The sequence below is a fragment of the Jaculus jaculus genome, chromosome 14 (assembly GCF_020740685.1).
Source record: "Jaculus jaculus isolate mJacJac1 chromosome 14, mJacJac1.mat.Y.cur, whole genome shotgun sequence".
In the NCBI taxonomy this organism is placed as follows: Eukaryota; Metazoa; Chordata; class Mammalia; order Rodentia; family Dipodidae; genus Jaculus; species Jaculus jaculus.
The window spans coordinates 28,088,720-28,160,808 of NC_059115.1; the positions used below are offsets into that span (position 1 = coordinate 28,088,720).

Sequence of the window (72,089 nt, forward strand, 5' to 3'; positions counted from 1 at the left end):
CTTCCCTTTATATTCCCTTTATACCCCCTTTTTAGCTTACTGGCCTCCGATACTAAGTTTTATTCCAACTCACATAGAAGTTCAATCATTTGTAGCTAGAATCCACATTTGTGACCGAACTTGTGGCATTTGGCTTTCTGGGCCTGGTTATCTCACTAAGTATAATCTTTTCCAGATCCATCTTGTAAAGTTCATAATTTTACCTTTCTTCACCTCTGTGTATAACTCCATTATATAAATGTGCCACATCTTCATTATCCATTCATTAGCTAAGAGACAGCTAGGCTGGTTCCATTTTCTAGCTATTGTGAATAGAGCATCAATAAACATGGTTGAGCAAGAATCTCTAAGGCATAGAGATGAGTCCTTAGGATATATACCTAGGAGTGGTATAGCTGGGTCATATAGTAAATCTATTTTCAAATCCAATTCTTAGCTTTGCTTATTCACACATAGCCATATAATGTATGTAAACATATATGTCTGTATTTTTCATGTTATCTGAGCAACACTCTCAAATAGAATTAAATATCTAAAGATTTTTTAGAAGTTACATATAAAAAGCAAATGAGTTTAATACTGTATTTTATTTGGCCCAATGCATTCAAAATATAACAAGTTTATTGTGCAATCAGTATAAAAAGTATCATGATATTTTCGATTCATTTAAAACAAACCTTTAACTTTTGGTATACATATTGTTTCTATAGCACAACTCAATATGGATTTTACATACTTCAAGTATTCAATTGCCACATGCTATTAGTACCTTCTATATTACACAGCATAGAAACAGACAAATTAAATTAACTATGTAGTAGAATAGGTGTTATTTGGAATGACACTGACAAGATTACATCAACTTCGTATGAATCATAGCATAGCTATGAAGGTTCAGTGCCATGAAATACCTGAAAACATCTCATCTAACAATTTTCTTCCGTAGAATTTCCAGGTCTGTTGAAATAAACACCAGGGACAGAGCCAAGAATGCCAAAATTGAGGAAACCATTTTGCTGCCTAAGGGTGAACCATGCAAGAGGACAAGGAGTTGTTCCCTTCTACAGACAAGGAAGGGAAGGAGTACATTGTGTACTGATTGTCTCAGATATGTTCACATATCAGTATTCTGCAAATACATTAATAAAAAATTTTGCCCAAGAAAGTGTGAAGATTGAGATCTTTCTGTAAAATATGTTATTCTAAATTGTGTATTTTGTAGAACAGTTAGTATAACTCATCCTACTGAGATCCAAACATCATAAATGTCACACTTACCTAAAAACTAAGTACTCACAATTTTTTTTTCTATTTTCAGAAATTTTTTTCAAGGTATTGTCTCACTCTACCCAGGTTGATCTGGAATTCACTATGTACTATAAGGCTGACCTCAAATTTACAGTGATGCTCCTACCTTGGCCTTTTGAATGCTTAGATTAAAGAAATGCACCAACACATGCAGCTTCATTTCCAGATTAAAATAATAGTAATAATAATAATAATAATAATAATAATAATAATCTGTTTCTTATACACTTCATTGGGTTAACTTTAAAAATGTGAAAACTGAAAATTCACAAGGGAAAGTCATAAACACTGTCTTTAACCTAGAGAACTATAGTTATAAAATTCAATACTGGACATAATTCATTGCAAATATTTGTGAAAAGTAATATAGTATGAAATATATGATCAAATAGAGCATTGGGTGTATATAATGATCTCACTCAAGGAGGAATATACTCTGGGGCAGGTGAGTTTTCTCAATTTGGGGAAATATAATCCTCAAATCACCAGTAATCTGTTTCATGCAATATCTTAGTTTTAATGTGTGATCTTGGTGTGTAACCTTGATCAAGTCACTTAGCCATATGGTATCCATTTTGTTTGCTTAAAAATGATGCTTATAGGGCTAGAAAGATGGCTTAGTAGTTAAGGCAATTGCATGTAAAACTTAAGAATACATGTTTGGATCTCCAGGTCACAGATAGCCAAACACATAGTGATGCAAGCATGCAATGTTGCACATGCACACAAGGGGTTGCACACCTTTGGATTTCATTCACAGTGGCTGAAAGGCCCCGGTACCCCCATTCTCTCTTGCTAGCTCTTTCTTGCCCTTTCTGCCTCTTTATCTCTTTCAAATTAAAAATAATAATAATAAATTATACTTATAATCTATATTCACCTCCATATCTACAGAAAGCTTTTAGATAGTTGGAGGAAAGACACAACTTAGATGTAAAGTAGTGCTATTATTCAAATCTTTCCTCTGCTAACTACTCTCTAGCAGGTGAAATAAAGGAGAGTGAGTTAGAAAGGAGAAGAGGAAAATTGGCTCTTCAAGTGAGAAAAATCTGATTATACTAAATTGGTTCCTTCAAAAGATGAGTAGTGGTTCCTATTCTCCATTTATTAACCATCTCCAAATAAGTTTCCCTAAGGCTGAGCACACATGAAAAACCTCCTTTATAATCATGATACAATATTAAAATACCACTGGAGATAAGAAAAACAATTCACTAACATTTTGAGCATAACTTCTCAAAACTGTATCTTGCTTAATCCTTCACCTCACATGGAATACAGAACTCTACATTTTAACTGAGTTTAACACACCTGGAAGTTTCAGCAGCCAGGTTCCACTGAGATCTTTCCTTCATTCCAAGTGACATATAGGACTCAATATCTTGAATGGAGTCCTCTTAGGAATCTTCATTCTTACCAGGCATGCATGCCTTTAAACCTAGCACTTGGGAGGCAGTGGTAGGAAGATCACTGTGAGTTCAAGATCAACCTGAAACTACAGAATGAGATCCAGGTCAACCTGGGCTACAGTGAGACCCTACCTTAAAAAAAAATAAAAGGAGGAGAGCCAGCCAGGCATGGTGGCACACATGCCTTTAGTCTCAGCATTTGGGAGGCAGAGGTAGGAGGATAACCATGAGTTTGAGGCCATCCTGAAACTACATAGTGAATTCCAGGTCAGCCTGGACTAGAGTAAAACCCTACCTCTAAAAATCAAAAATAAATAAATAAATAAATTTTTAAAAAGAGGAATACTCATTCCTTTACTGTGTGGCTAAAGTCTGCACACCATTAAATGTAGGATCCCAGCTGAATTCCAACAAGCAGATTCCCATCAGCAATCTTGGTTTTTACACTACAATAGCAGTGAGGGGATAGTGCAAGAGAGGCACCAAATATCTATTTGGGCTGTTATCCAGGTATAAGTTCCAGCACAGTTACAAATGAATTGAGACTACCTGATCCATATAGCCATAGCAAGTACCCAGAACTGAAAAGCGTGGATCACAAAGCAAAAATGAGCTAACACAAAGAAACAGCAAGCAGTATTCCAGGCACTCAATTAACTCAGGTATACCAGAAAGCCTGAAAAATCTCTAACTCCAGATGGGCAAGTTTCAATGAAACATGAAAAACCCACTGTGCCTCCCTCTAGCAACACCAAGCTCATAGCAGAGGAAACTCCAGAAAAAAGCTCAAAAGAGTTATTTTAAATATGGACAAAGAACTCTAAGAGGGCACAGATAAAAACATGCATAAAATCCTGAAAAAATTCAATAAGAACACAAATAAATGCATGAATAAATTCCAGGCAACTCAAACAAACAGCTATATGAATTAAGTTGCCAAGTCAATATATTGAAATAGAATACAAAAAATCAATAACAATCTTTACTAAAATCCAAGTGGAAATAAAGTTGTAGATGAAAAATATAGCAAGTCAAACAATAATCTCCATAGAGAGCCTCACCAATAGAATGAACCAAAATAAAGAGATGAATTAGTGTAAACCAATAAGAATTTCAAAAAAAATATGAATAGAATATGAAAGATGTACAAGACACCTTGAAAATACCAAAAGTTTGAATGTTGGGCATGGCTATTCAAAAAGAAAAAGTCAATGTCATAGAAAATATTTTTAATATTATTATAAAGGACAATTTCTTAATCCCTGAAAAAGGGATCCCTACCATTGTTCAAGAGGCATACAGAACAGCAAATAGACAAGACTAGAACAGAAAATCCCCACATCATATTATAGTCAAAATGCTAAATACACAGAACAAAATAAATATGAAAGCAAGAGAAAAATACCTCATCATTTTAAGTATTGAAAGACCATAGCTGACAGTCCAAATGACTATAACCTATAAAATTATATCTAGTAATTGCAGAAGAAAGAAAGATTTCTATGGCAAAAGCAGGGTACATGAAATTATGAGCACTTAGCCAACACTTCAGACAATAATGAATGGACTAACCCAAGTGAAGGAAAGAATAAACATATTCAAGAGGATACAGGAATAAATACAATAACCAATGCTAGAACAGGTGTTAAGCAAATGAAAACTAAGAAAACACCAAACTCCACAAAATTATAAACATGACAGGGATTAATTCACAATATTGCCTCTGAATATTAATGGCCTCAACTCTACAAAGAAAAAACAAGCTAATAGGCCAGGTTAGAAAATGACTCCTGTCATAAAAAATTACACAGTATCTTAGAGTGAAAGGATGGTGTTGTAATCAGTTTCACATTGAGATTCAAACTGGCACCATTTAGGGGAGGAAGAGATTTTATTTCAAGTTTACAGATCCTGGGGGAAGATCCATCAGTGACAGAAGAAGCTGCTTCCATACATCCAAATTTAGAGAAACCATCATCACCCAAAGAACACCAAAAGCAACAAGCCAAAAACTTGCAGCAAAGAGCCATGAGTCTGCAAGAATTCAGACCTCTCTGCATACCTTTTAGTTGGAAATCAGATCTGCCTCCAACAAACCTTAGGGCTAGACCACAGGATCTTTTCCCAGTGACAGCCCAGCCAGGCAGCTGGACACAAGATTTAATAAAACACCTGAGTCTATGGAGAACATACATTCAAATTTCTACATTCCATCCCTGGCCCACAACCATCTCACATTATAATTTGTTTGTAAAGTGTCAAACATCAAACATCTTAGTTCAAGTCCAACATTCATAATCAGTAACAATAGTCTCTGGATTCTTTTTTTTTTTTTTTAATTTAATTTATTAGTTTTCTTTTCAGTAAATACAGGCAGTTTGGTACCATTATTTAGGCTCATCTGTGATCTACCCCTTCCCATTAGACCCTCCTTGTTAATGAAAATGGGTCATGCATTGTGGAGTTAGCCCCCAGTTATTGGTATGATAAATGTCTCTGCAAATCATGACCCAACATGTGACTCTGACATTCTTTCCGCCCCCTCTTCCGCAAAATTTCCCTGAGCCATGTTGGGTTCATTTTTGGTTTGCTTCAGTGCTGAGGTGTTGGGGGCCTCTGAGGCTCTGGCTCTCTGCTTTGGTAGGAGTTGATTTTTCTCTTTAATTCCATTCCTATCGCAGGGCTGAGTAGCCAGGGAAAAGTTCCATTTTGAGCCAGAAGCACTTAATGCTGGCCTTTACACAGTCCTGGTATATCCAAAACACTTTGGGTTTCTATTATAAACCATGGTACATCCTACAAAGGCCACATCAGTCTCTCTATCAAGGACATTACACCCTGCCTTATTTACTGTGTGTCAGTAGCAGTTCCTGGAACCATGTGTACTTCATGACCCACATCAACCATATTTCATATTTCCAAAATGAATATCAGGGACTCAGTGGCACATCCACTTTCAGGAAATAAATTATGATCATGAAGAGCAATCAATCTTTCAGTCATTAGCTTTCAAAGGAGTTTGCATTCCTATTCATTCAGTCTTTCTTGGGTGGGATCATCTCAGACATCCTTTCTATTGTTTCAATGTAAAGCAGTTATCCATCTTTAACAGTAGCAGCTTTAGCAACCAATCTCTGTACCAGTAACGTTAAACTTATTTTTTTAAACTTTAAATCATATAACTCTCAGTTCTATGTCTTCTGTCAAGCACATTAATTCATTACTTTCAGATCAAACTCTTAGAACTTGAACAGAAGAATACAGCCAGTCTTTATGATAGTAGCCCAGTTCCAACAAAGTTCTCTGCAATCTTTTCTTCCACTTTGAAAGTTCATAAACAAAGCCTCCAAATGCAATTCTCTCTTCACTTAGCATTTTCAAATTCTCACCAGGATAGTCCATAAAACTTGGTTTACCACACTGTGAGTCTTCTGCATTCACAAGTTTGAAGTCCAACTCCCTCTCTCCCAGCACAAAAGTTCCAAAAGGCCAGAATCCACATTGTCAGATTCATCACACAGTAACTCTCACTCTCTAGTACCAAGTTTCTGTTGTAGTCAGGTCTTTGTTGATGGGATGAACATCTAAACCAAGCACAGTTTAGGGAAAGAAGGAATTTGTTTCCAGGTTATAGATCCAGGGGAGAAGTTCCATCAATGGTGGAAGAAGTTTCTTCCATAAATTCAAGCAAAGAGAAACCAATAAGGTGTGTTTGGGGGGGGGGGCAGGATTAGAGATGTTAAAGCCAGCTCTCCCTGGCCAGAACTTGGCTCACTCTCTTGCTGTAGTTTTCTGCCTCCTGTGGCAGGGGCAATGTCCAGCCTCTGTTCATGCCATGTTTTCTACTACCATCATGGAGATTTCCTCTGAGACTGTAAGCCAAAATTAAAAACAAAACCAAAAAAAAAAAAAATCTTTTATTCCAGCAATAGAAAAGAAACTACAACAGAAAATTGGTGCCAGTGAAATATGAATTTTTTTCTAGAAACCTGATTGTGTATTTAAACATATTTATATAGAAATGAAGAAGTATTTGAAACCTTGGCTAAGAGATGCCTTTCAGTGTTATAAGCAGAGTTTGATGGCCCATTATGTTTATAATTGGAATACCTAAATGCAGAAAGAACTGACCATGCTTGGCTTATAAGAAAAAGAGTTTTGTCTGAACTGGGGTGGAGGCAGTGTGTGAAGAGACTTACTGAATCCTGCCTGTATCATAAGAATTCAAACAAGGTTGAATTTGGAAGAAATGGACAGGTGGGAACAGAAAATTATGATGTAGAAGAAATGAAAATTTGGGGATAAAGACAACAGCTCACTTCAGCTGCAATTGTTTGAGAGATTACCACTATTGAGATTGGGCCAGCTGTTTTGCTAGGTCATTTGAAAGTGGAAAGTGGAATGTTGAGGAACTGTCCTTCCCCTCAAATTCAGTTGACCATCCCATGAGTTAACAATTTAGTAGGCTACTTGGTACTACCAGATTATAACAAATGCAAGAAATAGAAAGTTATGGATATTCAATGTTCTTCTTTTTAATGACCACTGGAAAGTGTGAAACAGGGTTGTAGGGGTCCATGCATGGAAGATCAATTAGGCCATGAAGACTAATTAGGGGTTGTAGTGGAGACTCAGGATGTTTTGAGGCTATGGGATAATTGCCAAAGAGAGCTACTGCCTTAGGATGGAGTTTTCTCCAATTGTGAGCATCCAAGAGGGAGGGGTAGAATTGAAAAGCCAGAGACTTCTTTGTGGGTCACAGGCAGACATAGAGCTGCAGGCCTTGATATTTACACTGCTTGTTTTAGATTTTGCATTGGTTCACTTTTTCCTTGCTATGCTCAGTGCTATCTTTTCAGTGCCTTACTTGGTAGAATATAGCCCAGATTTAGGAAAGTCTAACCTCTGGAACTTTCTTATTGAGATGAGGGCAAACTGCTTCTAAATACAGAGTCTTGAAAGTGACAGCACTCATTTCTTTCTGATATTTTACTTTTATTTATTTATTTGAGAGAGAGAGAGAGAGAGAGAGAGAGAGAGAGAGAGAAAGAGAGAGAGAGAATGGGCACACCAGGGTCTCCAGACACTGCAAACAAATTCCAGATGCATGTGCCACCTTGTGCATCTGGCTTATGTGGGTCCTGGAGAATCAAGCTGAGGTCCTTTGGCTTTGCAGGCAAGTTCCTTAACCACTAAGCTATCTCTCCAGCCTGAGAGTACTAATTTCTATTGCCCCTATATCAGAAGTTGGTTAACTGCCTCTAGCAAAAGTTTGAAAAAAAAAGAAACTAAAGAGTTTAGTTTAAGCCATTAGTAAAACTAGCATATGTGCTGTCACTTCTGCTCTGATGTTACTGAGGCTGTGGCTTCTTCTTCTCATTGGCACTTTTATTGAACAGACAAACCCCAGAAATATGTGAATAAATGGTACATTTAATGAGCAAATGGTAAGAAACTTTTGGCTTTGAATAATCATTAAACATTTATAAAAGCAAGGGACTTAGGGGCTTGACCTGATGGGTTCTGCTTATCCGGAACACACAGACACTGTGATCACAAGAGCAATCACATTAAACCCACCTGTTGCCTTAATAGATCTGTGGGCCGATAATTAACAACCTGGTTATCTTCAATGCTATGAATGAGGAATTTTGATGCATATATGTTTGTTCTGAACCAAGAGTCCAATCAGGATTGACAATGTTTAATATCAATGTGCATCTTTAAACATTGTCAACATTGGCCACTTGTGCTGCTCAGACCAAATGTACATCAAGATGAGGAAACCTAGTCACATTACATAAGCATATGGATTACACAGTTGAGAATAACTTTAAAGCAAACTAAAGGCAGTAAATTAGGCATCTCACAACAATATCACCAAATTATTTGTAATATCCATAAGAAATATTTCTAGCTATTTCCTATAGTTTGTTCCCACAGTTTCTTCTTAGAGTTCATCACCATATCTGAGTGCTAATTTTGATTCTTGGCCATTATGTGATTTTGGTTTTACGTGCTCACAGTAAAGAAACCTTGGATTGTGTAGTTGGCTGAACAGTATTGAAATTGGTAATTACTACAGGCACATTTAAAATTTAGGCATCATATTTTACATCATGTATGGTTATGAGTTTATGGAGTCCAGGGGAAAATGTGGTAGTTTGAAATGGTCCACATAAACTCATATATTCTGAATGCTTGGTCCCCAGCTGGTGGAAAATTGTGAGGCAAAGCCTTGAGAGGGTCTGTTTTGGTTTTATTTTTTTGGTGGCGGGGGCCATGACAGGCTTAAAGTTGTGATAGCTAGTCCTCCCTCATCAGTACTTGGCTCATTCTCTTGCTACTGTTTTCCAATTGCTGTGGTTGAGGTAATGTCTATCTCATGCTATGTTCACCCCTGACATCATCGATACTTCACTGAAGACTTACAGCCAAAGTAAAATGCTTTCTTCCAGTCAGCTGACTTTGGTCAGGTAATTTATCAAATCAGCAAGAAGGTAACTACAGCAATATCCCACAATTATCAATAGTCAGATCACCTGGAATGAAATTAAACTGAGAAACAATGGACTTATACACATAGATCAAATACACTTTACAAAATTCTACAGAACATCCCATCCAAGCTTTAAAGAACATACATTCTAACCAAACCCATGGAACTTTCTCTAAAAAAGTAATATATTAGGACACAAAACAATTCTAAACAAATTTCAGAAAATTCAAATAATTTCGTGTATTTCTCCAAGTATAATGCAATAAATCTATAACTGCACAACAAAAAACAAACTGCAGAAAACACAAACTCATAAAGTATAAACAACATACTACTAAGTGATGAATTGGTCACTTAAAAAAATCAATATAAAAATAAAAACTTCCTAAAACTGGATGGAAAAGAATATATAATATATCAATTCCTATGAGATATAATAAAGGCAGTTCTGAGGGGTAGTTTATAATTTTCAATAGCTACATTACAAAAAACATGGAGAATTCAAACAAATAACTTAATGACACACACTTGAAGGCAATGGAAAATCGGTAATAAACCAAACTCCAACATATCAGAAGAAAAGAAATCATCAACATCTGGGAAGAAATTAATGAAACAGAAATACAACAAACCTGAACTAAGGGTTGGGTCTTCAATTCTGTTCCTTTGGTCCATATGTCTGTTTTTATGCCAGTACCATGTGGTTTACTATGGCATTGTACCACAGCATTAAATCACATATGGTGATACCTATAGAGATGTTTCTTTTGCTAAAGGTATTTAGAATATCCTAGCCCTTCTGCCATTCCATATGAATTTTGAGATTATTTTTTCTGTGTCTGTGAAGAATGATGCTGGAGTTTTTATTGGCATTGCATTGAATCTACATATTTCTTTAAGGTATATTCACAATTTGATTCTATTTATCCAGGAGCATGGAACGTCTTTCCATAATCTCATGTCATCCTCAATTTCTTTCTTGAATATTTTTATGTTTTCATTATGTAAGTCTTTCACTTCCTTGGTTAGTGTTACTGAAAGGTATTTATTTTTTGTGGCTATTGAAAATGGAACACCCTTGGAGAGATATTAGGAACATTCTCACTAATATCTAGAACAGGGAAAGGGTTACCTAGGCTCCCCAGTGCTAGTCAATATAGTACTTGAAGTCTTAACTAGAACAATAAGATAAGAGAAAGAAATAAAGTGGTACAAACTGGAAGATAGAAGTCAAGCTACCCTCATTTGCAGATGAAAATATTATGTATATAAGAGAATTTGGAAGCTCCACAACAGAGCTCCTACATCTGGTAAACAATTTCAGCAAAGTGGCAGGATAAAAAGTTAACACACACAGGGATGGAGACATGGCTCAGTGGTTAAGGTGCTTGCCTGCAAAGCCTAATGACCTGGGTTCAATTCTCAGGTACCCACATAAAGCAGCTGCACAAAGTGGTCCTTGCATCTGGAGTTCATTTGCAGTGGCTAGAGGCCACGGTGTACCCATTCTCTCCCTCTCTCTTTCTCTCTCTCTCTCCCCCCTTCCTGACTTTCTCTGTTTGAAAATAAGTAAAAAAAAAAAAAAATCTTAAAAATTAACACACACATTTTAAGCATCTTTCTAATATATAATGACAAATATTTTCAGAAAGAAATCAAGGAAACAGTTTTATTATCAGTATCCACCAAAAGTTATATATCCCAAAGATTCACCACCAAGGTAGCAAAAGACTTCTACAGTAGAAACAGTAAAATACTGAAGAAAGAATTGAGGAAGACATGAAAGATGGAAAGATCTTGATGTGCCTGATGGGAAGAATTAATATCATGACAATGGCAACCCTACATAAAATAAATGTTCAGATTCAATGTAATTCCCCTCAAAAAGTACTTCAATCTTCACAAAAATAGAAGAAAAAAAAACTTTAAAATTATTTGGAAGCACGAAAGAACCCAGCAGTTAACTATACAACTACACTTAGCAAAAAGAATACTGCTGGCAGTATCACCATACTAGGTTTCAAGTTTTAATACAGAGCCATGATAATAGAAAGGATATGATAATTAAGCAAAATAGAATTTTAGATCAATGAAATAGAATAAATGATCCAAGTATGCCCAAATAAATACAAAAACTTTATTTTTGATAAATGGCCAAAACCACACATTGGAGAAAAGACAACAGCCTCAACAAATGGTGCTCATAAAACTGGATGGCCATTTGTGCAATAATGAGTCATTGGGGCTGATTGTACTCTGATCAGTGAGCAGTGGCAATGAGTAGGGAAGTGTGAACAAGGCTCAGGTGAATGTCTCCAGTCCCACATTGGTACAATTCCCTTCCTAACATGCCCCTTCATTTTCCACCATCACCACCAGAATGGACTTTGAGCTGATCACACCTAAAAACATTGTATATTCAATAGGATAGGTCAACCAAATTGATCACACTTCTACAGACACTGAACACTGATTATGCCAGGTCTCCCAGGGACCATCCTAGACCAATTTGGAGATTGCACACACAAGGATGAACCTATTAAGATGCCAGGGTATCAAGCATAAACTTGCAGATAGGCTATAACAAACACACCTTAATCAAGGCTAGCCATGTAACTGAAAACAGGCACTACAAGAGTTGTTATTGCTGCATCCTCACCAAGATAAAAAGACTGTTTCTGGATGGGCAAATCTCAGCACAAAACAAATAACACAATCATCCTAGGCAAGATATCCCCACCATGAATGTCTACTCCCAAGGAGGAATACTCCAGTAGAAACTTAGAAGAGCTGGAAAGATGGATTAGCAGTTAAGGCACTTACCTGCAAAGCTTAAGGATCCATGTTCAGTCCTCCAGATCCCATGTAATGCAGATATACAATAGTGAGGCAAGCACAAGGTTGTATATGCCCACTAGATGATGCAAGTGTCTTGAGTGCCATTGCAATGACAGATGCCCTAATGTACCAATTCTCTCTCTCTCCCTCTGTCTCTGCCTCTGTCTTTCTTTCTCTTTTTCTATTAAAAAAAAAAAACTTAAACAAATTAGAAGGAAAACCATACATAGAATTCCAAAATGCACTTTCATGAACACAGATAATAAACTTAATGAGGCCATGAACAAATGACTGGATAAAATGGAAGAAAAAAATAAAATATATGGCAAATAAAATGGAAGAGAAGCAAATAGATCTCAATAGACAGCTGAATGAAATGGAAGAGAATCAGCAAATATAGAACTAAAGGAACAATGGAATGAACTCAATGCAGATATGATCAAATGTAGTAGTAAATTCAAAAGACAAAAGAAAATCAACTCAAGAAATGAAAATTATGTTGGGTTATGATATGCAGAGACATTTATCACACCAATAACTGTGGGCTAACTCCACAATGCACGACCCATATACCTCAACAAAGAGGGGCCAATGGGGAAGGGGTAGGACATGGATGAGCCTAATAATGGTACCAAACTGCCTGTATTTGCTGAATACAAAACTAATAAAAATAAATAAAGAAAAGGAAAAAAAAGAAATGAAAATTAAATTTAATACAGAGATAAAGATGCTGAAGAAAGAACTAATGGAAAACAAAAAAGAATCTAATAACTCTTTTAAAAGTATAATAGTCTCAACAACAGAATAGATCGTGCAGGGAACAAATTTCCAGAATTTGAGGACAAGATATAGGAAATAGAAATATAAAACCAAAGAAAAGTTAAAAAAAAAAAACATGTGAATGGCAAATGAGGGAATAGAGGGCACCTTGAAAAGACAAAACATTTAAAACATGGGCATACAAGAAGTGGAATAATTATAGACCATAGAGCATAGAGAATACCTTCAATAAACATATAGAAGAAATTTTTGTGAATCTTGCAAAAAAGAGGCCTGCCCAGGTACAAGAGACATAAAGAATGCCAAATAGACAACACCAGGAAAGAAATTTCTATTTCATATTATAGTTAAAACACTAAACACAGAAAACAAAATACTAAAGAGTAGTACAAGCTGCAACAGAAAAACAGCTACTCAATTACAGATAAGCCCATCAAAATTACTTTCAACTCTTTGGTGGAAACCCTAAATGCCAGAATGGCTTGGAAGGGAATATTTCAAATTTTGAAAGACTGTAAGAAAACCTAAATTACTATACAAGCAAAAATATCCAGCATACTAGAAGATGAAAAAATATATTTCCAGTGATAAAAGTCAACTTTATGAATATCTGATAACTAAACTAGCCATACAGTGATTGCTGGATGGAATACTTCACACTGAAGAGACAAGCAAACATATGAAAAATCAAAAATTAAAATTATAACTGATATTAAATCAAACAATTAGCAAGAAAACACCAATTTCCACAGTCTCTACAAAGAATGTGACCTTATAGTCATCAATTCAATATGAGGATATTATAATTGGAAATTTGCATGCACCAAATTTGAAAAAGAAAAATGTATGAGATATTAAATGAGAACTAAATTCCACACAATAATTGTGACAAATTTTAATACTGCATTGTAGTTAGTAGGTAGTTTATCTAAATAGAAAATAGAGAAACAAAATAGCTAAATAACACTACAGACCAAGTAAACTAATCAGACATCTACAGAAAATTCCTTCCATGCTCTACAGAACATGCATTCTTTTCAGAAACTTATGGGACCATCTCTAAAACAGATTTTATATTAGGACATAAAGCAACCTCTATGAATACAGGAAAATTGGATAAACCCTGTATGCTAACAGACCATAATGCAATAAAGCAAGAAATCAACAACATGAAAAAACAGAAATTATATCAACTACTGAAAATTGAACACATGATTAAACAATGACTGGATCATTGAAGAAATCATAAAATTTATCGAGCTTGATTAAATGAAAACAAAACATACTAAAATGCATAAACATAATGAGGGCATTTATACAAGAGAAGTTTATAGCTCTAAATGCTACAGAAGGAAAATAGATATATCTCAATTAAATAACAACTCCTCTGAAGGCTTTGGAAAAGAAAAAAAAATCAAAAGCTTCCAAAACCAGACCAAACAAAATAGTCAAAATTTGGGTAGAAGTTAATACATTTTTTTTCCTCGAACTTTTTTTTTTTAATTAGTTTTCCATTCAGCAAATACAGGCAGTTTGTTACCATTATTAGACTCATCTGTGACCTACCCCCTCCCCATTGGCTCCTCCTTGTTGAGGTATATGGGTCATGCATTGTGGAGTTAGCCCACAGTTATTAGGATGATAAATGTCTCTGAATATCCTGACCCAACATGTGACTCTAACATTCTTTCCACCACCTCTTCTGCAAAATTTCCCTGAGCCATCTTGGGTTCATTTTTGCTCTGCTTCAGTGCTGAGGTGTTGGGGACCTCTGGGTCTCTGGCTCTCTGATTTGGTAGGTGTTGATTTTTCTCTGTGTTGGTCTCCTTCCCCCTTGGGCTGGTATCGGGTTCATCAGGAAAACAGCACCCTTGCTGGTTTTGGCAATTTTCCTTAGTTTCAGCCAGGGCCCTTTTGAGGTATGATGGGGTGGCTCTCTCCTTAGTATCTGCATCTATCTGAAAAAGAGAAGCAGATTCTCCAACGGAGAGTAAGTTAGCTCCAAGACAAATGAAATAACCCTTACTTTTTTTTATAGAGAGTTTAATAGGTGTAGGCCCTCATGTAACCCATGATTGATGGTAGCTTGATATTGGAGAGAGGGTTTATGTTTGGATATGATTCTGACTTGTTTCCCAGCTCCAGCTATGGGTCCCATACCACTGAGGGGATCAGTTAGCCAAATCAAGAGCAGTTGGTTCCCCACCATGGCTCTGTGCCACTATTGTACTTGTGTGGGCATCACAACCAGTTATTTGTTGCTAAATAGATTAGACCATGAGTTGCTTGGACAGATATTGGTTATTTCCCCCAGTAGCCCATGTAGCACCTTCTGGTACTAGATACGCTGACTGTCTGGGGACTGACTCTCTCCTTCCAGGCATGCCATTCCATTTTACGTGTCAGCTGCATATGGTGTCTTCAGCAATAGGTTCTCTACGACTAACCTTTGGTGGGTCATCAAGTACTCTGACAGAAATCTGTCATTCTTTTAGGAAATGTTGTAGGTTTCTCTGATCAAAACCTCATTGTGGATGATAGCCCCATGCTGGTACTGGGAGTCAGTGTCCAGTAAGAAAATGAGGAAAAATATAAATAATATACAAGAGTTAGAGAGGAGAGAAGGGGAGGGAGAGGGAGGGAGGAAAGATGTAGAAGGTTTAGGTTAGACTTGATCCTACCCTCTCCAGTGCCTTATGGTTCAGGTGTTTCCTGTAAGGGTCTGGTGAAGGTTCAACCATTTGTTCTGCCTTTTAGGAAGTAGATTTTTATGGTACCATTGCCCTGTGGTCTAGATTACTGTTTCCTACCCCGTTGATGCCCTCCTCTACCTCCCCATCCATCCTAGTGTCCAGTCCATGAGATGCTTGGTGGGTATGTAAGGTATCTTGGGTAGATTCAGTTTAGGTACTGTAGATGAGTGAGACTATGTGGCAATTGTTTTTCTGTGATTGGGTAAGTTCACTGAGAATGATCTGTTCCAGGTTCACCCATTTTTCCTCAAATTTCTTTGTGTCATTTTTTCTTACTGCTTTATAGAATTCCATTGTGTAGATATACCACATTTTAGTTATCCATTCTCCCTAGTGATGGACAACTGGATTGATTCCCGCTCTTAGCTATTATGAATTGAGCAGCTACAAACATGGTTGAGCAAATCTCTCTGGCATGTGGTTTGAAGGTTTTAGGGTAGATGCCCAGTAAAGGAATAACTGGGTCTGTTGGTATCTCTATAGTCAGCTTTTCAGGAGTCTCCATGTTGCTTTCCAAAGTGGTTTTACCATCCTACATTCCTACCAACAGTGGATGAGTATTCCCACTTCTCGGCATCCTTGCCAGCATTTATTTTCTTTTGATTTTTTGATGTTTTCTATCCTTATTGGGGTAACGTGGAATCTCATAGTTGTTTTAATGTGCATTTCTCAAATGATTACGGAGGATGAACATTTTCTTAAGTATCTGTTTGCCATTTGTGTTTCTTCCTCTGTGAACTGCCTGTTCAGCTCTTTGCCCCATTTTGTGATTGGGGTGTTTGACTTCTTACTGTTTAGATTATTGAGTTCTTTGTAGTAGTTCTTTGTAGATCCTAGAGATTAGGCCTCTATTAGTTGAATAACCCACAAATGTTTTCTCCCATTCTGTGGGTAATCTATTGGTTTTGCTTATTGTATGCTTGTCTGTAAAGAAACTCTTCAGCTTCATGTGATCCCATTGGTCGAGTGACTGTTTAAGATTGTGAGGTACTGGGGTTTTGTTCAGGAAGTCTTTTTCCATTCCTATATCATGGAAAGTACTTCCTAAGTTTTTTCCAGTAGTATTTGAGTTTCTCATCTTATATTGAGGTCTTTTATCTATTTGGATTTGAGTGTAGTATATGGTGAAATGTGTGGATCAAGTTTTAGTTTCCTGCATGTGGTTATCCAGTTTGTCCAGCACTATTTGTTGAAGAGGCTGTCTTTTTTCCAGCCTATATCATTTGGACCTTTGTCGACTATCAAGTAGCTATAGTTGCTTGACCCGAAGCCCGGGTCCTCAAGCCTATTACATTAGTCTATACTCCTGTTTGTATGCCAGTATCATGCTGTTTTTATTACTATGGCTTTGTAATATAGCTTTAGATCAGGTATGGTGATGCCTCCAGAGGTATTTCTTTTGCTGAAGATATATTTGGATATGTGAGGCCTTCTGCCTTTCCATATGAAATTTCAGATCTTTTTTTTTCTATCTCTGAAGAACACTGTAGGAATTTTAATTGGAATTGCATTAAATCTATGCATTGCTTTTGGTAGGATTGTCATCTTCACAATGTTAATTCTGCTTATCTAGGAGCATGGGAGGTCTTTCCATTTTCTCAAGTCCTCCTCAATTTCTTTTTTGAGTGTTTTTATGTTCTTGTTGTATAGATCTTTCACTTCCTTGGTTAACATTATTCCAAGGTGTTTTTTTTTTGTTGTTGTTGTTGTTGTTGTTGCTATTGAAAATGGGACTATGTCCCTTATTTCTTTCTCTGTATCTTTGCCATTTGCAAATAGAAATGCTACTGATTTTTGTGCATTGATTTTGTATACTGCTACTTTGCTATAGGAGTTAATAACCTTCAGGAGTTTTGGGATGGAGTCTCTCAGGTCTCTTACATATACAATCATGTCATCAGTGAATAGAGCTCACTTAACTTCTTCCTTTCCAAATCATATCCCTTTTATATCCTTCTCCTGACTTATTGCTTGAACTTGGACTTCCAGTACTATATTGAAAAGCAGATGTGAGAGAGGACAACCCTGTCTTGTTCCTGATCTTAATGGGAATTCCTCCAGTCTCTCTCCATTAAGTCTTATTTGGGCCTTTTGAGTTTTATATATTGCCTTTATTATGTTAAGATATGACCCAACCATGCCAATTCTCTCCAATGTTTTGATCATGAAGTGATGTTGTATCTTGTCAAAGGCCTTTTCTGCATCTATCGAAATGATCATGTGGTTTTTATGTTTAATCTTGTTTATGTGGTGTATTACCTTGATAAATTTCTATATGTTGAACCACCCTTGTGTTCCTGGGATAAATACCACTTGGTCAAGGTGAATAATACTTTTGATGTGTTGTTGGATTCGGTGTGTGAGGATTTTCTTCAGGATCTTTGCATCTAAGTGCCCTGGCCAGTGTTGAGTCGAGCAAGGAAACAAGGGGAAAACTAACCTGAATGAAAGAAGGCAAACAGACACAAGAAGGAGGTCATGCTACATGTTTGTCAAGGCCTCGAGTGTTTATTCTTACATGTAGGTTTATATAGGGTTGTAGGAGGAAGGGGACATGGTCAGAGCAAGGAGTTGTAGGGGAAAAGGGATGTGGCCAGGGCAAGGAGTTGTCAGGAAACCTAGAGGGGATGTAATTAGGTGCTCATCTAATCTTGCCTCGATGGCTTAACATCCTGACTGCACCAGGCTTCACATCCTGACCATAAACTGGCCTTTTGCAAAAGATAAGATTCTGTAAGCAGTCTGCTGACTGGTTGCAGAAGTACCTAACAGAAAGCTGGATGGACCAGCTTTCTGAGTAATGAGTCAGTTTATGAGCAGGCCCAGGCAAAATGGAGAGGCTTTTGCTCTATGGCTCCTGACATCAACTCCCTTATTTTATACAAAAGAGGGGGAGGCCCACTATTCAGCAGTGGGCTGCAATGCCTTTGTTTCTTCATCAGCTACCAGCAGCATGGGGGAGTATTCAGCCAAGTGTACGATCCCTTGGTAGTTGAATATTAGCTGAGGAAATAGAAACTTAAGTTGCTATATCGTGGTCTGTTAACATGGCCAAGGTTTAATCAAACATCTCTTCCCTTCTTTTATACAAAAAGAGGGGGAGGTCCACTTTGCAGTGGTGGGCATTAACCAACTGGGGAAGTAGGGACCTGACCCCTCCCATGGGATGTCTTTTTCATCCAATCTATGACCCTTGGTAACTTTTGGGGAGAGGAGGCAGGGCCTGTGTGGATGGAGGGTGAGGCATGGCCTTAGTGATAGCAGTTATGGTACCAACCTCCATGCAAGCCAGGTATACCTCTCAGGGAATCCAGAAGTGTTCAGATAAGGACCTTCCCCTGCAGTACTTTACCTCACACCCACGTTGGTGCCCATATCACACTCACTTTATTGTGAGCTGATATACATAGGTCTGGATCCTATGTGACTCCTAAAGGATGGGTAGCTGTTTGGCCAACACAGGTAGACCACAGCAATAGCAGAGGTGTAGAGGACAGCAGTATAGTAAATAAGTACAGAATGTAAGATAAAGGGAGAGTGACAGCTGCATGTGGTAGGTCTTCAGTGGCAACGCCTCGATCTGCCAGCTCCAGTCTGTGATAATGGACCTGTAAAGGCTGTACCTTAATGGCTTTAATCTGCTAACATACAAAAGACATGATTTTAATTATAATAATGGGTCTGATTGTGAGTGAGAAGATTAAGATAAGTAGAGGTCCTTCCAGCTTTGTCCTGTTAGGTAAAAAAGGAGATTCTCTCAGGGAAGTGTTTCTTCCCTGGATATGTGAGATGTCACTGGAGGATCATCAGCTTATTTTAAAAGTCTCTCTGGCAGCCATCTTGCAGCATTTTCTTTGGTGTCAAACAAGCATACTGATCCTTGGCCCCAAATGAGTACTGGGTCTGGGCCATTCCATTTTAAAGTTAAAGGATCTTTCCACATGGCTTTGTCAAAGGTATTTTTTGTATTTGTGTGCCAAAAGTGATCAGCTGCTGACTTTCCTTGAGCATCAAGGGTTAAAAAGTTTAGGACAAACAGTGCATGATGAAGAATGTTTTTTGGAGAGCCTTTTATGGGCTATAAATTTGTTTTTAACTTTTGGAGGGTAAATGGACCCAGAATAGGGGCCCTTCCTGCCAGAACAACCTGGTGGGTGTAAAGTCAGTGGCACAAATGACCGGGAGAAGAGGCTTTTTATAAAAGATAAAATTGACTCTTTGGCTCAGAATTGTAGCCTCCACTATCTTCAGGGCCTCTAAAATTTACCACAGGTAAACTAAATGTAAAATGCTGATGAGGAGTGTAAGGGAATTAAAAAAACCAATCCTTTAGGTCAATAATGATTTTACAATGTCCTGCAGGAATTGCTACTGGAATGAGGCCTGGTTGTAGGGCCCCCATAGATACCATGGCCTTATTAATTTCTCTAAGGTCCTGGAGCAATCTCCATTTTCCAGACATTTTCATTATAACAAAGATAGGAGTAGTCCAAGGAGAGGTGGTAGGTTCAATATGGCTTGCAGCAAGTTGTTCCTGCACTAACATCGTGGCTGTAGCTAATTTCAGAAGTTAGGGGCCATTTATATATTTAAGGTATTTTTTTATTTTTGGTTATATATATCTCTCTGAGTGTTTCATACCATGTAGATAGCCAAAAGTTAATTAAGGATTAATTTTAGAGTTCATTAATAGCTCTCCAAAGAGACTTTAGGGACCCAGAAGTAGCCGCATAGTTTACTGGTGCCTTACCTGTTAGGATGAGTCAGGGCCATGCTGGCCAAGTAATTTTCCATTCTTTGGAAAGTCATGAGGGCCGATTGTTCCTCAATTGTGACTCTCCTGTTTTAGAATGTACACCAGTTTTGTTTGGTTCTCCATATCCTCCCTGCTCAGGAAGACAGGTGACTTACCGGGGAGCAGTGTAGAAGTGTCCCATCATCTCCAGTGGCCTCATGACATGGGAGTACAGGCCAAAATATTGACACTTTTTACTCTAATGATTCCAGTTGGCTTTGGCTTATATATAGGTGATTAACACAATCAGAAAGGATATATGTACATATAGAGCACATTTGATTACTGAAATCGACTTAGTTAAAGAATGGCACAAGGGCTTATAAAATTATTTTGTCCTATCTTTAAATTTTTTGTTGTACTGTGTCAGCATAAGCCATATATCTGAGGCATAGGAAGTAGGCACATCTCACATTTTAAATATCTAACATTTATAAATATAGGCAGAACCTGTTACCAGTCTTGAAAACAGTACAAATTGATTTATAAACTTAACTAATTTAACCTAGAAATTATCAGAAAAGAACAAGTAATACAGTATAAGGTCTTAACACCTGTGTGAAAACATCTTTGATTAGTGCAGATACCTATGTGGGTACAAATTACCCAGAGAACACTGGAAACAGAACCATGGAGCTTGAATTATATATATATATATATAATATTTAAATATATATATAAATAATATATAAATAATATATATATTATATACATGTATGCATATACATATATATTATATACATGTATGCATATACATATATATTATATACATGTATGCATATACATATATATTATATACATGTATGCATATACATATATATTATATACATGTATGCATATACATATATATTATATACATGTATGCATATACATATATATTATATACATGTATGCATATACATATATATATTATATACATGTATGTGTGTGTGTGTATATATATATATATATATATATATATATATATATATATATGTATGTATGTATTTTTTTTTTCAGATGAGGGCCATTGTTTGAGCATGAGGCTGTACCCTAAAGTAGGGAACATGTCTTAAGACTAAATTTTGTTATAAGCACTGAACTTAAGATGTAAAAATTGAGACAGTTACTTTTCATACAATAGAGTAGAATTTGTTCTTTTCTGAGCCAAAATAGTTAACTAAATATTAATATAACCATTGATAAAAATTTTTTGAAAGAAAAAACATTTGACAACCAATGATTTTGGCTTAAACTTGATAGCTATTGATTTTACGTACCACAGAAATTTTTATAAACATAAAACAATTTTATGTTTTACCCATGACTTAAATTTGATAAAACTTAAGCAAGCTATCCCAACATATTTTACCCTGAAAATTAGTTTTGTTTTTTTTTTCTTAAAGTTTGTAAACAGTTTAAAAACCTTTAATTTTAGGCATGGTGTTTAGGTTTGGCCTGAAATTTTCTTTTTCTTTCTTTCTTTCTTTTTTATTTTTTCTACATCCACACACCTTTATTTATATACTTTAACATTCTGATCTAAGTACCACTCAAAAGGCATTTTTAACAAGTAATCATTGAAAAATTCTTCCCCCCCATCATTAATTATCTTTTTTTTTTTTTTTTTTTTTTTTATTCCCCTGAGGTAGTGCACCATTCCTGGAAGTACTGCAATACCAGGTCGATGCATGGAGTAGAGAGAACAAGCTCCTATTCCAACTCCAAGCTCAAAAACTTCATTTAATATATTGTCCTCGGATAGAGGACATATCAGATATTAAACTGATAAGAACAGATACTACCCTTGATCTTAGCCAAAAGGCCATGAAGTGATTATCTTTCCTATAAGGCTATTAAAAAATTACACCAAATTGATTAATCCTATTACTAAAAAGAAAGCAGTCTTAATATAATTTTATATCATTAATACCAATAACACACTGGGGAATGGTTTTATTAGGAGTAACTAAGGCAAATCGTGTTGTTATCTTGAGGCAGGCTGGCTCAGACGTCAGATCAGTTGCCTCCTCCTTTTAAGTAACAGAACATTACAATCTTTTTTAAAATATCTGACAAATTATAAGTTACCTCTTTAGAGGAAGTTTTGTTGTTTTTAATAATCTTCTATGTAAGGTGAACTTGATCTAAAACAAATATCTGGCAAATTCACTCCTGTAAAAGACATTCAACTTTTCCTTTTTAATTTCTATGCTTAGGTCTTTGATTTCCTTGAAATGGTTCTCTAGAAGAGAAAGGAATGTCACCTGTGTCCATCTCATCTCTTTAGTTACAAACAGTCACAAACATGACACTACTAGCAAGGACAATGAGCACGTATAAACACATATACACACATATAAAAAGAACATATCTTCCTGATAAAATCAAAAAGAACTTGAAGCAATCTCAATTCCTTGTGTTTTTAAAATATCTTTTACTATGGCAATTACCTCCTTTTTACTCTTTGTTAAATCTTGTTTTTTTTTTTTCTTTAACCATGTTCCTTGTGCCTTGAGAGAAGTTTTAAGCCTTTCAACAATTTATGCTTACTTAGGGTCTGTCCCATGATGGAAACGGAAAGAGGAGTAACGGCAAGACCAGAGGGCAACATTCCCGGTTGGGGAAGAGAAAGGAATGTCACCTGTGTCCATCTCATCTCTTTAGTTACAAACAGTCACAAACATGACACTACTAGCAAGGACAATGAGCACGTATAAACACATATACACACATATAAAAAGAACATATCTTCCTGATAAAATCAAAAAGAACTTGAAGCAATCTCAATTCCTTGTGTTTTTAAAATATCTTTTACTATGGCAATTATCTCCTTTTTACTCTTTGTTAAATCTTTTTTTTTTTTTCTTTAACCATGTTCCTTGTGCCTTGAGAGAAGTTTTAAGCCTTTCAACAATTTATGCTTACTTAGGGTCTGTCCCATGATGGAAACGGAAAGAAGAGTAACAGCAAGACCAGAGGGCAACATTCCCGGTTGGGGAACCGCCATGGAGGGTTCCCTGATGGGCCTGACGTGAACCTGACTGCAATTTTAAAAACTGGCAGCCACTCTAAGAGCATTTACTGGCTGTTGTGTACCCAGTTTTGTTGATAGGAAGAGAGGCTAGATAGGAGGTTTTTTCCAATGCCAGAACGGGCTGTTGGAATTCGCACAGGGAGCTAGGGGCCTTTGGCCAATGCCAGAGGGTAGCCCTGGCCAAGAGGCTTCAGTTGCCCTGTTGCTATGTTGCAATTCCACACAATGGTGCCAACTGAAAGTAAAAGGAGGAAGAGAAGTTCAAAAAGGAAATCCTGCAGTTCTTGTGTCTTGAAAATCTGACTCAATCATCTTTAATTTAATAGCCTGAAATTCGTTGCTTACCACAAATCGATCAATTTCACAGGCAGGCTTTTCTGCATCGATCACGGTGCAGGTCTGTATTACAGGTGAATTGCCTGTAGTGACCTCTATGCAGACCTTCACTCACCCCTCCAGTGGAGTGGTGGTCTAATGGCTGGGTCAGCTGTCAACTTGAGCGACGCCCAGTCACACTTTGTACCTCAGGCCCAACGTTCATTGAGCACCACGTACTCTGGCCAGAGGGGAGTCAAACAAAGAAATGAAGGGAAAATTAACCTGAATGAAAGAAGGCAAACAGACACAAGAAGGAGACCATGCTAGATGTTTGTCAAGACCTTGAGAGTTTATTCTCACATGTAGGTTTATATAGGGTTGTAGGGGCAAGGGGACGTGGTCAGAGCAAGGAGTTGCAGGTGGAAGGGGACATGACCAGGGCAAGGAGTTGTCAGGAAAACCTAGAGGGGATGTAATTAGGTGTTCATCTAACCTTTCCTCAATGGCTTAACATCCTGACTGCACCAGGCTTCACATTCTGACCATAAACTGGCCTTTTGCAAAAGATAAGATTCTGTAAGCAGTCTGCTGACTGGTTCCAGAAGTACCTAACAGAAAGCTGGATGGACCAGCTTTCTGAGTAATGAGCCAGCTTATGAGCAGGCCCAGGCAAAATGGAGAGGCTTTTGCTTTATGGCCCCGACATCTAAGTTCATTAGGGAAATAGGCCAGTAGTTTTCTTTTCTTGTGGCATCTCTGCCTGGTATTGGAATTAGGGTGATGCTACCTTTATAAAAGGAGTTGGGTAGCTTTCCCTGTTCTTCAATTGTGTGGCACAGTTTGAGGAAGATTGGTTTGAGTTCTTCCATGAAGATTTGATAGAATTCAGCTGAGAAGCCATCTGGTCCTGGACTCTTCTTTTTGGGGAGTTTTTTTTTTTTTTTATTACTCTTTCAATCTCCATGAGTGTGATGGGTTCATTGAGGTGATTAATCTGCTCTGAGTTTAGCTTTATAGATGATATGTGTACAGGAATTTATCTATCTCCTCCACATTATCCAGTTTTGTGGAGTAGAGGTTTTTGAAATAAGTCCTGATGATTCTCCCAATTTCACTTATGTCTGTTGTGATCTCTCTTTTTCATTTTGAATTTTGTTAATTTAAAGCTTTTCCTTTTTTTGCTTAATCAAATTGGGCAGGGGTTTGTCAATCTTGTTTATTTTTCCAAAGAACCAGCTCTTTGTTTTGTCAATTGTCTTAATTGTTTCCTTGGTTTCCAATTTATTAATTTCTCCTCTCATATTAATTATGTCTTTCCTTCTGGAGCTCTTTGGGTTGGATTTTTCTTGTTTTTCCAGTGCCTTTAAGTGGATGGTTAGGTTATTGATTTGGGATCTTTCTGTCTTTTTTATGAAGGCATTGAGTGCTATGAACTTTCCCCTGAGGACTGCCTTCATTGTATCCCATAAGTTTTGGTGTGATGTGTTCTCATTGTCATTCAATTCCAGAAATTTTGCAATTTCCTTTTTTATTTCATCCACTATCTATTTGTTGTTTAAAAGTGTGCTGTTCAGTTTCCAGGTGCCACTGGGATTCTTGGTGGGTCTTTTCTTGTTGATTTTTAGCAATATAGCATTATGATCTGATATCATGCAGGGAATTATGTCAATTTTCCTAAATATGTGGAGGCAGTCTTTGTGACCCAGTATATGCTCTATTTTAGAGAATGCTTCATGGTCTGCTGAGAAGAATGTGAAGTCTTTGGATTTGGGATGGAAAGTTCTGTAGATGTCTGTTAGGTCTAAGTGCTCTATGGTTTTGTTGAGCTTTCTTACTTCCCTGTTTAGTTTCTGTTTGGATGATATGTCTATTACTGATAATGGTGTATTGAAGTCCCCAGCTATGATGATGTTGGTAGTAATTTCTGTTTTATTGTCAAGTAGGTTTGGTTTTATGAACTATGGTGCCCCTGTGTTTGGTGCATACAAATTTATAATTGTAATATCTTCTCGATGGATCATTCCCTTGATGAGTAGGAAGTAGCCTTCTTTGTCTTTTTTGATTATTTTTGGTTTGAAGTCAATTTTATCTGATATTAATATAGCTACACCTGCTTGTTTCTTATTCCCATTTGCTGGGAATATTGTCTTCCACCACTTTACCCTGAGGAGGTGTCTCTCTTTAGTGGTGAGGTGGGTTTCTTGAAGGCAACAGAATGAGGGGTCTAATGTTTTGATCCATCCTGTTTGCTTGTATCTCTTGATGGATGAATTAAGGCCATTAATATTTAGGGTAATGACTGTGAGATTTGATTTGATCCCTGTCATATTGTGGTGGTAGATGTGTGTTGGTGTTTTCATAGGCTTTGAAGGTTTTTTTGTGCCTACTCTGGGTTTGGTTGTTGTGATCTTCTTCTTGTAGGCATTTGAGTTTGGTTATTTGTTTCTTCTCTGTAGAGAATTTCCTGAACTACTCTCTATAGATTTGGTTTTGTGTTCATATAATTGTAAAGCTGAGTTTTGTCATGGAAAGTTTTTCTTTCACCATCTATTATGAGCTATACTTTTGCCAGGTAGAGTAGTTTTGGTTGTAATCCATGGGTTCTTAGACTTTGGAGAGTTTCACTCCAGGCCCTTCTAGCTTTCAGGGTTTCCACTGAGAAGTCTGAAGTAATTCTGATGTGGTTACCTTTGAAAGTGGTATGCTGTTTTTCCCTCACTGCTTTTAGGATTTTCTCTTTGATGTCCATGTTTAGAGTCTTAATGACAATATGTCTTAGAGAGTTTCTCCTTTGGTCCAGTCTGTTTGGAGTTCTGTTGGCTTCTTATATCTTGATTGGCCTTTCTTTTACGAGACTGGGGAAATTTTCTTCAATTATTTTGTTAAATAAGTTCTCCATGCCTTTGGTCTGAAACTCTTCCCCCTCTGGTATTCCAATGATTCTGATATTAGGATGTTTAAGTGTATCCCACAATTCCCTCATGTTCTGTTTGCAGGAACTTTTGAACTTACTGAAGTTTTTGAACTCTTGAACTGTTTCTTCCATCTTGTCTTCTTCCAGATCAGAGTTTCTATCCTCCACTTTGCTGCCTCAATTCTTGAGAGCCTGTAGAGAGTTTTGGACTTGTTCAATTAAGTTTGAATTTTCTACTACTTTTCTATGTATCATTTCCATTGCTCTGTTAAGCTTCCTTTTCACATCATTTTCTGATTTTCTTAATGATTCTTAGAATTCATCCTTGCATTTCTTTATGTCTTCATTTAGTATGGCCAGCTGATTTTTAAGGCCCTCTTTTTGTTCACTCTCCCTCAAAACTCTTAACTCTCTTTGAACTCCTTCCATTCTCTTATCAAATTATCCTAGCTTAGTGATGGTAGCATCCACATGATTATCGGTCCTTTGTTGCTTTCCTGCAAGTTCTACCAGTAGGTTGGTCAGGGTTGCATTGCTCATAGCTTCAGTTTGATGTTCTGATCCTAATAACTCTTCTATGTTTTGGTTCGATGCATTTATTGTAGGACTGGGTGGTCTAACTGGGTTTTCTTGCATTTGATTTTTCAAGTTACTTCTTTTGCACTGTGGTCTGCCCATGACAGTGTATGGGCAGGTAGGTGGGTGGATAAGTCTGGGCTCTAGTGGAATGGGAGTCTGAGGCAGCCTGGGGCAGTTGCCAAGCAGCCTGTGCTTTGGCTCCCACTTGTTAAAGCTGCCTATCTATTGCCTGACATGGGCGCCAAAGTTGCCTGAATTCTCAAGTGGTAATGCCCCAAACCTGCCTGCATTCAAGCTTGGAGTGGGTCTGAGGTACCAAGCCCTGAAGCAGCCCAAACTCTGGCTGGGAATACTGGGACCTGGAAACAGTCTGCGCTCCCCCACCACAGGAGAATGTAGGATGGTGGGCATTGAAGACAGGTAGGGGAGGGCATCTGAGCTGGCGCAAGTGAGAGACACAGTCTGGGTTTGTGTGGCAGTTGCCATTGGACTGGGCTCACTGAACAGTAATGTGGGTAAGTGTGCAGAGCAGTTTAAGCTTCCACACACAGGGCTCAGCACGCAATTGGAACATAGGCGGGTGCAGGGCTGCTGCAGGGGTCTGTGATGGCTATTTGGTGTTAGGGGTAGTCTACTTTTCCCCAAGGTGATTGAGGATTCCCTGTTCTTCCCCCCCACACCCCCGTGCCCTCTCACTGATAAGAAGACCTAGAAAAGGCTTAATGTCTTGCCTTTCTTTCCCTGGAATTTGAAGCACAGCTAGATGGTCGCCATCTTGGCCGGAAGTCCAGTTAATACATTTTTCATGGGTCTGGGGTCACTAAGAGATTTACCAGGCCAACATGAATATAATGTTAATATAGAGAGACATTTATTTTTAGCCATGACTAACCCAATCCAGAAACTCAAGAGTCCATCCCCAGGTTACATCTGGTCAAGGGTTATAAGGACAAATTGCTAAACTAGTCTATGTGACAACAGTGATGAGGAGCCTAATTATAAAAGCAAAGAGAAAAAGAACCATCAGCAGTTATCTTCTTCAAGAAGATAGCCTGTTATTCTGCATACCAAAGGTAACATTTGCAAGGTACTACATCCTATATGCCAACAGCAACATTTCTTTACAACATTGCCTTATCCATCACATTCCCACATCCATCACACATTTCAAATAAAAATGATTTTTTAAAAATTGATGAAATGGGCTGGAGAGATGGCTTATTGGTTAAGCTACTTGCCAGCAAAGCCAAAGGACCCAGGTTCAATTCCTCAGTATTCACTTAAGCCAGATGCACAAGGTGGCTAGAGGCCCTGGCAAGCCCATTCTCTCCCATTCTCTCTCTCTTTCTCTCTTTCCTTCTCACTCTCTCAAATAAATAAATAAATAAATTATTTTTAAATGATTAAATAATGAGGGGATTCTCCAGAACTGTAGACAGGATAGATAAACCCCAGGCCAAACTGATTAAAGGAAAAAGAGAAGACTCCAATCAACAATATTATAGATTTAAAAGGAGATGTTAAAATAGGTAACACTGGGGCTGGAGAGATGGCTTAGCGGTTAAGCGCTTGCCTGTGAAGCCTAAGGACCCCGGTTCGAGGCTCAGTTCCCCAGGTCCCACGTTAGCCAGATGCACAAGGGGGCGCACGCGTCTGGAGTTCGTTTGCAGAGGCTGGAAGCCCTGGCGCGCCCATTCTCTCTCTCTCCCTCTATCTGTCTTTCTCTCTGTGTCTGTCGCTCTCAAATAAATAAATAAATAAAATTTAAAAAAAAAAAAATAGGTAACACTGATGTTGGGAGAACGATTAGGGCCCTTTTAAAACAGTTATATTCCTCAAAACTGTAAAAATCTGAAAAAAAAATGGATGTATTTCTTACTTTATAATGCCTACAGTTGCAGTTACTTACACACTTCTAGGATAAACACTCTAAAAGAAGCAGATTATGAGATGAAAGGGCCTATTTAAGGCTTTCAGATTTCAGGATAAGCATGATCATGGTGTAAGAATCTAGCTCCCTTCCACAGATTCATAGAAAAAAGACACCACCAACATCCAGTGCTCCAACTACTCTAAACACAGTTTGCAACTATATTAAAAAATTATCAAGTGTTATCGCCTCCATCAGCCTGCTGATTTAGATTTTAATTGCAAGCTTAATTAAAAATACCTCAGGTATCTGGCTGGAATCTGGAAGACAGCCAGAGCCCAGACACTTAGCACATCTAATACTGGAAAGTCTCACATGACCTAATGGGGGAAAGTGGCCAACAACTGTCCAAATAATGTGGAATCTAAGCTACTAAGAAACAAACACCCTGACTTGAACACACAACTGCAATACTGGCCCACAGCCCTGGTGATTAACTAACAGCTTTCTGATTGGCTAAGAGATCTACTCAGTGGAAAGGAACCCATATCTGGAATTGGGAAATAGGTCTGAATCCTATACAAACAATGATTTTGCTTTCCGATGTCAAGCCCCCACTAATCCTGGGCTAAAAGATGGACTACATCTCTCTTAATTACTCTATATGACCTGTGTTGAATTCACTCTCTTGGAGAATCTGCTTTTCTTTTCCGGATGGGAGTGAGATCCAAGGAGATAAACCACCTGATGCACTTCAGCTAAGCTCCAGCTGAAAACACAGAAACATTGAGGAGATGAGCAGGAGTGCTGCTTCCATGGTGAACATGATAATCAGTGCCAGGGTGAAGGATACAGACACTGAGGACACTCAAGACCCTCAAAGGCAGAGAACCATATGTTCTTAAGTACCTAGCACTGAAGCAGACTTACAACACACCTAACATGTGGCTCAGGGAATTCTGTGGAAGAGAGGGCAGAAAGATTGTTAGAGCCACAAATTGAAACATCATGCATAGAGGCAATGCTGCTCCCTGATAGCTGACTGCTGCTCCCACAATGCATAACCCATAACTCAACGAGGCTAACCTGTGACCCCAATGCAGAGGGCCCCCTTCAGAAAGGGGAAGGAATGAGGGAAAGGATGATACCAATATGTAATATTTTTTCCATTTTAAGTATGTCCATAATTAATATTTTTTAAAATACCTCAAGTTATGGAGGACATACATTCTCATTCAAACCACCACATTTTGTACCTGGCCCCCAAAGACTCATGTCATTCTCATAATTCAAATTGTATTCAGTATAACTCAAAAGGATCCTATAATTTTTACAAACTTTAACTTTGTTTTAACTTTGTTCAAAGTCCAAAGTCTCATCTGTGATTCAAGTATGTCTTTTAATTGTGAACCCTGTAATCTCAAAGCATAAGTTGTTATTTCTAACACATAATGGGAAAAAATAAATGCTTGCATTGCAAAAATGCATAATGAGGAGAGGCTGGATCAGTGTAAAAGAAATAACCATGAGGCAAATACCAAATATGTTGGACTTGAAGTTCAAAATCCATAACCAGTGATAGAGTCTCCACATTTCCAATTCTGCACCTCTAGCTGGGCTGAGAATTGAAAGCCCTATTTTAGATGCCAAATAAGGCCATTATATAGAGTCTTGAACTTGAACCATAGTTTGAAGTGTAGACTTGAAGATATTTTGGATCTACCAGGACTGGAACAGCTCTCCATGACAGATTTCAAAGCTGTTTCCAAATACCCAGCAGCAGCTAGAACTAATTCATCTTTATACAATGGCTGACTAAACATCCACATAAAAATTCCAACAACTTTGCTTCACATGCCACATCTCATTGGCTCCTGCAACTGGTTCACCTTCATACAATGTCTTTAATGAGTCTCAACACAGGGGCCTCAACCCTGCTTTACATTCCAGGAACAGAGTGTAATTTATAACTCATTTCCCTACATTTTTCATGCTTCTAAAACCAGTACCAGGTGAGGAATAGCCACATTTGTAAATTTACAGGGGAATAAACCTTGACAAGATCTCTTCTTTAGAATTCTTTGTTATTCTGCCACCTTGCAAATTAGTTTGTATTCATGCACAATTGATCATTATATCGGTGTGTCTCACACTCAGGCATCTTTTCCATTTTCCCAATGTGAAGCAGTTGGTCCACCCATATTGGTGGTAATTGACTTGACAGTTGAAGCTAAAGTAACCTAAACTAGTTTCTGTAACTTGAAACTTCCTTGTATTTTTCCTGTGGTAAACTGTGTATCTTTCACACCTTTATATTCTATTCCATCTGTTCCAGTCATGTTCCTGTTGCTAGCAGAAATCATCTGACCAAGAGCAGTTTGTGGGGAAAAAGGGGTTTATTATGGCTTACAGACTCAAGGGGAAGCTCCATGATGGCTGGGGAAAATGATGGCATGAACAGACAGTGGACATCACCTCCTCACCAACATCAGATGAATAACAGGAGAGTGCCAAATACTGGCAAGGGAAAACTGGCTCTAATACCCATCAGCCTAACCCCAACAATACACTGCCTTCAGGAGGTGATAGTTCCCAATTCTCCATCAGATGGGGAGCTAACATTCAGAACACCTAAGTTTATAAGGGACACTTGAATCAAGGCACTCCACCCTGGGCCCCCTTAAACTGATAAAAATCCATGATGTTAAAATGCAATGCATTCAGCCCAACTTTAAAAATCTCCATATTTTTTTAAAATTTTTTTAATTTATTTATTTGAGAGTGACAGACACAGAGAGAAAGACAGATAGAGGGAGAGAGAGAGAATGAGCACGCCAGGGCTTCCAGCCTCTGCAAACGAACTCCAGATGCATGTGCCCCCTTGTGCATCTGGCCAACGTGGGACCTGGGGAACCGAGCCTCGAACCGGGGTCCTTAGGCTTCACAGGCAAGCGCTTAACCACTAAGCCATCTCTCCAGCCCAAAAAATCCCCATATTTTTATCAATCCTAATGATGTTCATATATCCCCATACTCAAAGCTCTTTTTTTATTCTCATAACTTCCAACAAAAACTTTTATTGTTCTTACCATAACACTTTTAATATGACCATTTTTCCCCCTCAAAAGGCCTTTTGAAATAACTTTTTTAAAGAAAGAGTAGATCAGGTTTGACTTATGCAGTTTACCCAGAATAAACATATAGATTTTGGAACTTTGTTTCTTTTATTTTTTAATTTTTATTAACATTTTCCATGATTATAAAAAAAATCCCATGGTATTCCCTCCCTGCCCCCTGACACTTTCCCCTTTGAAATTCCATTCTCCATCATATTACCTCCCCATCTCAATCATTGTACTTACATATATACAATATCAACCTATGAAGTACCCTCCTCCCTTCCTTTCTCTTCCCTTTATGTCTGCTTTTTAACTTACTGGCCTCTGCTACTAAGTATTTTCCTTCTCACACAGAAGCCCAATCATATGTAGCTAGGATCCACATATGAGAGAGAACATGTGGTGCTTGGCTTTCTGGGCCTGGGTTACCTCACTTAGTATAATCCTTTCCAGGTCCATCCATTTTTCTGCAAATTTAATAACTTCATTTTTCTTTACCGCTGAGTACAACTCCATTGTATAAATATGCCACATCTTCATTATCCCCTCATCAGTTGAGGGACATCTAGGCTGGTTCCATTTCCCAGCTATTATAAACTGAGCAGCAATAAACATGGTTGAGCACGTACTTCTAAGGAAATGAGATGAGTCCTTTGGATATATGCCTAGGAGTGCTATAGCTGGGTCATATGGTAGATCAATCTTTAGCTGTTTTAGGAACCTCCACACTGATTTCCACAATGGTTAGACCAGATTGCATTCCCACCAGCAGTGTAGAAGGGTTCCTCTTTTTCTGCATCCCTGCTAATATTTATGATCATTTGTTTTCATGATGGTGGCCAATCTGACAGGAGTGAGATGGAATCTCAATGTAGTTTTAATCTGCATTTCCCTGATGACTAGTGACGTAGAACATTTTTTTAGATGCTTATATGCCATTCGTATTTCTTCCTTTGAGAATGCTCGATTTAGCTCCATAGCTCATTTTTTGATTGGCTTGTTTGATTCCTTACCCAATTGCTCAGGCAATAAAACCACAGATTAATCACTGGGACCTCATGAAATTACAAAGATTTTGCACTGCAAAGGACACAGTGAAAAAGGCAAAGAGGCAACCTACAGAATGGGAAAAAAATCTTTGTCATCTATATATCTGATAGAGGATTAATATCTAGGATATACAAAGAACTCAAAAAGTTAAATAATAAGGAAGCAAACAAGCCATACAGAAAATAAATAAATACATAAAAATCCAGCAAAAACCCATAATGGCACAGAATAAACATTCACACTGCAAAGAATGGCACTGGGTATAGCAAATAAATATTCAACAAATAGGAGAGTTGAAAAAACCAGGGCAAACATTCAAACTCTATAGCTCCAAGTGCAACAACTCGAGTCAGTGACAAATCTCCAAGTCTGATAATTCTAACCAACAACAAGTCTCTGGAGTTCCAATTCTGTCCCTCCAGATAGGCTACTCACAGTCCTGGAAAACTTCATCTTGGACTAGAAGCTCTCCTTATCAGCAATCTTGTGGTCCTAGTATCACCACTGGCTATCCATTGCAAACTGTGGTCTATCCTCATGACTCCATCGGATCAAAATGAAGGCAATCCTTCACACTGCCTATGGCCATATCCAAAACACAAGACTGTATTGCAAATTCAATGACCCTCTTTTTCCTGCGTGTCTTATATTGCATAATACCAGGCAGGGTGCCAATTCGTAAATTCAGGTAGGGGCAAATAAAGCACAATTTGAAGAAAAGTATACTTCCTCAGCCGGCCCAATCTCAATGGTTGTAATCTCTTATACAATTGCAGCTGAACAGACAGCAGTTTTATGACAAATGTTTCATTTTTCCTGTGCCATATCCCTCTGTTCATACCAGTCCATTTCTATGCAATGCAACACTACACAAATTCTCATGACATGGACAGAACAGCAAGCCTCTAGCACAAACTTCTTCTAGGTTAGTCTAGACAAAGCTCATTCTCACCCTCATAAGCCAAACCTCACAGACCAGAATATTCCATCAAACTATACTTAACAGCACTGCAAGGTATCTATTAGGTCAAGATTTCAAATCCTTCCACTTCCTCTCAAAAATCAGCTCCAAAAGCTGAAAACCACACAGTCAGATGTCTAGTAGAAATGGATGCACTTTTTGATACCTACTTTACTGTTACAGTCAGGTTTTCATTGCTGCCAAAAATCACCTGACCAAGAGCAGCTTGTGGCAAAAAAAAAAAAAAAAAAAAAAAAAAAGTGGTTTATTTTGGCTTATAGACTCAAGGAGACACTCCATGATGACAGTGGAAAATGATGGCATGAGCAGAGGGTGGACATTATCTCCCTGCCAATGTCAGGTAGATGACAGCAAGAGTACAGTGTGCCAAACCCTGGAAAGAGTAAGCTGACTATGAAACTGACAAGCCCACCACCAACAGTATACTGCTTCAAGGAGGTATTAATTCCCAAATCTCCATCACTTGGGAAACTAGCATTCATAACACCTAATTTATGGGGTACACCTGAATCAAACTACCATACCATCCTCCAAGCATATCAATCCATTGCTTTTAAACTCGACTTGATAAAATATTTAGGGCATGGATGGAAGACCACAACTAGCTTTGCCACCAGTACCTAAATTCCAACAAAATTCTCTGCTTTGCTTTTGTTCATAAGCTAATTCTTGACAGTACACATTGTCTCCTTATCTAGCATTATCAAAATTACCAGAATAGACTATAAATCTTTGCTTGCAGCATGGCAAAGTTTCTCTATTTCAAAGTATCAAGTTTTTCCACATTCCTCCTGCAACCACATTCCAAAAGACCAAACACCACATATTCTTATTCATTGCAGAAAGAACCACATTTCTGGTTTAAAAGAAAAGAAAAAAAAAACAAAACAAGTTTGGTTGCAGTTATTTTCATGTTGCTGGGACAAACACCAGAAGCATCTGATGGGAAGAAGTTTACTTCAGGCTTACAGAATCCACAAGAAGCATTGTCATGGTGGAAGAAACTGTCTCACTTCCTGTTGCAGTCAGGTTCACATTGCTAGCAGAAAACACCTGACCAAGAAAGCAACTTGTGGGAAAAAAGGTTTTATTTTGGCTTACAGATTAGGGAGGAAGCTCCATGATGGTAGGGGAAAATGAAAGCATGTGTATAGGGTGGATATCAATTCCTGGCTGACAGAATATGGACAAAAACTACAGGAGAGTGTGCCAAAAACTGGCAAGAGGAAGCTGGCTATAACCTATAAGCCTGCCTCCAACAATACCCTGCCTTTAGGAGACTTTAATTCCCAAATTACTATCAGCTAAAAATCTTGCATTCAGAACACCTAAGCTCATGAGAGACACCTGAATCAAACCACCACATTCTTCCCTTGTCCTGCATAAACTGATAACCACACAATATAAAATGCAATGCATTCAGTCCAACTTTAAAAGTCCCTATAGTTTTTTTAAATCCTAAGAATATTCAAACATCCACATAGTCCAAGGTCTTTTAATTGAGCCATAATACCAAAAACACCTATAATGTTACAGAATAAACATTGGCATTGGCAAAGCAAAGAAATATTTGATTAATTAACACAAGATTTAAAGCAGCCAGGGAAAATATCAAAGTGTAGATTCAAGTCTAACAACTCCAGTCAGTGACAAGTCTAAAAGTATGATAATAATAACCAGTAATAAGTCTCTGGAATTCTAATTCTGGCCCTCCAGCTATGCTACTCACAGTTCCAGAAACTTCATCCAGTGCTAGTAGCACTCCTTGGCAGCCATCCCACAGTCCTGGCATCTACATTGCATCTCTATTGCAGTCCACAGTTTATTCTCTTGGATCCATTGGGCTTCACACTGCCCCTGGAAACTTCCAAATTCAAAACCACATTGCAAATTCAGTTGCCCTCTCTTTCCTCCATTTGTTGTACTCCATAATACCAGGTTGGCTATAAACGTGGTAATTCAGGGTATAATAAAGCATACTTTGAAGAACAGGACACTTTTTCAGCATTCAGGCCCTTTCCAAACAGTCTGAATTATTCCTCTTTTCACAATGCAGAACAGCTGGCCCAATCTCAATGGTTGCAATCTTCCATAAAGTTGTGGCAGAACAGGCAGGCAGTAGGTTAAGCCCAAACATTTTATTTTTTCTGTGCAATATCCCTCTTCTCACACCAGTCTATTTCTATGCATAAATTCTCAGGACATGGCATAACAGCAAGTCTTTCACATAAACTGCTTCTGTCCCAGTCCAGGCAAAGCTCTTTTTCACCCTCATAAGCCAAACCTCACAGCCCATATTTCTTATTGCGTTCATGTCTTTCAACTCTAAACAGCATAGTCCATCAAGCTGTACATATAGCACTGCAAGGTGTCTCTTATGTCAAGGTTTCAAATTTTTCCACATGCCTCCTACAAAGCTGTTCCAAAAAGCCAAAGCCATACTAGTTTCTAGAAGTAATGATACCACTTCTTGGTAATAACTTTACTATTGCAGTCAGGTTCATTCTGCTGGCAGAAAACACCCAACCAAGAGCAGCTTGTGGGATTTTGCCTTACATACTTGAGGAGAAACTCCATGATGGCAGTTGAAAACGATGACATGAGCAGAAGATAGAATCACCTCTTGGCCTACATCAGGTTGACAACAACTTCAGGACAGTGTGCCAAACACTGGTGAGAGGAAGATAGCTATAATACCCACAAGCCCATCCCCAACAATGCACTGTTTCCAGGAGACTTTAATTCCCAAATTCCCACAGCTGGTACCTAGCATTCAGAACATCTAAGTTTATGGAGAACACCTGAATTAAACCACCATACTTCCCTAAATACATTTCAGAGAGACAACATAAACATCCAGCAAATACCAATTGCCAGTGCTCAAACTGGCTCGTTGCACACTGTAGGGCTGGACTAAAAGATCAACACCTCCTTTAAGAAGGTAGCCTGTGACTTACATTGCAAGGTTAATCAAAAATACAGGCCAGGTGGAATCATATACCCACATTCAAACTACCACATCTACAAAAATTAAATACAGAAGAGGTAAATTTACTAAATAGAGTTGTAACATCAAAGAAGATTAAATGTTTTTTGTTTTTTTTCTTTCAAGGTAAGGTCTCACTCTAGCTCAGGTTGACTGATCTAGAATTGACTCTGTAGTCTCAGGGTGGTCTCGAACTCACAGCTATCCTCCTACCTCTGCCTCCCAAGTGCTAGGATAAAAGGCATATGCCACCACTCCTGAAATAGGATTAAAAATTTTATTAAAGTGTTCCAACTGAAAAACACCCAGTTCCAAGTGATTTCACTTCTCAATTTATTTCACATCATTGGAAAAAAAAGAATGCTCACTGACTCTTCCACAAAGGAACAATTACATTAATCCTAAAACCAGAAAGAAATACAAGACAAAAAGATCCAATTTCCCCTTTGAACTCAAATTCAAAAACTCAATAAATTTTGTTGCAAATTTAATTCAAGAATGCATCAAAAGTATCATCTATATAGATGAAGTTGGAATCATTCTAGCAATGAAAAGATGGTTCAACATCCAGAAATCAATAATCATAATACATCACTTAAACAGAATAAAAGGAAAAAGAATCATATGATCATTTCTGTCGATGCAGAAAACATCTTCAACAAAATATAACATTCCTTCATGGTTAAAATACTGGCAAGAATAGGGATGGAGAGGTCATATGTCAACACAATAAAAGCCATATAAAACCAGCATAAGACCAAAAGACACTAACTGGATAAAAATATTTATATTAAAACATTAATGCTAAATTTTGGAACATGACAGAGGTATCCACTCTTACCACTGCTATTCAATATAGTAATTTAAATGTTAGCTCAGGTAGTAAGACAAGAGATAAAATTTGGGGGGGTCAAACTAGGCCTATATACAGAATATATGGTTCTATACATAATTGAAGACTTAACCAAAATACTCTTAAGCGTTTGAAATTATTTTAGCAAAGTAGCAGGATATAAAAGCAACACACCTAAGCAGTAGCCTCCATATGACAATGATATTGAAAAGAAATCAGGAAAGTGTCCCATTTACAATGTCCACAAAAAATTAAATGTCTTGGAATATCCCTAACAAAGAAAGTAAAAGACCTCTAAAATGAAAATATTAAAACACTGAAGAAAGAAATTAAGAATGGCACATGAAGGAGGAATGACCTCATGTATCCTAAGAAGTAATATCATTAAAATGGCCATCCTGGGAGGAAACAAGCCACAGGAATGTCAACAGAAAGCAGCTGACAAACTTGAATTCTACTTCTCACATCAAACTTGCAAGTCCCAACTCAAAAATATTATCTGAAAAAGGACTGAACCAAAGGCAACTGTGTACTTGTTCCAGTCCCCAGAAGAAGCTTGGAGCTTAACTCATTCCAGAAAGTCTAACAGTGACTAGATCAGGAAAATCAGCACTTGTCTTTGTCATCAGGTAAGCAAGGCATCCCAGTGTTCTAACCAGATTTGACAGGAAGTTGCTCACACAAAGTAGACACTCTTAAGGCTGAAGTGCACCCAACCCAATCCAGTGGATAGTCCTCAATCTCACACCCACCTATATCAATTTAGATGAGGATGCCCCACACAGGCTATACAAGAGCTGCTATCATTGCACACTCAGTGAGGCAACTAATCTCAAGATGGGAAGACTCTAATGTAAAACAAATAGCACACAATACCAAGCAAAGGGATCTAGGCTATCTAGTTCTACAATATAAACCTTCAATAAAAGCTTAGAGGAAACAAAGAAGCTCAAAATGAAATCTCAACAGTCATTTTAAACAAACTTAATGAGACCAAGCCCAAATGACTGATTGATAGAAAAGAAGCAGGACATAGAGTAATCAAACAGGAACTCCAAGAATGGCTGAAGAAAATCAATAAAAAGCATAAAAATAGCAAAGCAAAAGGATGGCTTAGTGGATTGAAGAAATGCAAGAAATTTACTCAAAAGATGAATGAAGAACATGGAAGACAATCAGGAAACAGTATTACATAGATGATGTAATGAAATTGAAGTTAATCAAAAAGAGATCAACAGAAGGCTAAAGGAAGTTGAAGATAATCAAAAAATAAATGAGGGCTGGAGAGAAGGCTTAGCAGTTAAGGCACTTGCCTGTGAAGCTTAATGATGCATGTTTGAGTCTCTAGATCCCATGTAAGCCAGATAAACAAATGTGAAGAAAGCTCAAGGTTTCACATGCCCACTGTGTAGTGCATCTGGAGTTTGATTGCAGGGGCTTGGGCCCTGGTGTGCAATTCTCTCTCTATCTTTTTCTCTCTCTGTCTGTCTCTTTTTCTAAAAATAAATTAAATTAAAAGAAGTAATAAATAAATAAATAAGAGGACTTCCAGCCAAGATTGCATCTACCTAAGCAAGCCTCATTTCACAGGGAAGGAAAGGCAAAATCTTTGGTTTATTTTGTTGTATTTTAAATTATTTTTTTGAGAGAACAAGACAGAAAGCAGGAGAGAGGGAGAGAGAGAGCATGCCAGGGCCTCCAGCAACTGCAAAAGAACTCCAGACACATGTGCCACCTTGTGCATCTGGCTTATGTGGGTCCTGGGGTATTGAACTGAGGTCCTTTGGCTTTGCAGACAAATGCCTTAACCACTAATCCATCTCTCCAGCCCAATCTTTTGGCATTTTAGGGATTCATGGATTGAAGTAGACTTTTAGTAGGAGGGCATGGAGGAGCAAAGTAGGCAATTTGCTGGTTCCCATGCTCTCTGGTAGCCTACCAGTCCCCCAATCCTCTCAAGCAGTCATCCCAGCCACAGTCCCGACTGCAGAACCAGTCACTGTCCCAGCCATGACACCACCAGGTTCCTCCTGCACTACCCACAGGCTAAACAGACCCAGATCAGCAGGCTAGCATTCCCCTTCCCACTCTCCCTCAGCTTTCCCACCACCAAGGACCTCCATGTACTGCCACTCTCCCACCTACAACACCACCATGCATGGAACAGGTCTTCCTGCATTTCCTACAAGCTACTCAGTCCCAGGCTAGAAGGGTATTGTTCATCCCTCCCTCCCACTTCATGCAACCAGGATGACCACAAATCTCCTCCCTACCCCACTGCATTTCACCTGACCTGAAACAGTCACATATCCCCACCCTGCCTTGTCACAGGACCCAGTAGTCCCATCCACCCCCTGCTACATAGTCCCAGTGGACTCCACTGTTCCATCCCTTCAACCCTCAGCATAGCAGAACCACCACACAATCCCATCCTTCCCTCACCCACTATCCCATGGCAACAACAGTCTTTTTTATCCCATTCCTCCCTACACCCTGCTCCCTCAGGCCTCCTGACCATGCAATCCCATACACTGAACCACCAACCAAAAAACATTCCCACCATTTCAAAAGGAAGTCCCATCAAGCTATAAGAAGATAACAGGTCTTCAAACAGACTGAACCAAAGGAGAAATACCCCAAGACACATTTTCATTAATACTCTAAACATTGATAACAAAGAGAAAGTCCTAAAAGCAGCTAGGGAAAACAACACATTACATGTAAGCATAACCCCACCAGAATTATTTCAAACTTCTCAATGGAAACCTTGAAAGCAAGAAGGGTCTGGAATGGAACAAGACAAAGCCTAAGAACTTACTGTTCCTAATTCAAACTAGTCTACCCAGCAAAAGTATCCTTCATAATTGATGGTGAAAGAAAAAGCTTTCTACAATAAAAGTCAGCTTTAAAACTATATGAACACAAAGCCAAACCTACAGAGAGTACTTCAGGGAATTCTCCACACAGAAGAATCAAATAGCCAACTGCAAGTGCCTACAAGAAGCAGATCACAATAACCAAATTCAGAGAAAGCACAAAAAACTACAATGTCCAAGAAAACACCAATCCACATAAACTACCACAATATGGCAGGGATTAAATCAAACCTCACATTTATTACTCTAAAAATTAATGGCCTTAACTCACACATCAAAAGCCATAAATTGATTCAACTTCTGGGTAAAATGGCAGTATAGGAGCCATGCCAAACCAGCCTAGAGAGGGATTTAAGCAAAGACCCAGCAAGATACACTCTTCTTCTGAAAAGTGAAGGAGTATAGGTTATTCTTAGACACAACAAAGAAGCCGGAGAGACCAAGATCCACCAGAAGGGAGGAAAATGGCCAGAATCCCACTGAGGCACTTGTGGCTTACCAATCTTCAGGATGTATGCACCCAACCAGCACTGCCCACCAGGTGCACAAAGCAGCAGCAGCAGCAGCAGAGACCAAACAAGGGGATTTTTCAACTTCATCAGCCTTCTTGCAAAGTTAAGAAATATGAAGATCAACTAAGGTCAAAAATCACATGATCATCTCAATAGATAGACAAAAGGCATTTGACAAAATCCAACATCCTTTCATGGTAAAATGTATTACAGAAACTGGGAATACAAGGAACATATCTCAACATAATAAAAGCTATTTATGACAAACCTGCAGCCAACATACTAGTAAATGGAAAAAACCTTGAAGCTTTTCACTAAATTCAGTAACAAAACAGGGGTATCCACTTCTACTTAATATAGTACTAGAAGTCTTAGCTATAGCAACAAGGCAAGAGACACTCATAAAAGGGATAAAAATTACAAAGGAGGAAATAAAATTATCATTACTTGCAGATGATATGATTCAATACATAAAAGACTCTAAAAGCTATACCAGAAAACTATTAGAGCTGATGAACACTTTTAGCGGTGTAGCAGGATACAAAATAAATACACAGAAATCAGTAGCAACAACAAATTTGCAGAGATTGAAATCAGGGAATCTCACATTTTCAAGTGCCTCAAAATAAATAAATTAATTAACAAACAAATAAATAAACAAAGTAACTTGGAATAAACTTAACTAAGGAAGTGAAGGCGCTCTACAATGAGAACTTTAAAGCACTCAAGCTAGAAATTGCAGAAGACACAAGGAAGTGAAAAGATATGTCATGTTCTTGGATTTGAGGGATCAATATTGTGAAAATGTCAATATTACCAAAAGCAATCTACACATTTAATGCAATTCCTATAAAAATTCTAATGTCATTTGGAAGCACAAAAATGATTGAATAACCAAATATATATGCTTATATTTTTTGAGCAACAAAAATAAGGCTGGTGGCATCACCATACCAAATTTTAAGCAATATTACAGAGCAATAGTAACAAAAAACAGTGTGGTATTAGCACAAAGACAGACATGTAGATCAATGGAACAGAATAGAGGACCCAGATGTTAATCCAGGCAGCTGCAGCCATCTGATTTTTGACAAAAATGCCAAAAATATTCATTGGAAAAAAAGACAGCCTCTTCAACAAGTGGTTCTAGAAAACTGGATATCTATATGTAGATAGTCAAGACCAATCAAAAATTCAAGGTATTCTGAATAAGACATGAAAATCTACTTTCTTGAATAATGGAACATCCTGAAGCCATAGATAGTTGTTAGAAATTTTTCAGTGCCTGGGATAAGATACCTTCTAGTGAGTCATTGGGCAGGGAGGACCCTGTTGCTTCCACAACATTACAGACTCTTGCCAAGACCCTTGGTTTCCCATGAGAAAGAGATGGTAAGACCCTATCACTGAAGACTTCACATGCCTGAGTGGCAAAGTCACTGAGAAATCAAGCTGGTGCTGAGCAGAAAACTTTCTCTCTGTATCCCAACCAGCTGAAAGCTGGTAAAAGCTGCACTGTATGTGGCCTTATGGGAGACAGAAGTCATCATCAAGGAAAACAGTAGATACTGAAAACCTCATGGTTGGCCAGACAGGCCAAGTGAATGAATGATTGCAATAGTGGCAAGTCTGATCTGGTGAAAACCAACTGCTCTCTAATTGGACTGAAGGCCCACTCTATGGTAGGGAATACATGACTGGTACTGAAAACCTAATCAAAAGCCAATGGCAGAGGAGGTCATGAGCGTTAGGGGTATAAAACCTGCTCGTATCTGGATAAATGAATATATTATTCTCACCAAATTGCCCTGAAAGCACTACATTAATGTACATGTTCACTTATTAATGCTACTCTCACTTCTGGCTAGAGAAGCTTCTGTTTTCACATGGTGATGACCACTGGGATACCCAAAAGGCAACATAGTGCTGAGAATAAGAGATGGAGGAGTGTCCAGCACTGAAGCATCTCACACCCTCCAAGGCTCAGGGTCCATTGGGAAGAGGTAGTAGAAAGAATGTAAGAGCCAAAGGAAGGGTACAACTCCTTACATACAACTGTCTGGACAGAATTTGGCCTCAATATCCAAGACCTCACAGTGCATAGCAATACCCACACAAGACCCTTAAAATAGGATAAAAAGATAATGACATCATATTAAAAGAGAGACTAATGGAGAAAGGAAGGAGATATGACAGAGAGCAGAGTTATGAAGGAGAAAGTGGGGGAGGGGAGGAGAAGGAAATACCATGGTTTGTGGTCTGTAAGTATAGAAGTTGTCAATATAAATATATATATTTAAAAAAAGAAAAAAATCACTATTATGATTAAGGTCACAGATAACACCAAACACAATTGTAGTGAGTGACCTCACTACCCCACTCTCATCAATTAACAGGTCATCCTAGCAAAAAAAATAAACAGAGAAACATCTGTATTAATTGATTTCATGGAAGAAATGGATCTAACAGATATCTATACAGCATTTCATCCAAATGCTCCAGAATATACATTTTTCTCATCAACAAATGCAACATTCTCTAAAATAGACTATATATTAAGACGCAAAGCAAATCTTAAAAAATACAGGAAAACTGAAATAATCCTTTCTATTCTATCTGACCATAATGAAATTAAGCTACAAATCAGCAACTAGAAAAAACTAAAGACATACAGAAACTCATGAAGACTAAACAGTACACTTATAAATGATGAATGGGTCACTGAAGAAGTCAAAAAGAAATCAGTAAGTTCATAGAATCAAATGGTGATGAGAATACAAAATCTATGGAAAACAATTAAAGGGAAGTTTATAGCTCTAGGTGCCTATAATAAAATTAGGGAGTTCACAAGTAAACAATTGAATGCTTCACCTTAAGGCCTTGGATAAAGAAGAATAAGACAAACCAAAAATCTATACATTGGAAGAAAAATAAAGATTAGGGCAGAAGTTAATGAAATAGAAACCAAAAACACAATCCAAAGAATCAACAAAACAAGGAGTTGGTTCTTTGAAACGATTAAACAAGATTGATAAACTCTACTCAAATCTGACCAGAATTAAGAGAGAAGAGACAAAAATTAATAAATTTTAGAGATGAAAAAGGCACCATTACAACAGATACCAAAGAAATTCAGAAACTCATAAGGAAATATGTTTGAAAATCTGAAAGAAATGGATGATTTCCTTGATTCATATGACCTAAAATAATAAAATCAAGATGAGACAAGCCAATTAAATACACCTATAACAAGTATGGAAATCCAAGCATTTTCACAACTAAGAAAAGCCCAGGCCCAGATGGATTCAGTGCTGAATTTTACCAGACCTTTATTGGAGAACTAGCACCATGACTTCTCAAAAATTTGCATAAAACAGAATTATATCAAACAACTTCTATGAAGCCAGCATCACCCTGATACCAAAACTAGGCAAAAATAGAACAGAAATAGGTACTTACAGACTAATCTTCCTCATGAACATATATGTAAGGATTATGAACAAAATATTGGCAAACAGAATATAAGAATATATCTGAAAGATCATTCACCCCAACCAAGTAATCTTTATCCCAGAGATGCAGGGATGGTTCAACACATGCAAATCAATAAATGGACTGAAGGACAAAAATCACATGATCATCTCAACAGGTGCAGAAAAAGCATCTGACAAAAATATAACATTCCTTCATGGTGAAAGTCCTACAGAAACTGGGAAGAGAAGGAACATAAATCAACATAATAAAAGCTATTCATGACAAACCTACACCCAACATAATATTAAATACAACATATTACTAAACCTTGAAGTTTTCCACTAAATTCAGGAACAAAAGAAGGGTGCCCACTATTCCTAGTTTTATTTAGTATAGTACTGGAAATCTTAGCTATAGCAATAAGGCAAGAAATACTCATCAAAAGGATACAAATTTGAAAGAAGAGATCAAGTTATCATTATTGCAGATAATATGATTCTATACATAAAGGAACCTAAAGACTCTACCAGCAACCTGTTTGAGCTAATAAACACTTTCAGGAACATAACAGGATACAAAATAAGCACACAGAAATCAGTAGCTTCCCTATGTACTAACAACAGATGTGTGGAGGATGAAATAAGGGTATCCCATCCACTCACAATTACCTCAAACAAACAAACCAACAAACAAAAAAGTACCTTGGAATAAACTTAACCTAGTGTGATAGTTAAGGTGTTGTCAACTTGATCTGTTTAGTAATCCACAGGTTGCTTCTAGGAAGGATCAACCAAAGGAAGAAGCCTTTCCCCCAGGGTGAGCCCTTCCCCGAGAGTGGGTGGCCCTGCTCAGAGGGGGACTTGATGTAAGGAAGCTCTGAGTAAAAAGAGTTCCTTCCTTCCTCCCTTCCACTTGGCTGCTGAAGCTGCTCACTACTTTCCAGCATGGATTGAAGACCAGTGCAGACTGAAGACCAGCATCAACTGAAGACCTGCGTGGATCGAAACCCAGTGGCTCCTCAGGAAGCTGCCAGGCTTTCCAGCACCATCTGCAGTGCTGGGTAGAAACTGCTGAGACTTCTGGACACAAGGACTGAGCAGCTACCAGGTTCAGTGATTCTCAGGCCTGCAGCTGCTATTGGACTACTATAAGCTTATCCAATAAATCCCCTTTTTAAATAATTCATTCTAGCAGTTCTGTTCCTCTAGAGAATCCTGACTAATACACCTAGGGAGTGAAGGATCTCTACAAAAAAAAAACTTTTATACACTCAAGCCATAAATTGCAGAAGATTCTAGGAAGTGCGAAGATACCTGGTATTCTTGGATTGGAAGCATCAATTTTGTGAAATTGCTATTCTTACCAAAAAGCAATCTGTGCTTAATGCAATCCTGTTAAAATTTCAATGGCATTTTTCACATAAATAGACAAAAAAACAATGTTAAAATTCATTTGGAAGCTTGAAAAGCCAAAAACAATTGTGAGCAACAAAACTAAGGCTGGTGGTATCACCATATCCAATTTTAAGCAACATTGCAAAGTCATGGTAACAAAAACAGCATGGTAATGACACAAAGACAAACATCAATTGTACAGAATAGAGAAGCCAGTTGTTAATCCAGGCAGCTACAGATATCTGATTTTTGAAGAACACTGCCAAAAATACTCATTGAAGAAGACAGTCTCTTCAAAAAGTGGTGCTGGGAAAAACTGGATATTTATACATACAAGGATGCAAATAGATTCTTATCTTATTTCATATACAAGAAACAAATACAAATAGATCAGAGACCTTAATATCAGACCTGGAACTCTGAAATTGTTAGAGAAAAAGGTAGGGGAAACCCTTCAACATATTGGCATAGGTAATGACTTTCTGGATACAGCCCCAGTTGCTCAGGAAATAAAACCACTAATCAACCACTGGGATCTCATGAAATTACAAAGCTTTTGTATAACAAATGGCACTATGAATAGAGCAAAGAGAAATCCTACAGAATGGGAGAAAATCTTTGCCAGCTATGCATCTGACAGAAGATTAATATCCAGTATATATAAGGAAATCAAAAAACAAAACAGTAAGACATCAAACAATCCAATTTATAAAATGGGCTATGAAACTAAACAGTTCTGAAAGGGAGAAATACAGATGCCATATAAACCTCTAAAAAAGTGCTCTACATTTTTAGCTATCAGGGAAATGTAAATTTAAACTATTTTGAGATCCTATCTCACTCCTGTCAGAATGGCTACCATCAAGAAAACAAATGACAAAAAATGTTGATGAGGATGCCAAAAAGGAGGAACCCTTCTACCCTGTTGGTGGGAATGTAATCTGGTATAGCCATTGTATAAATCAGTGTGGAGGCTCTTGAGACAGCTAAGAAATATATTTAACACATGCTCCAACTATAGCATTCCTAGGCATATATCCTAATGACTCTTCTTACTTCCTTAGAGATACTTGCAAAATCACATTTATTACTGTTCTATTCACAGTAGCTAGAAAATGGAACCTAGATGTCTTTCAGTAAATGAATGGATAATAAAGATGTGGTACATTTACACAATGGAATTCTATTCAGTGGTAAAGAAAAATGAGATTTGCAGGGAAATAGATGGATCTAGAAAGGATTATACTAAGTGAGGTAACCCAAGCCCAGAAAGCAAAATATCACATGTTCTTTCTCAAATGCAGATCTTAGCTACAAATGTGTAGATTTGTGTGTGAGCTGGAACTAAAAATCAGTAGCAGAGGCCAGCAATCTAGAAAAAGGTTATAAGGGAGGGCAGAGAAGGAAGGATTTTAGGGAATGGTATTGTATATATGTAAGTAGAAGAGCAGATTAGAGAGAGTAGAATAGACTAAATGAGGCCAGGGGAAAAGATTAAGAGAAGGGTTGGTGGAGGGTTAATCGAAATTCAAAATATTCTGAATATGACATATGAAAGACTGCTTCTTTGGATAATGTCACATCCAGAAGCCATAGATTGCCACTAAAAAATGTTCCATGCCAGGGATGAGATAACTTCCAGTGAGTTGTTGGCCAGGGATGTCCCTTTTGCTTCTAAAACATTACAGGTTATTGCCAAAACCTTTGGTTTCACACAAGTAACATAGAGTAAGACCCTATTGCTAAAGACTTCACATGTGTGGCAGCAAGATCATTGAAAACTCAAGCTTATGCTGAGCAGAAAACCTTCTCCCTGTAGACCAACCAACTGAAAGCTGGAAAAAGCTGCACTGAATGCAGCCGTATGGGTGACAAAAGTCATCAGTGGTGAAAACAGTGGATACTGGAAGCCTCAAGCTTGGCCACACAGGCCAAATAACTGAATGGGTGAAATAGTGGCATATCTGCTCTGGGGGAAGCCAACTACTCTCTGATTGAGCTGGAGGCCCACTCTATGGGAGGGAATACATGCCTGGTACTGAAAACCTAATCAAAAGCCTGTGGCAAGAGAGGCCCTGAGTGTTAGGGGTATAAAGCCTGTTCTTGTCTGGATAAATGAATATATTATTCTGACCAAATTGCCCTGAAAGCACTACATTTAATGTTCAAATTCATATATTAATGCTACTATCACTTAAGGTTAGAGAAGCTTCTCTTTTCAGATGGCAATGACCCCAGGGATGACCCAAAAGGCAACATAGTGCTGAGAAGAAGTGACAGAGGAGTGGTGTCTAGCACTGAAACATCTCTCTCACACCCTCCAAGGCTCAGGGTCTGTTGCAGAAGAGGTAGCAGAAAGAATGTAAGAACCAAAGGAAGGGTACCACTCCTTACAATGCAACTGTCCAGACAGAAATTGCCCTCAATGTTCATGACCTCACAGTGTGTAGCAATATCTACACAAGATCCCCATACTGGAGGAAAAAGATGACATCACAATAAAAGACACTAATGAAGAGAGGAAGGGCATATGATGGTGAGTGGAGTTGTGAAGGGAAAGTGAGATAGGGGAGGGAATTATCATGGTTTATTGTCTATAAGCATAGAAGTTGTCAATAAAAAATAAAATTAAATATAAATAACTAAATTAAATCAGTGGTCTTCCTGTACATCAAAGATAAACATATGCAGAAAGAGATAAGTGGCACTATCTTGTTTTCAATGGCCACAAAATATTTAAACACCTTGGGATTTCACTAACCAAGAAAGTTTAAGAACTGTACAAAAAAAAAAAAGAAAAAAAGAAAAAAGAAAGAAAGAAAGAAACAACTTAAAACCACTGAAGAAAGAACTTAAGGACATAAGAAGTTGGAAGGACCTCCCATGCTCATGGGAATTAATAATGTGGAAGTAAATGTAGAAGACAGCTTCAAGTTTGCTGTGATAAACTTCTAAGCCAGGCACAATTATGGAGGAAGGGATATTTATTGAATCTTACAGATCCAGGGGAAGTTTCATAATTGTAGAAGTTGACTGCCTCTTAAAGGAGGCAGAGAGAGAGAAAAAAACATAAGCATAAAGTCAAAAGGCACAGAGCACACTTCAGGAACTCCAGGAGGAAATCCAGCACTTTGCATCTCTTTAGATAGGAATGTCAAATCCATCACCACATCTTAGGGCTGAATTGCCCAGTGACACTTCCTCCAGCCTGGTGGCTGAAAATCCAAGAAGTTTTAATAAACTCCTGAATCTACTGGGGGTCATTTATTCAGTGGATATCCCACTAAACGTATTATACACATTAAATGATATTCCACTAAAAACTTCACTAATGTTCTTCATGGAAGTAAAAAAAAAAAAAAAAAATAGTGTAAAAAACTCATATGGATGAACAGAAGTCCTCGGATAGCCAAAAATATTCTCAATGAAGAAATACAATTGTAGATATCACAATACTTGTTTTCAAGATATAATACAAAACCATAGTAAATAAAACAGCATGGTACTGGCATATAAACCAGACACACATATTAAAGGAGTATAATAGAAGACCCATCTCTAAATCCAAGCAACTACAGCTACCTGATCTTTGACAAAGGGGCTAAAAATACACACTAGAGAATGACAATAATATTCAACAAATGGTGCTGGAGAAATTGGATATCTTCCTTTAGAAGAATGAAATTAGATGCACTTTTCTCACCCTAAACAAAAGTCAACTCTAAATGGATTAAGGACCTATACATAAAACCTGAAACTCTAATACAACTAGAAGAAAAAGCAGAGAGAATATTCCATTCTATAGTTGTAGGGCAAGGCTTTGTGAATTAGATCCCAATAGCATAGCAAATTAGACCAACACTCAACCAGTGGGACTTCATGAAACTAAAAACCTACTGTAGAAACAAGCAAACAATCAACAGAGTCAATAAACATCCTACAGAATAGGAGAAAGTCTTCACATGCTATGTTTCCAACAAAGGTCTAATATCCAGAATCTGCAAAGAACTAAAAAACTTAAAAAATCAAAACATCAAACAACCCAATCAAAAAATGTGGTAGAGAATTGAACAGAGAATGCTTAAGTGAAAAAATACAAAGGGATATTCCGCATTTAAAGAGATGTTTAACATCTATAGTCATCATAGAATTGTATATCAAAACAACTCTCAGAATTCATTGCACCCCAGTCACGATGGCATTAATCAAATATTGAATGACAACAACTGTTGTTCAGGCTATGGGGAGAGAGGAACCATTACCCATTGCTGTCAGGAATATAAACTGGTACCACCACTATGGACATGATTATGGAGACTTTCTAAAATGATGAAAATAGATCTACCATTAAACCCAGTGATACCACTCCTGGGCATACACCCTAAATACTCCACTCTTTACTACAAAGATACTTGCTCAACTAAGTTTATTGCTGCTCTATTCACAACAGCTAGGATCTGGAATCAGGCCAGATGCCCATCAATTAAAAAATATATAATGAATATATACACATAATCAATGGAGTTCTACTCAAGTGGTGAGCAAAACTGAAATAATGAAAGTTGCAGAAACTTGTGTGGACTTGGAAAAAATCATTCTAAGTAAGGCACACAGGCACAGAAAAACAAACACTGCATGTACTCTCTCATCTGTCATTGCTAACTGGGATTAGCTGGAGATGAGTGCAAATGGCGATAAGCACCAGGGCTAGGGCAAAAATCTAGAATGACACCTGGAGAAAAGAGAAATAAGGGGATAGGAGAGGGAAGAGTTACTGGACAGGTTAGGTGAGGGACAGAAGATTAGGGATGAGGAATGCTAAGAGACTTAGGGGGTAGGGAGAGTGAGGAGGGAATTGTATGTAGAGACAACAGGAATCAGTTCTATAGAAACCCTTATCCTGGCTAGCATTATAAAAGATATACTCATCAATAAAGGGGAAGCTGGACAGTCCAGACAGAAGGTAGAAAAGCTTAACCTTAAATCCATGGATTCTGGCAGATTTATCCCAGGCCCAGATTTGGGTTGCTCTCCACATCTACCACCTCTGCTAGTACTCAGCAGAAATTGAAGAGAAAGTGGCAACATGAATATTGCTCTTGCTGCTGGCCTGACAGCCAGGGTGAAGATGACAGATACAGTGATCAATCAAAACTTATCAAAGCAGAAATCCAGAGACTACAGAGAACTCAACACTAAATCAGACTGTCAACAAGCCTGCCATGGCTCTGAGAAAATTTCAGAAGAGGGGATGGAAAGACTATAAGCCATAAAGTAGGTAGGAATACCCTGAGGTATGATACACCATTACCATACAGGGACTGTCTGAAGCCTTCATGACCCCAAAGTGAATACTATAACCCAATTGAAAAGGGCCCCAAGGTTAACAGAAGCTGGGATAAGGTCATAAAAGAGTATAAATTGTTGTAATATATAAAATAAAATAAATTAATTAAAAAATGGTCATTTTAAAAAAATCAGTGTAGAGATTTAATGCCATTCTAGTCACACACTCAGCACTATTTTTTTACAGAGATAGAAAAAAATAGTCTTAGAATTAGATGGAAACACAAAAGGCCTCAGATAATAAAAATATCCTCAAGAAAAAAAATACAACTGGTGTTATCTCTCTTATTTCCAGATATACTACAAAGCCACAGTAATGAAAACAGCATGTTACAGACACAAAACCAGATGTATAGATAAATGGGATAGAATCGAAGAAACAGGTATAAATTTGAGTAAATAAAGATAACCAATCTTAGACAAAGGGGCCAAAATGAATCCTGGAGAAAAGATAGCATTTTCAACAAATGGTATTGGAGAAATTGAATAAACATATGTGGAAAAATGACTCGATACCCCCTTCTTTCACCCTGTTCAAAAATCAAAGAGATCAAGGACTTCAATATAAGAAATGAAATTCTAAAATGGATAGAAAACAAATAGGGAGAACACTCCAAGTTTTAGGTATAGAGAAAGATTTACTTAAAAACAAACAAATAGCCCAGGGAATTAGACAAACATTCAACCACTGGGATATCATGAAACTAAAAAGCCAGTATGCAGCTAAGCAAACTATTAACATCAATAGAAGTCAGAAAATCTTCACTGCCTTTATATTGTACAGTTTTTTTTTTAATTTTTTATTTATTTATTTGAGAGCGACAGACACAGAGAGAAAGACAGAGAGAGGGAGAGAGAGAATGGGCGTGCCAGGGCTTCCAGTCTCTGCAAACGAACTCCAGACGCATGTGCCCCCTTGTGCATCTGGCTAACGTGGGACCTGGGGAACCGAACCTCAAACTGGGGTCCTTAGGCTTCACAGGCAAGCGCTTAACTGCTAAGCCATCTCTCCAGCCCATATATTGTACAGTTTTAATGTCAAGAATATCAGAACTAGAAAAATCAAGCAATCAAATTGTCCTGACCTGCGGGACCTCGTTATTCGTGGGGGCGAGGGGGACCCTAACCTGAAATAAGATGGGCGAGAGAGAGGAAGAGACTCAAGCAAATGTACACTTGTCAAGAGTCCAATTTTATTGAGCCACAGCGGCCTTCTTAAGGGTTAGGGTTAGGGTCTTGGGTGGGGGGGGGGGGAGCTGGAGGAGGCAGTTAGTGGAAAGTTACAGAATCTTCTTGGCCTTTGGCCTAGGATAGTTTGCAGTTATTCCAAGAATTCACGGTATAGTTCTCACTTCTCTGCAGTCGCCAGGCAGGATGTTAATTAGTTAGGTGTGGCGGGGTGAGGGGATGGAATCAGTTAGGTATGGCAGGGTGGGAGGATGAGGAAAGGTCAGAAGTTGCTCAGGGCAGAAGTTATCTCAGGGCAGAGGTTATCTCAGGGCAAAGATCTGTTCAGGGCTCATCTCCTCGTCTCCAACATCTCCCCCTCTTCTGTATACAAGGACCAGGATAGGGAGGTTACCGCGACCCCTTAATGATGTCCCAAAGAAGGGCTTGTTTTGGTGGCTGATTATTTTTGTTTAAGAGTAGAAATGGATCCAGAGGAGCAACCTGACAGCAACCTGACATCAGAGAGGCGAGCGTTCCCCAGAGTAGGTTGAGCGCTGTTACTCATAGGTCATTGATTTCGATAAAGTCATTTGGATTGACCTTAGAACAAGGGGCACAAACGGTCTGAGCCTGTTAGAAGGGCAGTGCTGGACCCTTACCCGTCATTGGATTGGCCTCCTCCCGGCGAGGTCGTCCTGTCTTATGCGGGTCGAGACTTAGCCACCCGTTCCGTCACTGACTTACCAGACCACTCACTTTGTGGAAATGTAACGCATTTTGCTCTCAACAAGACCATCAATGCCACATAAGGATCCTGGAGGAAATATGTTTGGTAGCCAATTAGTATGAGAGGTCACGGAGACCTGAGTTATTATTTGGAGGGGCGGGACCAAAAGTTCCACCCCAGGGTGGGTTTTTGCAGGGATGTAAAGTCTAAGGGTCGAGATTGGGGGGTTGTCATGTTCTTTTGGCAGGTCAACGGCACATGTTTCTTCTGTGGCAAGGCGAGGTGGTGGACTTCCACTGGTTTGATTGCAGAATCTACCTGACTCTTAATGAAACTGGTTAGTCGTCTGAAGGCCCAAGGGCCAAAGGAGATAAGCAAAAGGAATCCAACAAAAGGGCCTACAAGACTGGGAAGCAAAGTAGTTAGCCTGGGAGATGTGGAAAACCAATTTTTATACCAAGATTCTTGTTGTTCTCGAGTCCTTTTTCTATCCTCTAGGTTTCTTTTAACTTTATCAAGGCTATTTTGTATTAGCCCAGTCTTATCTAAGTAAAACAACATTCTTCTTTGAGGGCTACACAGAGTCCCCCTTCCTTTAAGAACACCAAATCTAGCCCTCTCCGGTTTTGAAGTACAACCTCAGAGAGCGAGGCCAAAGAATCTTTGAGATCTTGTATCCCCTCATGTATGAGGTTAAGATCTCTGTCCACTAAGGCACTGAGTTGTGAAAAATGCTGTTGGGAGGTTACCAGCGAGGCAATACCTGTCCCAGCCCCTGTAGCACTAAGTCCCAGGAGCACAGTCAGGGTGAGGGCAGTTAAAGGCTCTCTTTTTGGTCTAATGGCAATGCCTTGATCTATAGTAGTTGTAAAAGTTTCAGAATCATGAATGAAAAATCGTGGCAAAACTATAACTACAACACAATAGTCCTTAGTCTGTAAAAAGTCCTTGTTGACAATAAAGGGAGTCAGCCCATGGAACAAGCAAGATAGGAGTTACTAGGGGCTTTAGTATATATAAAGGAGTCATTGATAATAGCACTTTGGTTGCATACTGGTTCAAGAGTCAGAGGAGGGAGCATATCAGGGCCTAATAGACACAGTCTGAGGCCGGAAATGGATGCAAGAGTAATACCCCCCTCTGGGGCAGAGTGCCAGAATAATCCCTCTGCACTGTTAGTAGACACAGGAGATGTAAGGATGGCAATTCCCTCATAAAAGGGAGGTCCTAGAACTTTTAATCTGTATGGCATTTCAATCAAGCTCTATAATTTTATTTGAGGATCTTTAAATAAACTTATTTTAAGTAAACTTTATCTATGACAACAGGAACGTATGGTATAGACAGTCTATTTCCCTTTTATTTCTCCCTCTCATGAGAAGACACTCTAACTGCTTTAGGGGGCTGGGTCGAAGACATCAGATCATTTACTACTTCCTGCTGAACGGGACACGAAGTGGAGACTTGTTGCAGTTAGAGAATCTCTCCTAGAGAGGGGAACTATTTTAATGTACCCCAGAGTGTAGGAAGATAATCTTGAAAGATAACTTTGGAAAGAAAGAATAAAAGTAAGGAGTTACTGAGAAGTGAACACACAGCAAACTGGTCTTTTTGTAGGTCGAGGGAATCCAGGTAGACAGGCTTGGATCATCTCAGGACCATCTGAGGATGAGCTGGCTGAGATTTTCTTTCAGAACTGTTCATTAAATGGCACAGTAGTATTTAACATGGCTTGTAAAACAGATGAGATGCTAGCAGAGTTATCAGAAACATATACATAACATTTAATCTTAATAATAAAGAGCTATTTTTTATCTTTGGTTATACATTTTTCTCTGAGTGTTTAAGACCTTGTAGATAGCCAAAAGTTAATTAAGGATTAATTTTGAAGGTCATTAATGGCTCTCCAAAGAGACTTTAGGGACACAGGAGTAGCCCCATAGCTTACTGGTGTCTTTTGCCTGTTAGGATGAGTCAGGGCCATGCTGGCCAAGTAGTTTTCCCTTCTTTGGGAAGTCAGGAGGACTGATTGCTTCTCAATTGTGACTCTCCTGTTTTACATTGTACACCACTTTTGTTTGGGTCTCCATATCCTCCCTGCTCAGGAAGACAGGTGACTTACCAGGGGGCCAGTGTGGAAGTGTCCCATCATCTCCAGTGGCCTCATGACATGGGAGCACAGGCCAAAATATTGACACTTTTTACTCTGATGATTCCAATTGGCTTTGGCTTCTACATAGGTGATTAACACACTTAGAAAGGAAGTTACATCAGCTTGGATGTACATACATATGGAGCACATTTAATTACTGAAATAGACTTAACTAAAGAATGGCACAGGGCTTCTAAAATCATTTTGTCCTATCTTTAAAATTTTTGTTGTACTGTGGTAGCATAAGCCATATATCCGAGGTATAGAAAGTAGGCACATCTCCCATTTTAAATATCCAACATTTATAAGTATAGGCAGAACCTGTTATCAGTCTTGAAAACAGTACCAGTTGATTTACAAACTTAACTTATTTAACCTAGAAAACAAGTAAGACAGTATAAGGTCTTAGCACCTGTGTGAAAACATCTTTGATTAGTTCAGATAGCTGTGTGGGTACAAATTACCCAGAGAACATTGGAAACAGAACCATGGAGCTTGATTTTTTTTTTTTCCAGATGAGGACCATTGTTTGAGCATGAGGCTGTGCCCTAAAGTAGGGAATATGTCTTAAGGGTTAATTTTGTTATAAGCACTGGACTTAAGATGCCAAAATTGAGACAGTTACTTTACATATAACAGAGTAGAATCTGGTCTTTTCTGAGCCCAAACAGCTAGCTAAATATTAATATAACCCTTGATAAATCTTATTGAAAGAAAAAAACATTATTTGACAACCAATGATTTTGGCTTAAACTTGATAACTATTGATTTCATGCACCACAGAAATTTTTTATTGACATAAAACAATTTTATGTTTTACCCATGACTTAAATTTGATAAAGCTCAAGCAAACTATCCCAACATACTTAAGCCTGAAAAAAAATTTTTTTTTTCTATCACTGCAGCCAATATCCTATTTAAGCTCCTTTCTTGTCTCCTTTTCCCATTATTTTTTCTCTCTTTTGCTTCCTTTTTTTTTCTTTCTTTTCTTTTTTTCACTCTCTTATGCTAAACCTTTTCAGCTTCCTTAATTATGTCTGTCAAAGCTAGATCTTGTCAACCCTCCAGATGTTGTAATTTCTTTTTAATGTCTGGAGGGGACTGCCTTATCTATGTCATTGTTATCGCTGCCTGTTGACCCGGAGAAGTAGGGCCAAAAGGAGTATATCTCCGGGAAGCCTCCATCAAGCATTCTAAAAAAATAGAGGGAGGTTACCTTAGCAAGATTCGCGGGGCGGCGAGCAGCCCCCCTGAGACCTGCCATCAGAGCCTGGTGGTAGACTGTCAGTTGCTCCCTACCTTCTGCTGAGTTGTAATTCCATTCAGGTCGGGTGAGAGGGAATTCCACATCAATCTCATTTGGGAGCTAGGTAGGCTACTCATTTGGGCCTGAGACATGCTAGGGTCAGGGGGAGGACCAAAGGCTTGTACGGTGGAATCAGGTCCTTCAGTTTCTAGTCCCTGTAGCGGGCCCATCTCCTCTTCCCTCGGGCAAAGCTGGAGCAGGGAGAGCAGGGGCCTAAGGTGGGGGAGATGGAATCAGGGCAGAGGGCCACTTGGGAGGGTCCTCTATTTCAGGATATATTTTGGGCTGAGCCAAGGGGTCTGGGGCCACTTGTCTTGGTTTTCTCGTGGCTTGTTGAGCCACTGCCAGGACTCGGGAGCCTGACCGTGGCGGGGGGTGGATCCAGGGCTTGACCCATGCCAGGGGATCTGTCACTAGGCTCTCCCAGACCAGGATGTATGGCTGTTGATCTGGGTGAGAATGGGTCCCTTCTGAAAAACAATATTCTTAACAGCAGAAATGATGGTTAGATCAAATGCTCCCTCTGGCAGCCACTCAAAGGAGCAGAAAGTCTGTTATTTACCTTTTTTAATTTTTACAGATAAGTCATGAGCCTTACTTCTAACTTCAGAGAAATGAGATACTGTCAGAGTCAGGGGGGTTGTCACAGTCTGTACCATAACTAGAAACAAGAGTCCACAAACAAACACAAAATAGATACTGACAAAAAGAAACCAAAAACCGAGACACCTCCGATGCGTCCAGAACAGAAAACCAAATGCAGTTTCAGATGGAAGATGCCTCTGTGGTTTCTCCTGAAGGAGAAATACACAATCTTCCTTTACCAGATAGGAGACTGTCAGCCACCCTGACTCTCCTCAGATCCTGGGGCGTCCCCCAGGATTGTAGCCTGTGGTCCTGCCAACCACCGTTGTCAGGTCCTCACGGTCCTGAACAACAGCTGCCCAAACTGAAATTAAAACAGATCAGAGCAACAGAAATCACTCAAACACTCAGACAAACACTCAGACAAGGAGCGCTGCAGACATTTACATTGTTTACCTCCAAGGGGGTCTCTGGAGTCCGGGGTAGATGTGCAAATCCCTGGACGAGTCCTCAATTGAAAGACCCCCAGAGGGAGACCTTCACTCAAGTCTCAAGATAGCACGCACCCAATGACACACAGGAGACCCAACTTGCTGCAAAAGCATGAGGCTTTATTTAGGAAACCAGAGCTCTGGGGTCAACACATATCTCACGCAGGAGACAGAGGTGTCGACTCTTTGCCATTTCTTTAGTAGTAAGTTTTTGATTTAATTCTTTATTGACTCTTTGTCATTTCTTGGGATGAATGTTAGGTCCATCAATCATAAACCATGGACATGTCTTATCAACAAAAATAAAAAACTGTATAAGATCCGTTTTCTTTACCCGTATTCCTCGCTCTCTGAGAGAGGCTTTTAAATCCTTTATGAAAGAAGCCTCTTTAGACAATGAATGGCCCATCTTGATGGGACGGAATGAAGAGGGAAAACTTACCAGGTCTTGCCGTCTTCTTGGGCGGAGAAGCGTTGACCATTCAGGAACACTCCAGAGCTCGTGTGCTGGGGGCTCTCCGTCGGCAGGGGTCCGTGCCTCGAGCCACCATGTTGGGCGCCACTTGTCCCGACCCGCGGGACCTCGTTATTCGTGGGGGTGAGGGGGACCCTAACCTGAAATAAGATGGGCGAGAGAGAGGAAGAAACTCAAGCAAATGTACACTTGTCAAGAGTCCAATTTTATTGAGCCACAGCGGCCTTCTTAAGGGTTAGGGTTAGGGTCTTGGGTGGGGGGGGGGGCTGGAGGAGGCAGGTGGTGGAAAGTTACAGAATCTTCTTGGCCTTTGGCCTAGGACAGTTTGCAGTTATTCCAAGAATTCACGGTATAGTTCTCACGTCTCTGCAGTTGCCAGGCAGGATGTTAATTAGTTAGGTGTGGCGGGGTGAGGGGATGGAATCAGTTAGGTATGGCAGGGTGGGGGGATGAGGAAAGGTTGGAAGTTGCTCAGGGCAGAAGTTATCTCAGGGCAGAGGTTATCTCAGGGCAAAGATCTGTTCAGGCTCTCCTCGTCTCCAACATCAAAATATCAATCAACCCACTCAAAAAATGGGGCAAGGAATAGAACAAATGGTCATTTGATGCACCCATCAGAAATTTCCCAGGAAAACTATTTTGCAATTCCATGTCATTCTGCAATTCCATTTCATTCTGCTACGAATTACTATCATCAAAAAAATCAAATGACAAATTCTGGTGAGGGAATGGGGAAAGTGGAACTCTGACCCACTCCTGGTGGGAGTGCAAATTTATACAGCCACTATATAAGTAAATTTGAAGGTTCATAAAACTTTTTATTGAAGATCAATGAATTTTACCCAGCTGTACCACTTCTGGGCCTATATAACATAAAAATTCTACACTTTCACATAGAAATACTTCCTCAGCCATGTTTGTTTCTGCTGTATTTACAAATCTAGGAATTCAAGGCATCACAGATACCCATCAACTGATGAATAGCTAATAAAGATGTCGTGTGTGTGTGTGTGTGTGTGTGTGTGTGTGAGAGAGAGAGAGAGAGAGAGAGAGAGAGAGAGAAGGGGGGGTAGAATTCTATCTAGCACTAAGGGAAACTACAACTATGAAATTTTCAGGTAAATGGATGGACATGAAAAATATTATGGAAGAGTTTGGACAGGCTCAGAAAGACAAACACCACATGTTATATCTGGTATGCAGTTCCTAACATGGAAGTGTTTTATTTGTTTATAAGTTTTAGTAAGCATAAGTAGTACTGTAAAGGAAACTAGAATGGGGCTAGGAGAAAGGGAAAGCAGGTAGGAATGAAAGGAGGAGATACTTGACCGAGAAGTGGAAGGATAGAGTGCATGGGATAGAAGAGTCGTCTGGTTTACTTGAATAATTAAAAGTGGGAGTATGGAAATGCACAAAAATATTGATGGCATGAATTAATACTATGGAAACCCTCTTGGTTAGCTAATTAAAGAATATAGAATATAAAGACAAGGAGGAAATAGTCTGGACAGAATTACTTATAGGAGTGTTGGAAAAGCTTAATGTTAAAACCATAGGCTCTGAACACACCATTGTGTGTTGTGGCTGAGCTGGGGATTGTGCCCCAAGGGTAGAGTATCCCTGGGCTGCTGCCTGGAATGGGAAAGACTAGTACAAGAGAGTCTGGGAGCAGGGCCATGCAATTGTGAGTCTGAGCTGAGCTGACTTCACTTTGCTGAGTCCTGTGCTGCTGACCTCTTGGGTCTCCATGGTGCCAGAGTTAAGTTCAGGCCCTACCCCACACCACTTCTGCTCAGTCCTACTGACCTCTACATGCATTCCAAGAGTTCCAAGGTCAGGGCCATGCATCCACCCCATTCCATACCCACTCCTGCCAACACTACTGGCCCCTGTGTGTGTCCTCTTGGTGCCAAGGCCAGGTCCCATGATTTCACCAACTCTGCACCACCTGTTCTTGCACCCTTGGTCCTTTCATATCCCCATGGTGCCAGATCTAGGGCACATGCTTCTTCTGCCTCCCCCACTCTAGCATCAAGCCACTGCAGGTTCTCAACCCAGCCTCTGGCCCCTGAAGGTCCCCAACCTGACAGCCCCAGGGGAACTTTTTGGCCTCTGCTGACTCCTCTGATCACTCTAAGACTTGCCATTAGCCCCCTCCACAAACCTAAAGCCCCACACCAGCCATTTTCTCAAACCACCTTCAGGCCTTATTCCTAGCTACCCATATACTTCCCAACCTCCCTGTACTTTCCCACCCCCAAATCCACCTAGCAGCACCCCAGAGAGAGAGCATAGGAATATGTGGCAGCTACCCCCACCAGAGGGTACCAGTAGAGTCCTCCAAAACCAGCTGGGATACACAAGGGAACAGGGGCAAGTACTACTGCTCCTGAGCCCCACAGGCAAGACACTGCTAGGATAGTGGGATAAAGAGATCCTGCACCTCCAACTGCAGTGCTTGTATCAGCTACAGCCCAGAGTCGCTGGCATACATTCAACTTCCACCACCTGTGCATCTATGGATATAACACCATCTCACTCCAAGCCAGTTAAAACCCAAAATAGAACAGTCACTGAAGATCATACAAGAGCAAGTTCTTGCTTCCTACAATACTGATAACAAAAATGAACTGAGAGATTTCCACCAAGATTCCCTCATCCCACAATAGAAGTCTCCAATGAAAACATATAGGAGACAATCAAAATATAATGGCACATTATGAAATGGCACAAAAGAAAACACAATAAGCTACTTGGCCTTGACCAAGTGAATCACTGAACTGAAAGGAAACCATCAAAAAACCTAACTATCAGATAAATGAAATGCACTCAGCTTTTAACACTAGGCTTAAGTTAATGGAGGAAACCAAGAGAGGCCACAAAAGAGAGATAAACAAATTGAAGGACAGCCGATAAATAGAGAATCTGAATAATAAGCTGATTAAGATTTTTTTTTAATTAGTGCTTGCTTAAATTTGTTTGCCCTTTTATTAGTTATGGACCTAATCAGTAAGTAAATGTTGGTACCATCCTTATCCTCATTCCAGCCCCTCAACAAGGGACCCTTCTCACTGGGGATACTGGTTATCCCCATGAGGATTGTGGGTTGTCCACTGTGAGGTTAGCCATCAGTTATAAAGAACAGGCAATGTACATAATGTCCCAACTTGTGGCTTTAACAATCTTTCTGCTCCATCTTCCATAAATGTCACATTGGGTTGGTTTTAGGTCTACTTCAGCGATGGGTTTTTAGAAACTTCTGTATCTCTGATTTGGTAGGAGTTGAATGTACTCAGTGTCTATCTCTTCTACCCTTGTGCTAATATCAGGTTCAATGAGAAAGCAATAATCTTGCTCATTTCCCCAGTGTTTCTACGGCTTCAGCTGGAGCCCTGGTGAAGTATGATAGGCTCTTTCTCTCTTCATGTCCTGCTTACACTTGAAAAAGAGAAGCAGATTCTTCAACAGAGAGTGAAGTCAGCACAGATTAAATGGAATAACCATTGTTACTTGAGCAAGAATTTAATGGGTATAGGTCCTATTGTAGCCCAAGCTTGGTGCAAACTTGATATTGGAGAATGAACTCATTATCTGGAAATGATTCTGACTTATTTTCCAGTTTCAGATATGGGTTCCTTTCCACTGGGCAGATCTCTTAGCCAACCCAAGACCAGTTGGTTACACACCATGGGTGTGTGCCACTATTTCATTTGTGTGATAATCATGTCAGGTTGTTTGCTTCTGAATAGCCTAGACCTTTAGTTGCCTGCACAGATGTTGGCCACTTTTCCCCAGTAGCTCTTGTAGCATCTTCTAGTACTAGATGGACTAACTGTCTAGGGACTGGCTCTTTTCCAGATTCCGGCCAGGTCTCTGCATGTTGCTTACTGACATATGGAGTCTTAGACAGTAGGGTCTTACTATTAATCTCTGGTGGGTAATCAAGGGTACTGACATAAGAAGACATAAGTCTTCTTTTGGGAAACTTTGTAGGCCTCAGATCAACAGCTCATTGTGGGTGTTAACCACACACCCTGGTACTGAGAGTGAAAGGCCAATGCCAAGGAAAAAAAGAAAGAAGTAAGAGAAAAGACATATAAAAAAGAAAGAAAAAAATATATGGAGAGAAAACAGGAGAAAATAAGGCTAGGTTTCATTTTACCCTCCCCAGGGCCATTTGATTCAAATGTTCCCTCTAAGATCCTAATGAGGGTTCAATACTTTAGTCTGTCTTCCAGGATATAGGATTTTATGGTGCCAGTTACATTTGGGTACAGTTTTGTAGTGCCTCCCCCTCCACACACAAACTTATCCTTCCCTCAAGCCATTTCCTCCCTGTTGTCCAGTCCTTGAGATGCCTATTAGGAATGTCAGCATCTCTGGCTTTTCCAGGACAGGAGCAACACATGAGTGAGACCATGTGACAATTGTCCTTCTGTGATTGGGTGAATTTACTGAATACTTTCTGTTCTACATCCTACCATTTTTCTACAAATTTCATTTTGTCATTTTTTTTCTAACTGTTGAGTAGAATTCCATCATGTAGATATGCCACATCTTAGTTATCCATTCATTCAATAATGGGCATCTAGGTTGATTCCAGTACTTAGCTATTATGAATTGAGCAGCTATAAACATGGTTTAGGAAATATCTCAGAATGGAGGTGTGGAGCTTTTAGAATAAATGTCCAATAAGAGAATAACTTGGTTTGTTGGTAACTCCATAGCTAACCTTTTCAGGAGTCTCCATACTGATTTCCATAGTGGTTGTACAAGCTTACATCTGCATCAACAATAAATGAGGGTTCCTATTTCTCCACATCCTCACAAACATTTATTCTCCTTTGATTTTTTAATGTCTGCTATCCTTATTGGGGTAAGGTGGAATTTCATAGTTGTTTCAATTTGCATTTCTTTGGTGGTTAGGGATGTTGAACATTTTCTTAAGTGTGTGTTTGCCATTTGTATTTATTCCTCTGTTAACTCCACTTCTCTGTCCCAATTTGTGAGTGGGTTGTTTGCTTTTCTGTTGTTTAGGTTTTAGAGTTCTTTGGAGATTCTAGAAATTAGGCTTCTGTCAGTAGTATAGCCAGAAAAAAAAAAAAAAAAATTCTCCCATTCTGTGGGTAGTCTATTGCCTCTCCTTTAATTTTATGTTACTCTGTTACAAAACTTTTCCATTTCATGAGATCCCAATAGTTGAGTGATTGCTTAAGTCTTCAGCTACTGAGGTTTTGTTAAGGAAGTCTTTTGCCACTGCTATATCAAAGAAAAGTTCCTCCTATTTTCTCTTCCAGTAATAGTAGAGTTTCCAGTCTTATTTTGATCCATTTGGACTTGATTTTTGTGCTTGGTGAAATGTATGGGTCTAGTTTCATTTTTCTGCATATAGTTATCCAGTTTGTCCAGCACCATTTGTTGAGAATGCTATCTTTTCTTGAATCTACATTAGTAGGAACTTTGGCAAAGATCAAGTAGCTATAGTTACTTAACCTAAAAGCCAGATCCTCAATTTTGTTCCATTGGTTTTTAATGCCAGTACCATGCTGTTTTTGTTACTATGGCTTTGTAATATAGCTTTAGAGGTGAAGTCTTCAGTTGTTTCTTTTGCTAAAGGTATGCTTACCTATCCAAGGCCTGCTGCCATTACATATAAAATTTAAGAACATTTCTTCTATCACTGTGAAAAATATTGCTGGGTTTTTATTGACATTGCATTAAATTAAATAAGATTGCCATTTTCACAATGTTAATTCTAGAATTCAGGAGCATAGGAGGTCTTTCCATCTTCTCAAGTTCTCCTCAATTTTTTCTTGAATGTTTTTATGTTTTCATGATGTAAGTCTTTCACATCATCATTGGTTAGTGTTATTCCAAGGTATTTTACTTTTTTTGTTGTTATTGAAAATGAGACAATATTGTTTACTTCTTTCTCTGTATATGAGTTTTTTGCATATAGAAAGACTACTGATTTTATGAGATGATTTTTGTATCCTGGTACTTTGCTGAAGGAATTAATAACTTTTAAGAGTTTTGAGATAGAGGCTTTCAGGTCACTTATGTATATAACCATGACATCTGCAAATAGGGCTAACTTAATCTCTTCCTTTCTAATTTGTATCTCTTTTATTTCTTTCTCCTGTCTTATTGTTTGTGCTAGGAGTTACGGTACCTTCATTGTGTCCAATAAGTTTTGTTATAATGTGTTCTCATTGTCACACAGGAACCATAGATTGTTACTAGAAAATTTTCAGTACCAGGGATGGGATACCTTCCAGTGAGTTGTTGCCCAGGGAGGTCCCTGATGCCTGAAAACATTACAGGCCATTGCCGAGGCCCTTGGTGTCTAAGGAGGAATAGATGGTAAGGCCCTGTTGCTGAGGACTCCGCATGCATGAGCTACAAGGTCACTGAGAAATCCGGCTGGAGCTGAGCTGAAAACCTCTTCCATGTAGACCACCTGACAGAAAGCTGGAAAAAGACAAACTGCATGCAGTTCAATGGAAGAGAAGATACCCAACAGTAGACACTGCAAACCTTATGTTTGGCCAGCCGAGACAAATGAGCCAACTAGTGCAATAGTATCATCTCTTTTATAGGGGAAACCAGCTGCCCTCTAATTTGACTGAAGGCCTGCTCCATGGGAAGGAATGTATCCCTTATACCAAAATACTATAGCAGGGGTATTCATAACCCCTAGGGGTATATCATCTGCTGCTCTCAGAATAAATGTATATACTATGCTCACTAAACTGCCCAATAAGCACTTTGCTTAATGTTGATAGCCATATATTAATTCTACTCTCACTTTTGGTTAGAGAAGCTTCTCTTTTCAATTGGCAGTGACCTTGGGATGACTCAGAAGGCACCATGGTGCTGGGAAGTGATATAGGAGTGCTCAGCACTGAAATATCTCAATCACACCTTCCATGGCTCAGTGTCCATTGTGAAAGAGGTGGCAGAAAGAATGTAAGAGCCAAAGAAAGGGTAGGACTACTTACAACGTGCTCCTCTTAACACAAAATGGCCTGGATATCCATGACCTCACAGTGCCTGATACTACCTACACGAGAACATCATAATAGGAAGAAAAGATCATGACAACAAAATAAAAGAGAGACTGATTGAGGAGGGATATGATGGAGAGTGGAATTTCAAAGGGGAAAGTGTGGGGAGGGAGGGAATTACCATGGGATATTGTTTAAAATTATGGAAGTTGTCAATGAAAATTTAACAAAACTTGTGTTCTAATTGTCATTCAATACTAAAAATTTTACAATTTCATTTTGTATTTCATCCAGTACCCATTTATTGTTTAAAAGTGTGTTGTTCAGTCTCTAGTAGCTGATGGAGTACCTGGCACATTTCTTCTTGTTAATTTCTAGCTTTATAGTGTTGTGGTCTGGTATCATGCAGGAAATTATGTTAATTTTTCTGAATATATGGAGGTAGGATTTATGGCCCACTATGTGATCTATTTTGGCAGAAGTTTTAATGGGCTGCTAAGAATAATGTGTATTCTTTAGATTTTGGGTAGAATGCTCTATAGATGACAGTTAGGTGTAGCTGATGTATGGTGTTTGTGAGCTCTTACTTTCCCCTTGGTATTCTGTTTGGATGATGTACTATCACTGATAGTGGAGTATTCATATCCCTGGCTATGATGGTTTTGGTGTTCACTTCTGTTTTGTTGTCAGGTAGGTTTTGTTTTGTGAATTGTAGTGCTTCTGTGCTTGATGCATAAAGATTGATGATTGTGATATCATCTTTTGGATTGTAGGAAAAATACCCTGCAGGGAGCCCCCACGCTCTGCCTGGATAAGGCAATACCCCAAATCACTCACGAGAAGCAGTCTTGATGCAAACTGCAAGAGGATTTTATTCCAAGCACGCTGGGGCCCACAGTCATACACCGCACAGGGGTAGAGGACTACAGAGCCCCAAATGCAGGAACAGGACAGTTTTTATAGGGTTTCTAACAAAGCCTGTGCATTAGACCAATCATTTAACAATATCAGGGGCCGCAAGGTGCCAGTCAGTTTGTGCCACCCCATAGTTTCTAAGCCAATTAGTTTACTTTGTTCAAGCCCCTCATGGACCAATCATTCTCTTGTGACCTTGGTGGTCAGCATTTGCGCAGGTCCTTGGGTGGGAGTAGCAGAGTGTGGTACCAGTCTCCTATGACCTTGGAGGTCAGCACTTGTGCAATTCCTTAGGTGGGGGTAGCGGAGTATGGTATCAGCCTCCTATGACCTTGGTGGTCTGAGGCAGGCTGCTACAGCTTATGGTGCGAGCCACTAAGGCTTACAGTGTGGGCTATTAAGGCTTATGGTGCAGGCTATTTACAGAAACCAAATAAGTGGTTCACTTTATTACTCATTTCCCATCCTTGAGGGCTATCTCATGCCCTTTTTACCTAGTTTTATATTAGGAGCGGGCTCTGATATAATGAGAAGAGGGATTCTTTACTTGCTTCTAACAGAGAGTAAAGCCTGGAGTTTGAGGTATGCAGGGGGCCCACTTAAGCTCCCTTTGGAGTGTGATAGTATTTCTGAGCCTCGGAATTCTTGGGCCTTTCATTTCCCACTTTTTCTCTTGTTAATAGTTCTAATCCTAGAACTTGGAAGGACTAAATGTAATCTTTCTCTCTGCCCTGAAGGCCCTTATATTGTATTGTTGTCTAAGCATCATGATCTGGACCGGACTCACTCGTTTTCTAACAAAGTAAAAATCTTATTAAGTATGCAAGGCCCAACTGAAAGCATCAGGAGCAAAACCATTAAGGGTCCCATCAGGGTGGAAAGCAGAGTAGTCATCCAGGAGGACTTGTTAAACCATCCCTCAAACCATCCTTGGTCAGTTTCCCTCTCCCTTTGATGCTTTTTTAGTCATATTCATCTATGACTACTTCCTCAGGATGGTAGTAAACCCAGGGGACAAGCTGGACCATAATACAGAAATTTTTGGATGGGTTAAAAACTGAAGTAGAAACACAGGGAGTCAGCCCAGTATCACATGCCCACCACCTGTTATACCCTGGCACTAGATATTGGTTGTCTGAAATCTGACTATAGGTCAGAGTAACATTACAAAGATGTTGGTGGGATGGGGGGGCCTTTTCTATACATGTCCCCCTTCCTGAGACCTCGGGGATAGTCAACTTGTTTTTGGTCCCCCATGAACACCGGCTATTATGTTCTTTAGTTATATTAAACTCTCCCATAGTTGCCATCCCCTCATAGTAGGGTGGTCCTGAGGATAAACAAAGCCAGCAGGCAGAGGTAATGTTGGGGTTGGTGGCGTTTATGGTGAGGAAGGCCCCTTGGATTAGGCTAAAGAGCCTCTGTCTTGTCCCGTGTGGGGCTTCCGAGAGTGGGCTAGTCAAAAGGGTTCTAGCAGTCGTTATGTGATGGGTCTTAGTTGCCACTGTGGGTGGGAGCTTGGGTAATGCCATTTTAGGGGGTCCCTGTTCTACTAGAACTTTATTAGGTCCTACTGGTCTTGGGGTGGGAGGCTCTATTTTAAGTCGTATAGTAAAGGTTAGGCCCTTATCCCATCCTGTCATATAAAACCTGAGTCCCCAAATTTTTCCTTTTATCCAGTCTCGGGACTATCGACCTTGGGGCGGTGAAAGAGATGCTGAGAGGAACTGCTTTTTTCCCATCTAATCCTTCCTGCACAGTAATCAGGTCCCAGGAAGAAGCTGGGTGCCAGTAGGTATTACCTGTAGTTTCATAACCCCAGTGTTTACAGTAGAACTCTTTTGTCCCTCCATAACTTTGTTTAGAAGTTCGGGGGCAGACATAAAATGGAGTATGCTGCATCTTACGTTGGGCTGGCCCAGAGCTGCACCCCAGGTTGTCTGCCATGTATTGGCCTTGGGAGATGACCCCTTGTGTGAGTGCCCACTTTGCCACATGAGAGTGGACTTCTCTAGAGACCTCCTCTGGGGTGAGCTCTGGGATATCCCAAAATTTTATCTCGGCTACCAGGGCACAGATGTCTGGGGTCAGGACAGGCCACCAAGTCCAGGGGGGCGCTTCCCTAGTTGCAGTCCATATTATATCCCCCGTTTGAGAAAGCACTTGCTAAGTCAACTTTTGGGGGGCATGGGGATTGGAGGCATCACCTAGCTGGAGAAGGAGAAGCCACATGACGAAGCCTAAGTTTAGGGGGATTGTCTGTCCTCTCAGCTTGCCATTCGGGGCCCCGTGGCGGAGCAGGCTTGACGTGAGATGCATGGATCCAGGTGGGTATTCCTTCAAATTTCATGGCCATTGGAGTGGTTAGTAGGACGAGGTAGGGGCCCTTCCACCGAGTCTCAAGGTTTCCTGCACAGTGGCGTCTGACATAGACCGAATCTCCCACCTGGAAGTGATGTGGGACCTGTAAGTCTCCTTTTCCTGAGTAAGCCTCCTGGAGTTGCTTCCATGCTCGTTGTCTCACCCACTCGAGCACCTTGAGCCTAGAGAACAGAGGCTGGGAAAGCGGCACATCAGTACTATGTATAGAGGTTATTTATACCAGTGGAGGAGGCCCCCCGTATAGCAATTTATAGGGGTCAGTCCAAATTGTCCGGGTGTGTTTCTGACCCTAAAGAGCACAAAGGGTAGGAGAGCTATCCAATCATTAGCGCCAGTCTCTGCGGTCAATTTGGTGAGGGTCTCTTTAATGGTTCTATTTATCCTTTCTACCTGTCCTGAGCTTTGGGGTCTGTATGCACAATGTAATTTCCAATCAATCCCCAATACTTTGGCCAGTCCCTGACTTACCTGGGCAGCAAAGGCTGGACCGTTGTCTGATCCTATTACCTTGGGTATCCCAAATCTTGGGAAAATTTCTTCCAGTATTTTCTTAGCCACCATGGTTGAGGTTTCTTCCTTGGTAGGATAAGCCTCTACCCACCCTGAAAAAGTGTCTACAAAAACTAGTAAATACTTATTACCATACTTAGCTGGTTTTACCTCAGTGAAGTCCACTTCCCAGTGAGCACCTGGGCTGTCTCCCCTTAGCCTCTTCCCAGGAGGCATTCTTGAGGGATTAGCATTGACCATCTGGCAAGGTACACAATGCTTGACTACTAAGCCAGCTATCTCTGGCAACCTCAGAATATGGTAAGGAGACGTCTGCAGCAGTTTTTGTAGATGTTTGGTTCCCAGATGGGTTAGGCGGTGTATTCGTTGAATGTACTGTAGTCCCTTTCCTTGAGGTAGACTCTCTTTTCCCTCTGAGGTAAAACAGGCCCCCTCTGGAGTTTCAGAGAACTGGCCTAACTTTCTAACTTCTTGCCAGTCACTTGGGGTATATCATTGCTCACTTTTTTGGTTCTTTGGCTTTTTTATTATGGGCAGAAGGTTGACCCCCTGGGCAGCCTGCTTGGCCACTTGGTTAGCCATCTGGTTTCCTTTGGAGATAAAATCTTTGGCTTTTTGGTGGCCAGGGCAATGCATAATGGCCAGTCTTTTGGGTAGATGTAGGGCTTTTAGCAAACTTAGAATTTTTCTTTGTTTTTAATTTCTTTCCCTGCTGAAGTAAGTAGCCCTCTCTGTTTGTACATGGCCCCGTGTACGTGTGCAGTAGCAAAAGCATACCTGCTTCTCTGTGTAGATATTCACAGACTTTCCTTTAGCTAGTCGCAGGGCCTGTGTGAGGGCCATGAGCTCAGCCTTTTGTGCTGAAGTTCCTTCTGGCAGACTGCTGGCCCAGACTGTTCGTGTCCTGTCTACTGTCGCTGCCCTAGCCATCCTCTTACCTTCTACAATGTAACTGCTTCCATCTGTGAACCAGGTTAATGTTCCTCTAGTCAGTGGGACATCTGTGAGATCCTTTTGGATCCCAGTTTCCTCAACCAGCAGCTGATGACAGTCATGAGTCACTGTCTCATCAGTTTCTTCAGGCAGAAGAGTAGCGGGGTTGAGGATGGCAGGAGGGGCAAACGTTATCCTGTGGGTGAGGAGCAGGCTCTGGTAGTGAGTCATATAGGCGTTAGTCATACATCGGTCTGGGGGCTGCCGGAAAATGCTCTCCAGGGCATGGGGGGCAATGACAGTTATCCTCTGCCCTAGAGTTAGTTTATCAGCATATTTGATCAATGTGGACATCGCCGCTATGGCTTTTAGACATATAGGCCATCCACTAGCCACGGGGTCAAGTTTCTTTGATAGGTAGGCAACGGGTCTTCTCCATGGCCCTAAGGATTGGGTTAGGACTCCCCGGGCTATCCCCTTACGCTCATCTACGTAAAGGGTGAATGGTTTGGTCACATCAGGGAGGGCTAGGGCAGGCGCACTTAATAGTGCCTTCTTGATGGCATTAAACGCCCCCTGGTGTTCAGAGGTCCAAATGAATTTTCCTTTCTCTTTAGCTAGTGGATGAGGGGGGGATACTAGGGTTGCAAACCCTGCCCCTCCACCTTCAGAGTTGCCTGGGCTCGGGGAGGGGCTCCGAGCCCCGTCCTCCCTAGTCTTTATCTTCTCCAAGGGTTAGGACCCTAGGTCTGGTGCTGTTCTTCTTAGGGCAGTCTCTTGCCCAGTGCCCTTTCTCCTTGCAACAGGCACATTGATCTCTATCAAGTCGGGTCCTGTTGCCCAGGTTCCCTATCTGCCTAGGGCCTGTCCTAAACTTTCGAATATTTCTCTCCCTTTCTCCTTTTTTTTCCTACCACTGTGGCCAGGATCCTGGTCAGATTTTTCTCTTGTCATCTATTGCGCCTATCCTCCCTTTTTTTTCTCTCGTTCTCACGTCTCTCTTCATGTTCTTCTCTCTCTCTTTCTCTCCTCTGCTCCTTTTCCTCTTCTGTCTCCCTTTTGTAATATACCTTTTCTGTCTCTTTTACTAAATCACGCAGCTCAACTTCCTGTAATCCCTCCAATCTCTGAAGTTTCCTTCTGATATCAGGAGCTGACTGTCCTATGAAAGCTAATGTTACTGAGCCTTTTTGAATCTCAGAGGTGGGGTCAAAGGGTGTGAACCTCCTAAATGCTTCCATGAGCCTCTCAAGAAACACTGAGGGAGACTCCGTTGGCCCCTGCATCACCTCTCTTACCTTGGCCAAATTGGTGGGCCTTCTGGAGGCACCTCGGAGACCCGCCACCAGAGCCTTGCGATAGATTTTTTTTTTCTTTTTTTAAAAAAAACATTTTACTTATTTACTTGAACAAGGGAGAGAGGCAGAGAGAAAGAGGGAGAGAATGGGTGCGCCAGAGCCTCCAGCCACTGCAGATGAACTCCAGCCACATGCGCCACGTTGTGCACTTGGCTTACATGGGTGCTAGGGAATTGAACCTGGGCTCGTAGACCTTAACTGCTAAGCCATCTCTCCAGCCCCTTGTTTGATTTTTTGAGGTTGGGTCTCACTTTAGCTCAAGCTGCCCTGGAACTTACTCTGTAGTCCTAGGCTGCCTCAAACTCACAGTGATCCTCCCAAGTGTTGGGATCAGAGGCATGTGCCAACATGCCTGGCTTGAGTATTTTGAATGTTTCGAAAACAAATGATAAATGTGTGTTTGGTAT

The 72,089-nt window shown here is 39.5% G+C and overlaps 1 non-coding gene across 1 annotated transcript; it reads right to left on the reverse strand.

Moving 5' to 3' along the window:
* Positions 1 to 22,007: 22,007 nt before the first annotated feature.
* LOC123454989 lies at positions 22,008 to 22,198 on the reverse strand. Its single transcript, XR_006633624.1, has one exon. It is a non-coding gene; the product is annotated as a U2 spliceosomal RNA (small nuclear RNA).
* Between the last annotated feature and the right edge of the window lie 49,891 nt (positions 22,199 to 72,089).